The sequence below is a fragment of the Carassius auratus genome, chromosome 5, assembly GCF_003368295.1.
Source record: "Carassius auratus strain Wakin chromosome 5, ASM336829v1, whole genome shotgun sequence".
NCBI classification, from domain to species: Eukaryota; Metazoa; Chordata; class Actinopteri; order Cypriniformes; family Cyprinidae; genus Carassius; species Carassius auratus.
Window position 1 is genome coordinate 8,894,028 of NC_039247.1, and position 72,089 is coordinate 8,966,116.

At 36.3% G+C, this 72,089-nt stretch overlaps 1 long non-coding RNA gene across 1 annotated transcript; it reads right to left on the reverse strand.

The window, feature by feature from the left end:
- Positions 1–3,972: 3,972 nt before the first annotated feature.
- Positions 3,973–48,745, reverse strand: LOC113073699 (uncharacterized). Its single transcript, XR_003280517.1, has 2 exons — positions 48,690–48,745; positions 3,973–4,180 (listed from the first exon to the last, which is right to left on the reverse strand). It is a non-coding gene; the product is annotated as an uncharacterized LOC113073699 (long non-coding RNA).
- Between the last annotated feature and the right edge of the window lie 23,344 nt (positions 48,746–72,089).

The window sequence follows — 72,089 nt, forward strand, 5'->3', positions numbered from 1 at the left end:
AGTGACTGTATAAAGTGCTGTTTACAGAGACTTTGTATAGGGCTGCAGTTAAATAGTTATTTTGGCAAATATAGCTTTCTTATGACATAGCATTTAATTCAGGAGATGTCAAATTCAATATTATACAAATGAGTTAAATGAATGTAACTAAATTAATTATTGTAGTCGCAACATACTCAGTTTGACTGAAAGCAGCAAAACTGTCAAAATGCTAGAGAGTCACATTATGTCATTTTAATTAAACAAACAGCAGACATCCTTTTCTGACTTAAAAATGTCTCCCTACAAGGTTTTATATTCATCTTTAAAATATGCAGGATTTTTTCGTATTCTTGACTTTTATGATGCCAGAGATCTGACTCAAGTGAATGTTAAAGGAAATTCAAAAAAAAAAAAAGAAAAAAAAAATGTATTCCAGTAAAATCAATAATAATAAAAAAAAAAAAAAAAATCTATGCAAAGATCTGACAGCCTGAGACAAAATATCTTACATCGCCTGCTTTGCACTTTATCAGTGGTCGGATCTTCCATTCTGCTTCAAAATCATTCCCTGTCACTGAACTGAAAAAAAAACTAAGTGTGTTGATGGGCAATGAGAGGTCTATACAATACTTTATATGCAAAAGACAAACCCTAAAGATAATCAAAATGATTATTCAGAAATCATAAACACAATTTCTGATTTTTGATGCAGGATGGATGTTTGAGAGTTACAGAAACCAACTAAAATTGTCAAAGAATTAACCAAATACTTACTGTGTTAGTTTTCCACTAAAAAGATGTCACTTCCTGGAAGATGATGTCATTAAGAAACAGGTTTTTGTTGGTTAAAGAGATTTAAGGTAAAAAGCTATATATTATATATATATATACTTTATGTATTATAAAATATATAATAATGATTCATAAATAGATAAAATTAATGTAAAATATTACTCATATGTATAACTTGTAATGTATATTGTACATGATATACATGTATATCACTTTTTTTTAGACATATATGATGCATACTTGAAAATTTAATAGTATTTAATTTAATTTTACTGCATGCATTTGTGTCAAGAGATCTACAGCCAGAGGAGAAACTCTGAGAGATGTTTTAGCTTGATACATGACAGAAACACTTCCTCTCAAAACTACAGTACCAGCAGAACTCTCCAGCATCTAGAGCTCAGGTGAAGTGTATTCGTCAGCCTCAGGCCGGTATTTTTGTAACTGCGCTCACCTGTGTTCAACCACAGAGTTTCTCTGTCCAACACAGAAACTGCTTTTTGAAGCACAGAGCTTAAAATATTCGAAGGACAAAAAATATAAAGTGGTAACTTTGTCTGTGCCCAGCTGTATGTGCCATTTCAAAACGGAAAGATCAAACAAACATTTAAACCATCAGTCTTCATTTAATAATATTGGAAATAAATGGAAATCTTATCAGGTCGGACCTCCTTTCTGCGGCTCCTTTTGAAAATAATTTCATCAAATTTGTTAAGTTTTGAAGTGTACCCATTTCTTCAGCAATATGAGACAACATTTGCCTCAGTGGGTCTATTAGTAATACCTGTGGCACTGGGCGCAGTTCTGCAGTTCCCAGCTTCTTTAAAACTAGCTTCTCAAGCCATAAACTGTGCTTTTAAATGAGCTAAAGAACAGCAAAACTACTCCTTTTGAAAAAAGTAGTTAGATATAGTACAAGCTCATTACAAATCTTCTAATCTTCAAATCTTCTTTTAGAACAAACGAAGAAACAAAGGCATAGTTTGATGACGCCGTGACTGAGTGTAGAATCATGGGAGTTTTTGTCTTCATCCCCACAGCCGATGAAATCCGACAGGACTCGAGCAGAAATCATGGATGAGTTATTGATTTATTAACGTAGTAGAATGAAGCAGGGTGAGACTGAAAGCTATCTAAGTGAATCGAGACCACTGAACAAGTAGACCTCAGACGTCACACTCACGGACTCTTGGCTAAACGTCTGATGCATATGGCACACAAAAAGTGGAAACAAAGTCGTCATTGGATTGGTTGAATTCTACAGGATTTCCGTAAGACGTGTTTGTCGCGTTTGTTTAACGTTTCACCTTGAAACAAAGATACCGTGGAACCAAATCCCCTCACGAAAGAAGAAAGCCATCGAGTTTACAACCGTGACAACGAGCGCTTATCAGGATCAGCTAAACACTGGATGTTGAAAAGTATGTGAAATATTTAAAGTTCGAATCTTTAAAATCCGTCTGAGGTTTATACACACTGTCTGTTATTGTGGCAACATTTCCAACCTTGAAACGTGATGCTGAACGAAACAAACAATGATTAATGGTTTGATATGTCTCTCAAACGGCCTCAGGGGTGAGCCTTAGCCAAAGAAAACTGCGATTACTGAACGAGCACGTCACACGGCTCGAAAGCAGCGGAGCTTTTATTATGCCACATTCGACCGCTTCTGCTCCTTCCGGTTGTGTGTATGTGGGGGAAAAAGCAGCACTGTTTTATCATACTACTGTAGGTACATTTGAAAGTTCTGTTATAATACTACTCTGTGCGGTCATCACAGGTCTATTAAAACACACAACATATTAATGTGTCTTTGGTGTTTCCATGTTTTCAACAAAACACTACCGGAAATAGAGGGGTTATGACATCATTGGCAGGCAACACAACGACACTGTGGACACGGTCCATGTCACTAGTTAAAAATTGATTATTTCTCTGGATTTAAACATTCCTCAAAACATTTGTGATAATGTAAGTACACAAGTAGTTCTAGTAGTTTTTGGATATTTTAATAAAAAAATCTCACATGTTGTGCCTTTAAGAGTGCAATATTATTTCTAATTATATCAGTGAGGGGTTTTGAATGAATTAACCCAAATACAGGGACATCATCAAACTTTAACAGGTATATCTATACTAAATAAAAGAAAAAAAAGATTAGTGGATCCATTATCTTGTAAGTATTTGTGAATATAAACTTCATAAGCAACATAAACACAACAAACATGATTATTTCAGTTTCGTTCTATTCCACACCTTTAGTATATGAAATTCCCACCTCAGACTGGTCTATATGATGTTGCAAAATAATGAAAGCATCTGTGGTTGAACGCTCCGTGATCAAAAGACAAATAAACAGCACCTGACACAGTTTTTTTTTTTTTTTTTGTGTGTAGTAAAATATTTCATAGAGCTTTTAATGGATTCTGAAATGAAGCATTCACAAAGAATGAAATGACGAGCTCCTTAAATTCACTTTCCGTGTCTTAAATGTCACCGTGTGTGTATAGTTGTTAGATCATCTACATAAAAGCGTTAAGCATGTGGAATAATTGATTCATTGAAAGGTTTTCATAGTATAAAAGCTGGTGTTTTAACCCTCATTGTTCCAAAATGATGATCGTAATCTTGCTTCGATTTCTTACCTGTGATTCCTCTTTCATCTCTCTCTCTTTAATGTGTCTTTAACATCCCGTCTCCTGCTGTCACTCTGCATCAGTCACTGTCTTCTGTGAAGTTCATCCCTTTTCAGGTAGTAAGTAATGGCTCAAAGGGTACATGAACCAACTAAAAGCCCCTTCTCCCCCTCCACTCTCAGTTTTCTAGACATAAATTATCACCATGAACTATAAATCTGGAAAATCAAAGCAGAATAAGTCCAGAGACAAAAACAAACACTCAAAATGATTGACAGCTCGAGAGCGTTTCTGATCAAAGACAGAATTTAGATTTTGGGTGAATTATTATTCAAAGCACATTTTTGAGACGGAAAGACTTTTTAAATTCTTTCCATGGACTATAAATCTGAAATATCAAGTAGGACAGCCGTACATTAATCTTGATTCGCCTTGTGTGCAAATGACAGAAGATGCTTTTTAAAAAGACAATAAACAAATGATGTGCATCTGAACAAATTAAACCAGAGGACCGGAAGAGAAGAGGTTTAAAGGTGGTTGGAGAACTGTCTTTGTTGACTAATGATGTCACGTCCTGCTATCAAAGAGTTCACAGGAACCAGAAGCACTTCCTCCGGCTCTTCTTGACCGTCTGAAGGGCCTGTGGAGAGTCCTGCTGGTGCGGAGGAGCAAAGACCAGCTGAGGAGAGCTCTGCTCCGACTCCTGCTGCTCTGGGACCTTCCACGCTCGCGTCACCTGACCCTCCTGAAGCCGGAAGTCATGTTCCACACTGAAAGAGAAACATGTTTACAGCTATAATTGTGGCAATAAATAAATAAATAAATGCATAATTGATGTGCTTTGAGAATGCATTGAATGAAGGCGGATTAAAACCTGATGTTGGCTTAGAACATTAGAATTTTTGTTCTCGGGTTAAGAATGCACGTCCTGATTTTGCCAAGTTCGATGTGTTCCTAGGTCAAACATATTTTGTTGACCCTGGAACAACATTTTACTCCAAAAATATATTCTTAACCATATCCCTACACCTAAACCTAACCTTAACCATGAGTAATCCCTAAAATCAGAGGAAATGATAGATGAATGACACTGATGTACAAGCACCAAACACTGATTTTAAGCATAAACTTCACAAAATCTATAAACTGGTTCTTCAAATCTGATTGGTTAATCACAATGTTGTTCCAGGGTCAACAACGATGTTGTCCCAGGAACATGTCTCACTTGGTAAAATCAGGTTCTGCGACCGGTTAAGAATTTTTAAAAGTTCGTAACCCAAGTTTTTACATTAGGACCAGGTATAAGAGGGAGAACTAGTGTGAGAGCATAATCTCATAAAAGTGCAGAGAAAAGTTCCACGGTTGATTTACTGACAATGCCCACATGAAATAAAAACAACAAAGCCAGATCATTTTCATAAAGACCAATGCAATCCACCAAGAGCAGTGCAAATTATTTGAAAACATGCTTTTTTTGGGGTGGTAAATAGTGGTGCAAATGTAAGGCAAAGGCAGACCTTAATAAATCATGCTGAATGATTAATTTAAATACTCTCCCCTTATGAATTTTGCATCTGAAAGGAAAACTTCTACAAATGCAAAAATGACTGTGTCCACACCCTTTATTTTATTTTATTATTTTACTGGATGTCTTTAGTAAATCCTAATAGTGTTCAGATGCCAAAGAGGGGGTTTGTTCTGGTAGATCTGGCCATTAGATAAGGGCTCCCAGACATTTTTGTTTGAAACTCTTAGATGTAAAATATTTACATGCAAATACCCAGAGATGTTAAGTTAATAATTTCAATAATTTAACAACACATTTGTATGTCCATTGTTCTCTGATGTCTGTTAATAGCCACATGGCATGCAAGTTAACTGATCAATTATATCATATTTTATTGTTTTATTTTAATTTAATGATTTCACAATTTTTTAATCACACACTCAATCAAGCATGCACACACACTTTATATTATCAAATTATTTGTGAACTGATAAATGATCTTATCTTTTTTGTCTTTCCTCATTGACATCATAATTTAGTTTTCATCAATACACAAACACACACACCAGTAAACTGATGTTTTATTTGTAAGACTATATATTTGTCTGTATGTGTGTGTCTGTGTGTGATTTGAAACAAGGAGAGAAGTTTGTTGTAGCCATTAAGAAAATGTATTTTTGCTTTACATTTTAAGAAAATTGTCATTTGTAATTGTGATAAAGGGCTTTGTGGACGGCAATATGGGAGATTTTTGACTTCGTTTTTTTGGCATCCGGAACATCCTTAAAAATCCTTAAAAATAACTTTTCTAAAGGACGCAATTTGCATTTGTCATGCACTACCAAAGTATTGTTTTGTGGAAAGTCTTCTTTAGAATGAATGTAAATTCGATTAATTTGTCTATTAATTGTAATCGGTTTGTTGGTCAATTATTAAATTGATGTGTGTGAACTAGCCTATTCCTTTAGAAATGTAGGGGGGAAACCCTCCACAGAAGACATCAAAATAGCTACATTTTGACAGCTGGGATTGTTGCTGATGTGATGCTAATGTGGACATGAAGCAGCTTTCCCAGAGTACGGATGGAGTGCTGCTGAACAACACGGGCATAACTCTTCATGCCAAATGTGACTAATAATGAGATCATTGTTCCTCACATATATATTTATATGCTCTCAATTTATTGCAGAGAGAGAAGTACCTTCATCGAGAGCTACCTTAGTTCCCGTGTCAATGCACTCACACACTTCGCCTACAATACTCCCCAGAGAATGTGTCAGATGTCAGACAGACAGGGAACACTATGTGCTTTCCGTAATAATACCACTACAAAAACCTCTACAAAAAAATAGCTCTACCAACCTCTAACCTTGCAGTCAGTTTCTCTGCATCTGCTTAAAGACCAAAAACCACATGTAGGTGCTGTGCTCACCCAAAACACACACACACATCAGGATTAACAAGAAACAAATGTGAATTAAAAATGTTTCCACTCTCTTTTGGTTTAGCAGTTTAAGTGGCAAACTAGTAAAACGAAAATAATAAATAATAAAAAAAAATGCTTAATGATTTAAATTGCACTGTACAAATTCAAAGATTCACATTTCATGCAGTGCTACTTACCATTCCTCTCAATTTTTGAGAGAAAATTGTTTCACTGGTTTTGTGTTTTTTTTTTTTTTTTTGTAGATAAATTGGAAAAATCTATTTAGGTTTTTCTACTTTAAAATTTCACATTTAATTCAATGTGTTACTTGGTGTTTCTTGTAATTGTTAAATTCTGATTTTTTTTCAGTGTATCAATTTAATACAATTACTTGTAAAAATGCTTAACAAATTCTGTTTAAAAAATATAGTTTGAAGTATGTTTTAAAAGTAAGTTTATTTTCAGTTTGAAAATTTCATGTTGATTGTTTTTTTTGTTTTTATAGAGAAAACTTTCTACTAGCAATTTCTAAGTGAAAATAGTTTCTACATTTTTTCAATTATAATTTGAAAATATAATTTAAATATTTCACATGCCATTTGGTTTTATATGATTGCAATATAGCACATAACACTAAGCCCTTTCACACATACAGACTTTTTCCGGAAAATTAATGGTAAATTGCTGTAAAGAGATCATGTGTGAACAGGATCTTTTCAAAAATACCGGTAAATTCGTTTCGGCAATTTACCGGTATGAGAAGTTGTAACATTACCAGTAAATTGCCAAAATTCTGCTGTGTGTGAACGCAGAAGGAAAATTACCGGTATGAGCACGTACAAGTTCAGAACGCGGTGACGTAAGACGTCTACTCCGGGCCAATCATAACAATGTGACGCATTCACGCACTGTTTAATAAAATAAAATAAATGTCATCCAACTGAAGCGACGGTGAAATTAAAGCGCTTATTACGCCCTGTGCCTAAGGGTAGTAGAAAACTCTAAATAGGGCATAATAAGACTGGGTTGTGGTGATGGAATCCCAGGAACGAGTCACTCCGGTCGATAATCAAACAGGTACAAGAAGTTAATCAGTATAAGTTATTAGATTTATTAAAAGTTAACAAGTGAAACAAAGAGCATCTCTCCAGGGTGTCCCAAAGGCCAAAATAACAAACAAAACAGATCTAGAAAGGAACAGAGTAATAACTAACCTCAAATAATAAAAGTAAAATACATCTTACTTCCCTAACTTCCTAACACAAAACAGAACCCAAACAAGATAGCCAAAACAAATCGGCAGGACACCCCTTTGCTCCACGTTCTAAACACACAAGGTTGAAAAGGCAAGAACGTGATCACTAGCATTTACTTGCTACTCAAAAGGGACAAATTTGATCATCGGCCGGAGAAGGGATCCAGGAGCTCTCAACCCAACCGCGTCCGAACCAATAATGAGCTCCCTGTTGAATGCCGGCAGCGTCTTTTTTAAAGTCCCCGCCTTGTCTCCACCACCAATGGCGATCGTGCATCCAATCAGTAGGCATCCTATCAGAAACCAGATAGAGTAATAGGGAGGAGAAAACACATACACACACCCAGCAGGAAAATCAGGTCGTAACACCCCCAGACACAAAGAATCTACTTCTAGTAGATTTACTCAAAACTAAACGACCGTGAAAGGGCGTCAGCAAGTACATTATCTTTTCCTTTTTTATAACGAATTTCCAGGTTAAAATCCTGGACAAAAAGTGACCAGCGCATGATCCGTTGATTCGAGTTCTTCATACGAGACAGGAAGACTAATGGGTTGTGATCAGTAAATACGATCACCGGAAGGGAGCTAGAACCAATGTACACCTCGAAGTGTTGCAACGCCATTAATAAGGCTAATGCCTCCTTCTCAATAGTGCTATAATTTAGTTGGTGTTTCAAGAACTTTTTTGAGAAGTACGCAACAGGATGCTCAACTCCATTCTCATCATCCTGCAACAGGACAGCGCCAGCACCGGTAGCACTCGCATCAACATCCATTTTGAAGGCACACTCATACCTTGGAGCAACCAAGACTGGAGCGCTACACAGAAGCGTTTTAACAGAATCAAATGCAGTTTGACACTTAGCGGTCCATTCAAAATTTTGCGAAGCACGAAGCATATTGGTCAAAGGCAACACAACATCTGAGAAGTTTTTACAAAAACCCCGATAATAACCAGTCATGCCCAGAAATCTTCTGAGGTCACGTTTCGTACGGGGCACTGCAAACTCCACAATAGCTTGCACTTTTAGGGCAACAGGTCGAACTTGACCCTGTCCCACCCGTTTCCCCAGATAGGTAACAGTCGCCTTACCAAACTCGCACTTCACTAAATTAAGTGTAAGAGATGACTTTAGCAAGCGATCAAACACAATACTCAAAGTTTTTAGGTGTTCATCCCAGGTATTCGAATAAATCACGATGTCATCCAAGTAAGCCTTACAGCTATGAACCCCCTTTAGCACTTTATTCATCAAGCGCTGAAATGTAGCTGGGGCGTTGCGCAATCCAAACGCCATCACCCTGTAATTCAGAAAATCATCCGGCGTCACAAAGGCAGATATTTCGGCCGCACGCTCCGTCAAGGGAACTTGCCAGTATCCCTTAAGCAGATCTAATTTAGTGACGAAGCGCGCAGAGCCTACCTTATCAATGCAATCCTCCATAAGCGGGAGGGGGAACGAATCTGGTTTTGTCACGGCATTTACTTTCCGGTAATCCGTACAAAATCGTTGTGTGCCGTCAGATTTAGGAACCAATAAGCACGGTGAACTCCAGGCGCTAGAACTCTGTACTGCGAGACCATTCTCAACAAGATACTTTACCTCAGCTTCCATGATTTTACGTTTAACGGGGTTCACTCTGTAAGCACTTTGCTTTATGGGTGAATGGTCACCTACATCAATATCGTGTTCCAAAACTTGAGTACGAGTAGGGATATCTGAAAACAGTCCCAAAGAAGAATTAATTATCCTTATAATATCATTTCGCTGAGGTTCAGATAAATGTACCAGATGAGAATTTAAACTCTCCAGGACCATAGAATTATTCAGTTTATCACCCGAGACTAGGGTATTATGCAAGCTCAACCCATCTTCGTCAACATCGCGGTCAGAAACGGATGTAGCCGAAGCTACAGGAACGATAACGGAGCTTTTTGACTCCACATCTTCCCCACGACCAACATACAACTTCAGCATATTTACGTGACACACACGGGTTTTTCTCCGTCGCTCGGGAGTTCGAATAACATAATTCGTGTCACTTAGCTTCTGATCAACGACGTACGGACCAGAGAATTTAGCTTGTAGTGCAGCACCCTGAACTGGCAGTAAAACTAATACTTTATCCCCCTCAGAGAATGAACGAACCACAGCAGTCTTATCAAAACGTCTTTTCATTTTTGTCTGCGTACTCTCCAAAGCAGACTGAGCCAGTTTACAAGCATCATGCAGTCGCTCCCGAAAGCAACCGACATAATTAAGCAGATTACACTCAGATGGCTGTTCAGAGAGCCAGTTCTCTTTCAGCATCTTCAGTGGGCCCCTCACTGTGTGCCCAAAAACCAATTCCGCCGGGCTAAACCCCAGCGACTCCTGAACGGTCTCACGGACAGCAAACATAAGTAAAGGCAGCCCTTCATCCCAATCCTTTCCTGACTCGACACAGTATTTACTCAACATGGACTTTAAGGTTTGATGAAACCTTTCGAGCGCTCCCTGCGTCTCAGGTCGATACGGGCTAGACGTAACATGCGCAATCTTTAGCTGAGACAATACCTGTTTGAACAGTCGAGACATAAAATTAGTTCCCTGGTCCGTTTGGATCACTTTAGGAAAACCAAAAGTAGAAAAAAAACGTAACCAGAGCTTTCACAACAGCTTTCGCTTTTAAAGAGCGTAACGGTACCGCCTCTGGATAGCGAGTAGTCGTGCACATGAGCGTAAGCAGATAGACATGCCCCGATCTAGTTCGCGGTAACGGCCCAACACAATCCAAGATTATCCGAGCAAAAGGCTCTCCCAAAACAGGAATAGGTTGAAGAGGTGCAGGACGGATGATTTGATTAGGCTTTCCTACAACCTGGCACACGTGACACGAACGACAATACTGAACCACATCAGATTTAATACCAGGCCAGAAAAAATAACGTAAGATTCGATAATAGGTTTTAGTAATTCCCAAATGGCCAGCAACATTATCATGAGCTATGCTCAAAACCTGGTTGCGTAAACATTTCGGTACTACGAGCTGGTAAACCGTATCCCAACTTAAACCATCCGACCTTGCTGGACTCCACTTTCTCTTCAACACATCACTGTCCCAAAAATATCCCACTGATTTACCTTCAATGTCTGTAAGTGTAAGCGCCCTTTTCCTGCAGCACAATAAAGAAGGGTCTTTCTGCTGTTCAGCAGAGATCAGAACCTTGTCAGCGGACAGCGACAACTCAGCCGACTCCATTTCAGCACCATTTCTCCTAGACAGCGCCTCAAAGTTGGGCAGCTCAGCTGTTACCACAGAACACTCAGTTTTCGCTCTACCCTCTGCGGCCATGAAGGTATCCGAAAGACAAATCGAATCATCAAACTTACGCGCTTGAGCGCGAGTAACTACACACGCCGTAAAAACCGAAGGAAATTCTGATGCTAACTCACCGGAAATAACAGGATCCAACACAGGATTTTCAATAACTTCGGGGATTGGGAGTACCTTTTCCCCGGCTAAATCGTTACCTACAATTAATGCAACACCACTTACAGGTAACTCATGACGTACTGCCAACTTTACAAAGCCTGTTACTAACCCGGATCGAATGTACACGTTATGCAACGGTACCTTCAACACACCCAATTCAATTCCTTGAATAAGAACATCAGAACCACAATAACTTTTCTCAGAAAATGGCAGCGCCCTAGCTAACACGAACGATTGATTAGACCCTGTATCACGCAACATGGTTGCAGGAACCAAATCTTCTTCAGATCCACTAAGAGAAATCATTCCCTCACACACAAAAGGATCAAACGCTGCATCAATATACGAATTAAGTTGGCCACCGATCTTATGGACAAAACCGACACTTTTAGTTGACTTCCCCTTGTTTTTCTTTTTCAATGATGGACACGTCGCAATCAAGTGATTAGGCTCATGGCAGTAAAAGCATTCACGAGTTTCGACAGGTAAAACTGGCTTAGGGAATTTCGAAACTTTAACGCTCTTCTCCAAAGGCATAGCAGAATAGGTCTCACGACGTGCAGCAAACAGATTTTTGTGAGTCAACGAAAATTCGTCTGCACAAACGGCAGCTTCAGCAAGGGTACAAACTTTCTTTTCGTTCAAATAAACAACAATTTTGTCCGGCAAAGAGGTTTTAAAATCCTCAATCAACATCAACTCACGAAGTTGTTCTAAGTTAGCGACTCTGCTAGAACTACACCATCTATCAAAAAGCACGCTCTTCTCCCGAGCGTACTCCACATAAGTTTGACTGGCAATTTTAACATGTGAGCGAAACTTTTGCCTATAGGCTTCTGGCACTAGTTCATAAGCCTTTAACACCGCATCCTTCAATTTATCATAATCCAAGCTGTCACTAACAGACAGAGTGGAGCAAATCTCCTGGGCTTTTCCGCTTAATTTGCACTGTATCATGAGAGGCCAAGCCTCTCCCGGCCAGCGCAACGCAGCAGCTATACGCTCAAATGCGCCAAAGTACGAGTCCACCTCATTATCCCGAAATGCGGGCACCAAAGTGAGATGACGACTAACATCAAAATCATCTAAGTTAGAAGCCCCAAACAAAGGCGCCGAAGGTGAAGAATTCCCAACATTGGGAGAACTAGAAAGTGGCATCGGAGTTTTCACTAGCCCCAACGAACGGCTGCCAGCCTGCGTCTCTAACTCGCATTGCCTAAAACGTAGAAGCTGAGTAGTATGTTCCTGACGTTTAATCTCTAGATCTAATTGCTTTAACTGAATAGCCAGCCTCAAATCCTCCGAGTTTACGCCGCTAAGTGAACGCAGCATTGGATCGGACTCTGGAGCTTCAGTATTAACGTCATCCCCTGTCGCTGCATTCATTCCTACCTCAACGTTCGGTATAGGCTGTAAAATACCCTGCTGTATTAACGCCGCCTCAATTACGTCTCGTACAACTTTCTTCCTAGCAGTTTTTATAACCGGAACACTATAAAAGTCAGCGACCAAATACAAGTCAGTCTTTCGACAGGACTCCAAGAGCTCACGCGAAGGATCCTGCTTAAATGCTTCTATACTAAACTCCATCTAAACCAGCCTTACACTTCCCCACCACCCATGAAAAAACCGCCAGTCAAAATATAGAATATAGATTGTACTTACCAGCAGAGCCGCAAACCCCTTAATTCGCATCGAACGAATAACAAACAAAAACAAGTCAATAGAATTGGACGAGCCCCCAATTATTACGCCCTGTGCCTAAGGGTAGTAGAAAACTCTAAATAGGGCATAATAAGACTGGGTTGTGGTGATGGAATCCCAGGAACGAGTCACTCCGGTCGATAATCAAACAGGTACAAGAAGTTAATCAGTATAAGTTATTAGATTTATTAAAAGTTAACAAGTGAAACAAAGAGCATCTCTCCAGGGTGTCCCAAAGGCCAAAATAACAAACAAAACAGATCTAGAAAGGAACAGAGTAATAACTAACCTCAAATAATAAAAGTAAAATACATCTTACTTCCCTAACTTCCTAACACAAAACAGAACCCAAACAAGATAGCCAAAACAAATCGGCAGGACACCCCTTTGCTCCACGTTCTAAACACACAAGGTTGAAAAGGCAAGAACGTGATCACTAGCATTTACTTGCTACTCAAAAGGGACAAATTTGATCATCGGCCGGAGAAGGGATCCAGGAGCTCTCAACCCAACCGCGTCCGAACCAATAATGAGCTCCCTGTTGAATGCCGGCAGCGTCCTTTTTAAAGTCCCCGCCTTGTCTCCACCACCAATGGTGATCGTGCATCCAATCAGTAGGCATCCTATCAGAAACCAGATAGAGTAATAGGGAGGAGAAAACACATACACACACCCAGCAGGAAAATCAGGTCGTAACAGCGCTTCTACTTATCCGGGCGGATGAAGAAATCTGTCATCATCTGAGAGAAACTGTTAGTGATGCAGTAAAGTATGATAAAATAACCGTTAACTGTCTCCGAGAGCAATGCATTCACAGGACAAAGTCAGGTCATCAATAAACTGAAAACATTGCGTCTTAATATCTAAAAAATAAACGACCATCATAAACGAAGTAGTAGTGGAAGTATTTCTTGTTCCTATTATGACTTTTGTCAATCTATTTGGGGGTCCTGCTACTTCACAAATCCTGTATCTCTAAACCAGTGGATCTCAACCCGCGGCACGTCATGAAAAAGAAAATATAGCTTTAAGTTTATTCACTTATTTTATTTTTTACATAGGGAAAAACACATAGGGTACAAACGAGAAGTCAGAGCAGTGAAGAAGAGAAGAGTGCTGGACATTCGGCATCAACTTTCGGTTTGCCCCGCAACTAACTTGAGGATGTTCAGCCCGTCTTTTCTTCCAATTCTCCCAAAACAGCTTATACTACTGTTTCAGCTATTAAAATAGCTCAGTTTTGTATGTTTGGAGCTTTTTTTTGATCGTTAAACAGGCCTATAAGTTTTGTTTTTAAAGTGGCCAGCTCAGAGAGAGAGAGTTTACAACGCTATCTCACGACCAATTCATACGTATCTTACGAGGTGGCTTATTTGTACGAATTTGTATGACCTCACTCGTACGATTTTATACGACCCCAGTGACGGTTATGTTTAGGGGCGGGGTTAGGTGTAGGTCATTCGTACAAATTCATACGAATTGTGCAACTCGTAAAATACGTACGATTTGGCAACAATCGTATTAATTTGTACGAGTGTGGTCGTACGAACTCGTACGAATAAGCCACCTTGTGAAAAATGTACGAATTGCCGTGAGATCGGGTTGAGTTTACATAGCATATGTTTATTCAGTTTAGCCTTCTCAAATCATCATGAATTGTCTAAAATAAAATATAATGATATAAAACAGTTCAAGCATGTAACGATGTTTTAACGTTACATTTTTAACGCTACATATGTGAATGCACCTTTTCTGCAATGTCGCACGTCTTACAGGCTGCAATTTACAATTGCAACTTCATTGTGCTATTAGTCCTTTCAAGCGATTTTCACTAAATTGGTCAGCTCCTGACAGCATCGGTTGTTTTATTAATGGTGAGTATAATTATTCAAACCAGTCGTCTATTAGGCTACGATATCTCTGTAACAAAAGCAGTTGCATGAATATTAAAGTTTGAAACAAAAAATGAAACCATCAACAGAAATACTGAACACATATTATGTTTAAAAATACAAGCGCAGCTGTTTAGAGATTAATGACGTCACAGAATTTACCGGTATTTTGGAATGGATGTGTGAATGGTGCTTTTCTGGAAAAAAGTTGGAATGCCATTGACTGTGTGAACAGCGCATTTTTGAATTTACCGGTAAAGTCGTTCCGGTAATTTTACGGCAATTTACTGGTATTACTGTGTGAAAGAGGCTAATAAGTAGATCTTTTAGAACAGATGTATGTATGAAATGTTCCTTTAGGACATTTAAATTCCTTTAAGAAATTTAATGTAGCAATATATTGTTTCAATATAATACAATCAGAGTTAAAAGACACCCGTACAATATATTTTTTCTAGTCTTTAATTTCATTTCATTCTTAAAATATCCCTATTTGATGGGTTCCAAATTATGCTTATAATTCCAGCTGTCCTGTTCACATTGCATCAGGATTTTCCTGGTCAGGGTCACTTGAAAAACCACAAATTTAATCTGTCATATTCAAAAGGCAGTTCTACAGCTACAGTTGTTGCTGGTTTTTCTAATGGAATTGACTGCATACGTTTGCTTTTATGCACAAAGAGCACTTTCATTTCACCGTGTGGATGGGTGGTACCTCAGAAACGGGATGTTTACGGCGATACGACAGAGCAAGAGAACAACAGAAACAAGTACTGCTGATTATGGAAGAAGCATGATGGTTGTAGCACTTATATTTAACAATAATTTATGCATTAATGCCATCCAAAACAACTCCAAAAACCCAACAATGGTTTACACTTTCATTTTAAAGCTTTGTTTTGAGTTTTAGGTGATGTTGCTTCAGCACTCATGAAAAGACAAAACCAATCAGACCTTTTTAAAACTCACTGATTAGTAGCTGTTGTGATTACTGATAGACTTTAAAGGTGCTGTAGGGAACTTTTGTAAAAAAATATTTTTTACATATTTATTAAACCTGTCATTATGTCCTGACAGTAGAATATGAGACAGATAATCTGCGAAAAAAATCAATCTCCTCTGGCTCCTCCTAGTGGTACTATTGCCATTTGCAGAAACTCCATCGCTCCCGGTAAAAAACAACCAATCAGAGCTGCGGTCCGTAACTTTGTTTGTGTTCAAAATGTAGAAAAATGAACATAATAAGCGAGTACACCATGAATCCATTTTCCAAACCGTGTTTTTAGCTTGTCCTGAATCACTAGGGTGCACCTATTATAAGTGTTTATATTCGGACTATTTTAGATTGCTTCGGGGATACCGCGGCGGAGTAACCCAGTACCTTTGTGATTCTTCATAGACATAAACAGAGAGAAGTAGTTCCGGCTACGATGTTCTTCCGCAAGACGCAAGCAGTTCTGTTCATTAACCGCTAGAGCGCCGAAAGTTACCGACTGCAGCTTTAAGACTGATTTAAACACCTGCTATTCAGTAGTGTATGCTTGAGCACAACAGACACGTCTGTGATTGGTTACAATAAAAAATGTAAATAGAATCAAGAGTAGGACACATTTAATAGGAGCTGTAATCATGATTATTGTATTTGATGAATTGTACAGTTGTGATCAATTGAGAATTCAGTTGTTTCGGTGAGAATTTAAGGAGATTTATAAATTGCACATTTTTTTTTAAACTGTGGTAGTGAAATGGTTTATGTCTGTCATATGCAAATACATAGTATTTTATTTTCTATGAATCAACTAGTTACTTCATTTTATATTGAGAAATTGAGTTATTTATGAATGTTTTTCTTTCACAGTTGTGCAATTTCTGATGATTTCTAAAGTGTTTTTTTTTTTTTTTTGACAAAGGTCAGAACTCCTGTTATGATGTAGGTTTGTGAGGTGCACTCTTGCCATAAATTAATCTATTACTGAATTAATCTATTACTCTCCCTACATACTTTTTAACAAAATAGATTGGTAAACTATCTATTTAGAGAACATTCAACTTTTTCACACTTTCACACTCATCTTTTTCGCCTGCACTTAACCTACTAACACCAGTACTTTTCCTTTTCTTGTCTTTTTTTCATTTAATAAAAAAAAAAAAAAAAAAAAAAATTATATATACCTGGCTATGCGTTCTATACTAGACTAACTGAGACTTGTCATGGCACTTGTATTCTGTTGTTGTTCTCTTGTTGACCTGACTGCTTCTATTGTTCTCATTTGTAAGTCGCTTTGGATAAAAGCGTCTGCTAAATGATTAAATGTAAATGTAAATGTAAATTTAGGAGTCTTAGACCATCATGATTAGATTAGGATTTAATTGTAATATAGCGAAGTAAACGTAGGCATCCCACCGAGGGGACGTGTGACAGTTAACAGGTTTTAAATATCACTCATGGAACTTTTTTGGAGGAAATGTTTTGGTTGGATGTATGTCCAACTTTGCATTTTAAATGTTTTAAAGAACGTTCCCATAATGTTTGCAGAATGACAAAAAGGCAGATTCCCTTAGCATTTGTACAAACCATTATAAAACATAAAAAATGACAACATCAGAAATAATATTTTCATAATTAAAAGGGAACGTTAGCAAGCTGGGAAAGCACTCTTCAACCTATTAGATATTGATAGTGTATTTTTCATCCATATGCATAAATTCTCCCATTTCTGCACAAACTTTTGATATGCATGGAAACAAAATGACAAGTTTTATGCATGCGGCTCCAGTTCCAGAGAATCAAACCCTGTGTAGTTACAACCACTAGCGCTTCCAGCTTTTTCTCTTTCCAGATAAATCATTTAAAAAAAAGCCTGCTGAGACCTGCTGAGAAGGCGAGTAGCATTCTGTCCCTCCCAGCAGTCCTAATTACCTCACTTCTGGTCCTGAGAATGGATGGACTAGTGCCTGAACCTGATATTACTTCTTCTACCCCTTTCTTTCACTAAAGTCTTTCATTCTCACTATCTTGTCCAAATACGACAATGCTCTTGTAAGTGTAGCATAAGATACAGAACCTCTATTCTAAGCTTTTAAAGAAGAGTGTGTCTTTTTCAGCTGTGCAACAAATGATGTGTCTCTGTGTGGGCTGGAGTTGTACCATGTGGAGGACAGGGATAATATAGGTGGGCTGAATTTAGCAAAAGATGTATTAACGAGATTTGTCCTAATTTAGAGCACCGTCAGCATCAGTGGAAGATGCTCAGAGCTCCTCTGGGAAAAAGGCATCTCTATAACCAGAATCCATGGAATAGAAGCCTGTAAAGACATTAGCAGTCTTGAAGGGCGTTAAATAACTTTCCTGAATATTTATGAGCCGATGGTGTCAAACGGGATGATTGATGTCTAAATTCCCCGGCACAGACGTTACAAGTGCATTTAGGATATCATAATCATATCACCATCATATCATATGTCATATCACCCTGTCATATCAGACATTTCCCAATTTGTTGCATGACAGTGGAGCCAAATTATATTGCGAGAACTTGCGAAAACTGCGGTTTGTTGAAATAGAGAAAAAAAGGTGATTCCCCCAACACCCCCTTCTCACTAGGCTAGGTTTCATTCAGAAGTTGATGCAAATTTACAGTTGTAAGATTTCACTTTTACAGAACAGTACCAAAAACTTACAGTTGTAATTATATTAGTAGTATGTAAAATAATTTACGTTGCAGTAAGAGATTGCAACTTAAATATTCTGTGATTTAGTACGCTCGCTTATCATAGGAAGTAATAAGAAATTACTATTTACATTAAGGTAGTAACCTAGTGAGAAAAAGGTGTTGGGGGAATCACCTTTTTTTCTCTTTTTCATCAAACCGCACTTTTTGCAAGTTCACGCAATTTAATCGCATAAAATTGCTAAAATATCCGGCATATTCCATCGCATTTTTTAAGAAAACGTGCCGCAAAATCAAGGATTTTTGCCTGCGTTTTTCTGGAGGGACTGAACATTGCTACAAGTGTGACTGCATCATATAATAATTATTAATTGATAATATTAATAATGTTCATCGTCTGGCTGACTACGTCTTGTATTATTTTTTCTAAAAATCCTGTCATACCTGCACAAACTGACAGTCACCACTTATAAACTACTACTAAATATTGTAGAAACATAATTTTTGTAAAGACTAAAAACAACAAAAAATATCTGAGCTGCTATCCACTTTCAGTTTAAGTACTCTTTGTGGATGTCAGCAAACGTTTCTTCTATTTTTATTTCTCCTCAGGAATTTTAGGAGAAACATCTCAGACATGTATTATTTGCAGAGCAGAGCATAAATGACTCATTTCATTTTAGTATGTGCAGGGCTTCGCAGGAGCATGATCAAGCTCTGTGTCTGTACGCTTACTGATATCAGCACTGTGCATTGGTGCTGCTAAATCCCATGTAAACAAGTCACTGTACAGCATGGGCAGATACAATGTGTGTTGAAAAGATACTGAAAGTGTAGCATGCATTTTAAAACAGCCACTAAGTAGGATGCATAAGGATAAAGTGTGTGATTTTCGAATGACTTGCATGTAAAATGACTTGCATACGATAAGCTCATATGTGTTTATATCAGAATCTGGTAGATTACAGCATTTTTTTTTTTCCTGTACAGCTTGAATGCGTGGTTATGTTTGGAACAGCAAACTAATGTACCACTTTTACTATTTCTGCAGCATACATTCTACACTATATAGTTTGGAAATTTAGGATCATTAATGTTTTTGAAATTTTGAAATTATTAAATTTAAATTATGAATATAAAACTATAATATATCTCAAATACACTGAATTATACTTCTAGTTGTCAAAGAATCCTGAATATTTCTCATTGCTTTTACAAGATATTAAGCAACAAAAACTGTTTTCAACATTGATAAGAAGAAGAACAACAATTATTAATAATTAAAAACCAATAATAATTGAGCAGATGAAAATTCATCTTTGCATCACAGGAATAAATTCATAATTTTGACCCATCCAACGTTTGTTTGGCTATTGCCACAAATATACCCCAATGACTTATGACAGGTTTTGTGCTTCAGGATCACATTTGTATATTTAATCAAATAAATGCAGGCTTTGTGAGCAGAAGAGACTTTCAAAAACATGGCAAAATCTTAATGATTCCACACTCCAGAAGTTAAACAAGTTGTACATGACACTAAGAATAATAACTGCATGTATTTCTAATTTGATATAAATGCAGGCACTTCAATTGAACATTTGGATTTGCATTTGGTTTCTTGGCATGAACAAATTGTTTGCATGTTAGAGCCACAGCATCTGATCTGCTCTAATCTGTAAACTGCGTAAAGCGATTGCTCACATTTATCTGTAGATTTACAATTGTATTTACGACACAGCCTTAATTTGAGATTTACAAGATTTACAGTGTTTTCTGCTGATACCGCGACTCGCTCAGTCCTGTTTGATCAGCCTGTGCAATTCGACCGATTCCAATGAGGCTAAAGCAATGCAAGCAACGCCTTGTTTAACCACTCCACCCTCAGAGGCTTTTGCTGGAGTTATGTCCATTTTGTATCGGTGGCCAGTTATCTGTCCTTCGGAGCTGATTTGTAAACTCTGCGATTATGCCGGAGAGCTGTTTATCGGGACAAACTTTGCCGCTTTGAAATTGAAATCTGCAAATCTGTTCACGTCACCCTTATCTGATGGAAAAGAGCATTCATTTGCACTTGAAAGGGCTTTTTGATTTCAAGGTTGCACACAGTGTGTGTGTATGTGAGGACAGAGGTGTGTATCCCCCAGCTGTGTAAAGTCTTGAAAATGCCAAGTGCACCCATGGCCCACACTAAATACAAGCCCTCAGAGGAGCAACCTTTCTTTCAGATGCACCTTTATTTATTCCTTTCTGCAACTTACAATACATGCAGAATTACCAGATTTACTACCGGCACAAACCCTCTTTTGTCATTATTTAACAACCAAAAGCATGTTTTAACCCATTTTGCACTTGACATGGCTGCAATAGTTGCTGAATGAGTTGGCTGTCTTCTACAGTCTTAAGTGATGTATACACAATCTGAAAGCCGATTAAATAAGCTTTCCATTGGTTTATGATGTGTTATAATAGCACAATATTTTTCTGAGATACAACTATTTAAACTATTTTTTAGCAATATTGGCCGTTGCTAAAAATATATCCCAGCGACTTCATATGATATGAGTGTTTAAAAGTATTAAAATAGAAAACTCAGTTCTAGTTCACAATATTACAGTTTTACTCTATTTTTTATCAAATAAATGCAGCCTTGATGTGCATAAGAGATATGTATATACTGTATGAAAACTTTACATACATTAGTTTATTTTTATTTTATCTCTCCAGGATTCTCAAGCAATGCAAAAATCTATTCTCAAAAGGAGTCTCTTTCCCCCTTTTTGACTGCTGCACACTAGAAGATTTCTATGACTGCTGAGCACAAACTCTCTTTACACTTCTATTTACTGGTGTGTGTGCAATCTGAGGTTTGCTGTAGGATAAGCAAAACAACAGACATTCCAGTTGAAATGTCAGCACTCAAGAGTTTATACAGAAACAGTGTATGAAGGCGAGATCAGGGCTGTAGTCAACATCCCTGCAGTTTCATGTTACAATCAGCAGTGGATTTATTTGAAACAGATAAACACAATAATACCGGTACTCAGAAATAAATTTGATTAAAAGTATGACAACAGTTTCTGAAAAAGGTTACAAAACACACTAAATAAGTATAGGTCCTGATTATTTCACAGATATTTAATGACAGTTTTGCTCAAAAATGTCTAGTTTACCCATCAGTAAAACCTGAAAGTGCCTCAAACAAAACTCTCAACTTTGACAAACCCAGTTATAAGTTATTCCTCAAGAGCACATTTAAAATAAAAACTCTGTAGCAGTTTTATTTTAGTGTCACTAAGATGTTATTATACTTTTTATTAATATTTTAAATAGTATGTTTTCCGTTTATACATTTTAATAAAAGAAATAAAGTTATTTACTTTTGTTGTGTTTTTGTCCATCCTTTTTATTTGCTTATGAATATATAATACTGAGGATATATACTGTATAGAATTTAAAATTACATTTACAAATATAAAATAAAATTGGGGGATTGGTTCATAGTTCTGTGGTGCCTGGGGCAGAAGAGGGAAGGGGTGATGGGTGGGTTGGATCTCCTGCGATGCAGAGGGCTTTGTGGGTGAGACGGGTTCCGTAAATGTCATGGAGAGAGGGGAGAGAGACACCAATGATCTTCTCAGCTGCTCTCACCATGCACTGTAGAGTATTTCAGCAGGACGCGTTACAGGCGCCATACCACACAGTGATGCAGCTCATCAGGATACTCTCGATGGTGCCTCTGTAGAAGGTATAAATGATGGGGGCCGGGGCTCTGGCTCTCCTCAGTTTGCGGAGGAAGTAGAGACGCTTTTGTGATTTCTTGGCCAGTGCTGCAATCTTGTCGGTCCAGGAGAGGTCCTCTGTGATGTGCAGACCCAGGAACTTGGTGCTGCTCACTCTCTCCACAGTCACACCATTGATGGTCAGAGGAGCATGATGAGTGTGCACTCTCCTGAAGTCTACAACAATCTACTTCATCTTCTCCATGTTCAGAGAGAGATCTGCAAACTTAATGAAGAGGTTGGAGTTGTGTGATGGTGTGCAGTCATGGGTCAGCAGAGTGAAGAGGAGGGGGCTCAGCACACATACTTGGGGGGCCCCAGTGTTCAGTGTGATGGTGCTGGATTTGTTGTTGCCGATCCGTACTGCCTGAGGTCTTCCAGTCAGAAAGTCCAACAGCCAGTTGCACAGCGAAGTGTTGAGCCCCAGCTGGACTAGTTTGTGAATGAGCTGTTGAGGGATGATCGTGTTGAATGCTGAAGTCAATGATAAGCATTCTGACATATTAGTCCTTTTTGTCTATGTGTGGGTGCTGAGTGGACGGTAGCTGCGATGGCATCATCGGCCGACTGGTTGGACCAATATGCAAACTGGAAGGGGTCCAGGGAGGGGAGGAGGGAAGGCAGTCATGTGGTGCATGACTAGCCGTTCAAAGCACTTCATGATAATAGGAGTAAGTGCAACTGGACGGTGGTCATTGATGGAGAGGTTGGAGATAGAGGGCTGGAGAGGGCTTCTTCGGGACTGGAATGATGTTGGTAGTCTTGAAGCATGTGGGGAAAACAGCCTGACTAAGTAAGATATTGAAAATGTCTGTGAAGACATCAGTTCTTGTTGTCAGGACCCGGAGCTTTGTGTGCATTGATCCTGCTGAAGGATCTCCTCACACTGTCTGGGGTCAGCGTCATCACCTGGTCACCGAGAGGAAGTGGAGTCTTCTGTGCAGTTGTGCTGTTTTGTTGCTCAAAGCGAGTGAAGAAGGTGTTCACCTCGTTCAGCAGAGAGATGTTGCTGTCACAGGTCCGCAATGGGTGCTTGTAGTAATGGTCTGTACCCCCTGCCACAGGCTCCAAGTGCCTCTGCTGTCGCTGAATTGATGAGCTATCCTCCCGGAGTGCTGTCTCTTAGCCTCTCTGATGCTGCGGGGCAGGTGGGCCCTGGCTGTCCTCAGGCCCACCTCATCTCCAGCTCTGAAGGCAGCCTTCCACGTCTTCAGGAGCCTGTAGACCTCCCATGACATCTATGGCTTCTGGTTGGCCCGGACAGTGATGGTCTTTGTGACTGTTACATCATCAATTTATGCACACTACCTGAACATTACAGCACGCCACTGTGCTTTTCTATCCCTGAAGACTTAGTCAGGAAATGAGACAATTATTCCACAGACACTGCAGTAAAACTGAGCCCCTTATGTTTGTGGAGCAGGTTAATGTGTTCTGACTTGATAGACCTCCACACAGTCTGGGGTCTTTTCCAATAAAATCACAAAGGATTGTCCCCGAGCTGAAAGTAATGAAGTCCCAAAACTTGTGTTTATACCGGTCATCTCGTTACTGGGAGCTGATTGAATTGTGGAGGTACTCAGCTAAAAGCGACCGCAGCGTTTTACAGTCAGTGCACGTTTATGCATGTTTAAGCACTCTGAAATAAATCTTAATTTGTTGAATGAGAAGCTAAAAGAGTCAGACTGGCGCTGTGTATGATGGAAAAGGAGCAAAACAACACTGAAGGTCTCTTTTTTTGCACAAATGAGTAAAAGTGTGAATAATAAAATTCTCGCCCTAAAGGCTATGAAATGACTTTTTAAAGCAAAGAAATCATCTCATAATGGCCTTCAATTAGATGAGTGAATTTGCAACAATATTAATCATACATCATCCCAAAATACAATTATAATTTGTAAAAAAAAAAAAAAAAAAAAAAAAAAAACATTTTTTATTCATATTTATATTTTGCATTATGAAATTATATTCCTGATAACTTTTTACATTTAAACTGAATTCTTAGTAGAAAACTATAATATGGATGGGGAAAAAACTCATTCTCAGTGCTGCAATGCAAAACTAGATTTTTTTCCCACCACATTACAATAATGAGAATTAGTGTGAAAATATGCTCATATGTCATGCAAAAACGTCTTAAAGGAATAAAAAGAAATCATTTTAAGATGTATTCTCTTAGGTCATCCAAGATATAGATGAGTTTGTTTCTTCATCAGAACAGATTTGGAGAAGTTTAGCATTAACATATCTCATCAATGATGAGTTTGAACAAATTTGAACAAAATTATAAACGCAACACTTGTTTTATTTTTATTTTTATTTTTCATGAGCTGTACTCAGAGATCTAAGACTTTTTCTATGTACACAAAAGGCAAATGGTGGTCACACCAGATACTGACTGGTTCTTTTAGACCCCCAATACAGTAAAACTGCACATTTTGAAGTGGCCTTCTATTGTGGTCAGCCTAAGGCACACCTGGGTAATAATCATGCTGTCTAATCAGCATCTTGATATGCCACACCTGACAGGTGGATGGATTATCTCGACAAAGGAGAAGTGCTCACTAACACAGATTTAGACAGATTTGTGAACAATATTTGAGAGAAATAGGATTTCTGTGTACATAGAAAAAGTCTTAGGTCTTTGAGTTCAGCTCATGAAAAATGGGGGGGGGGGGGCAAAAGTGTTGCATTTATAATTTTGTTCAGTCTCTCTCTCTCTCTCTCTCTCTCTCTCTATATATATATATATGCATTCAGTCTTGATGTCGTAAAAAAAAAAAAAAAAAACTATATATTTTAAACTCGTCACACACACCTGAAGGTTTGAGTACTACTTTAAATGAGTTATTCTTCATAATAATGTTTCATCAGTGATCACAAACAGGACGTGCACACAGGAGCATCTGTGCGAGCAGATGTTTGTCTATCTCAGCCCAATATCTTGCTTGTTCTGTTGGATTATTTTTTTATTTGTAATATCTGAGTAGTGAGTATCTGATACATAGTATGTGTATTCACGATTCATCAGCCTGAGGAAAATGTTCAGTGCTGCTTGGTTAGCTTGAATGTTTGGTTGCCACAAATCACCATAATGTAGTGTAATTACACTTTCATGTGACAAGACTTCATATTCCACTTGATATCTGATTTACAACTAATTTTGCTTGAGGAAACATGTTTCATACTGGATATCAAATGGCAACTACAACCTAATCAGAATTGCAATAACATTTGGGCTTAAAAAAAAATTTGGGCTTACATTTTTTAGCAGATATATTTTAGAAATGTCAATAAATCTATTTTTGTGTTTAAAACTGAACTGATAAAGCTGGATTAAGAGAGAAATGTTAATAGTTATACAGTAAATACTGGACTGAGGTTATGTTTTATGAGGAGGTCTTTCAGCATTCACTGTCCAATTAGCCGATAAACACACAAGAAATAAATCCCTTGGGTCAAATCCTTCATTCTCATTTCCCTACCTTCAATCTCAGTACTGCCATTAAATGGTCAAGAGGTCACAAAATGACCCATGGATCCCAATCCCAGTGCAGCCCTCTACTCCATATATGTGACCCTGGACCACAAAACCAGTCTTAAGTGTTAATCTTTCGTAACTGAGATTTATATATCATCTGAAAGCTGAAGAAGACAATATTAAGATATTGATACAACTATTTGAAAATCTGGAATCTGAGGGTGCAAAAAAATCTAAATACTGAGAAGATCGCCTTTAAAGTTGTCCAAATGAATTCTTAGTTGTTTGTTTTAGTAATTTAATGGGTTTTATTTCAGCTTTTTATAGCTTTCATTATTTATTTATTTATTTATTTAATATTTTATTTCAGCAACTTTGTTTCATTTTAATTCAAAATTTTCATCCAATATTAATATTATATTATTATGTTTCAGCCAGAACGAGTTTCCATAGTGTTGGAAGGATTCTTGTTATTGCTTTAATTTTTATTTTTGTATATTTCTATTTAGCTGTCATTTCTTTTTATTTCAGTTTATGTTTTGGTCATTTAGGTACTAAAACTTCTTGCATTTTAGTTAGTCAAGTCAGTTTTTTTTCAACTAATACTTTTATTTCAGCTTTATGTAAATTAACAATTATTTTGAATTTTAGTTAACAATAGCACACTGCATGAGCACATGCATTAACTTTCTGCATCACAGCTACAATACAATGATTTCAGCATTAGTTTGTGCCGTGATAAAATGGTGATGCTGCCGACTTTGACCTCAGGCTAAATCAGGCTCATGTGTAACATCAGAGAGAAGATTATTATACTCTCTCTCTCTCACACACACACACACTTGTCCTGCTCTGCTCTATGTACTTTATGGTCCAAAACCTCTCTCACCTCAGACGAAAGATCCACCCTCAAGCGCGAGGAACAGTGGGACCACATCTGGGCGTTCTCCGTTTCTTACATTGTGATGTTTTCACATGCAGACACACACACACACACACACACACACACATGCAGCAGGTGTGGAAGGCCGAGATAGAGGATGTATTTGGTGAAGTGGAGGAGCAGAGCAGATGCGTTCACCAGCCGTGTGAAAGAGAATTACACTCTAACATCAGCCTTTACATGAACTGGCGTCCCTTTCTTTGTATGGTGTGCATGTGCTCGTGTATGTTTGTTTATTTGTTTGGATTTGTGTCAGGTTGTGGATTCTGACAGCTTAGCTCTTGCATGTTGATCAAACACACGGTTACGAGAGGAGGTTGGGGAGTTTTTGAGTGATGGTCGCTGGAGCAAAAGAGAACAGTTGATGGATTTCTTCTAAAAGAACCTTCCAGAAAATGCTGGTCGGTGTGTGCTCGTACAGAGACAGACTTAGGCAAAACACAAACACACATCGCAGGGTAGTAAACCATTCAGAAATGAACTGAGAATGTATTTTGAATTCTAATTACATTTCTGAATTAGATTTTGGGTATAGTAGCAAACAGGATATAGAACTGCATTGTTTAAATAAAATGAGTTTAAATTCTAAGAATATATAATATTCATATAACTGTAATCTTTAACTAGAAAAGAGAAGTTTAGCCCAAACTGAAAGTTTTGAAAAGTCTTGGAGTTTGAATATTTATAGGTTGAAAACTAGCTAATTCAAAATATTAATAAATGCTATATATAGACAGACAGATGGATAGATGGATGGATGCATAGCAGAAAATATAAAAAAATAAAAATAAAAAAAGCTATATATATATATATATATATATATATATATATATATATATATATATATATATATATATATATATATATATATATACAGTATTGTTCAAAATAATAGCAGTACAATGTGACTAACCAGAATAATCAAGGTTTTTAGTATATTTTTTATTGCTACGTGGCAAACAAGTTACCAGTAGGTTCAGTAGATTGTCAGAAAACAAACAAGACCCAGCATTCATGATATGCACGCTCTTAAGGCTGTGCAATTTGGCAATTAGTTGAAAGGGGTGTGTTCAAAAAAATAGCAGTGTCTACCTTTGACTGTACAAACTCAAAACTATTTTGTACAAACATTTTTTTTTTCTGGGATTTAGCAATCCTGTGAATCACTAAACTAATATTTAGTTGTATGACCACAGTTTTTTAAAACTGCTTGACATCTGTGTGGCATGGAGTCAACCAACTTGTGGCACCTCTCAGCTGTTATTCCACTCCATGATTCTTTAACAACATTCCACAATTCATTCACATTTCTTGGTTTTGCTTCAGAAACAGCATTTTTGATATCACCCCACAAGTTCTCAGTTGGATTAAGGTCTGGAGATTGGGCTGGCCACTCCATAACATTAATTTTGTTGGTTTGGAACCAAGACTTTGCCCGTTTACTAGTGTGTTTTGGGTCATTGTCTTGTTGAAACAACCATTTCAAGGGCATGTCCTCTTCAGCATAGGGCAACATGACCTCTTCAAGTATTTTAACATATGCAAACTGATCCATGATCCCTGGTATGCGATAAATAGGCCCAACACCATAGTAGGAGAAACATGCCCATATCATGATGCTTGCACCTCCATGCTTCACTGTCTTCACTGTGTACTGTGGCTTGAATTCAGAGTTTGGGGGTCGTCTCACAAACTGCCTGTGGCCCTTGGACCCAAAAAGAACAATTTTACTCTCATCAGTCCACAAAATGTTCCTCCATTTCTCTTTAGGCCAGTTGATGTGTTCTTTGGCAAATTGTAACCTCTTCTGCACATGCCTTTTTTTTTAACAGAGGGACTTTGCGGGGGATTCTTGAAAATAGATTAGCTTCACACAGACGTCTTCTAACTGTCACAGTACTTACAGGTAACTCCAGACTGTCTTTGATCATCCTGGAGGTGATCATTGGCTGAGCCTTTGCCATTCTGGTTATTCTTCTATCCATTTTGATGGTTGTCTTCCGTTTTCTTCCATGTCTCTCTGGTTTTGCTCTCCATTTTAATGCATTGGAGATCATTTTAGCTGAACAGCCTATAATTTTTGGCACCTCTTTATAGGTTTTCCCATCTCTAATCAACTTTTTAATCAAAGTACGCAGTTCTTCTGAACAATGTCTTGAACGACCCATTTTCCTCAGCTTTCAAATGCATGTTCAACAAGTGTTGGCTTCATCCTTAAATAGGGGCCACCTGATTCACACCTGTTTCTTCACAAAATTGATGACCTCAGTGATTGAATGCCACACTGCTATTTTTTTGAACACACCCCTTTCAACTAATTCAACTAATTGCCCAATTGCACAGCCTTAAGAGCGTGCTTATCATGAATGCTGGGTCTCATTTGTTTTCTGAGAATCTACTGAACCTACTGGTAACTTGTTTGCCACGTAACAATAAAAAAATATACGAAAAACCTTGATTATTCTGGTTAGTCACATTGTACTGCTATTATTTTGAACAATACTGTACTTCTAATAAAATAAATATAAAATTGAAAATACAAAAAATAAAAGCTAATTCAAAATATTAATAAATACTATAATAGTGAATAAATAATACTAAAATATAGACAGACAGAATGATAGAACGATGTCCTCTATTCTAATTCAATAGAATTAAACTAGTATGACATTTAAACTCCACCGTAAATACACAGTCTGCACCCAAAAAAACATATTTCTCCCCTGACAGCCATTTAATTGCAGTATTGAGAAAAATGTGCCAAGAAAAATATTGTGCAAATGTTCCTGTTCTTTATAAAAATGGTTTCCTACTCAGCTCGGCTTTATTTCATATTTATGCTTCTAGCAGAAGCTTTTTTCCCGAAGCAACTAGAAAGAAAGTGTGCGTATTATGTAAGTGGCAATTACCAGGATCGGTAGCTGAGAGTAGAACTCAAGTTAAACCGAGGTTAAGCCCTCAAGAGCCGAGAAAACACCTCACAGATAATAACGATATGGCAAAAAGAGCAAGATTACTTCAGTATAACGACAGGCTTGATTATTATTGAGAGATTGTTTTTTCTGAACATACGGCTGCACAAAAGTAGTGTCCTGAGGTTGTAATGACTCACATAAAGACTCATGCTCTCTTCAGATCTTTCTCCATCATATGCACACACACACATACACGCACAAAAGATGGTTTTATGGCCTCAGGCTTGGTATTAGTTGGTTGCTGTAGAGGGATTAATTGAAGCTTTGCTGCAGCATGTGTGTGTGTGTGTGTGTGTGTGTGCGTGTGTGTGTGTGTGTGTGTGTGTGTGTGTGTGTGTGTGTGAGCGAGACTCTATCAGGGTGGTTGGGATTTGGTACTGCTGACACCTGTATTGATCAGTCAGTGTACTCAGGATCAACGTGTGATATGCCCATAATCCCCTTATAGACACACACACACACACACACACACACACACACACACACACACACACACACACACACATGCTCTCTGTATACTGATGCAGCCCAGTAGGCCCTGCTGCAAAACTAGACTGCTACATCACATGCATGCACCATCACAAATTATATATAATGGGAGAAATCTCAATTCAGCAAGCTTTATATGCGCAGATAATCGTGCATAGCAACAAAACATTATTTAAATCCCATTAGCTGTCTACAATACAAGCATGCAACCAACATTGTTTGCTATACTGAGAATGATTTAGCTTTGTTGCTTTGCGTTGTTTGGGTTTAATTAGAGCATGCAACAAAACTAATTCGCTCCCATGCATAATAGACACAAAGTGAGACTGTATTGTTTATTGTGGGAAGGCTGTATTATAGTAAAGTAGATTTCCTGAATTTGTCCTGACTGCAACCATCATAATCAACAAAGTTTTGCAAGTGCGCACCATTATAACTTTGTGGTATATAAAGGGAGAAACCTACATTTTGCCAGCTACATTGTGCACATGCAAACGTGTAATGACAAATAAATGCATCTTGTTTTAAACTGTTTAGATATTTATATTTTAAAACAAAATAAAAAATATTGTTTAAGAAAATAGAGCCACATCAAACAAGCATGTTTAAAGCTTCTCTACCCGTATTCAACAAGCAGATTTCAGACGCATGTGTTTGATTGCATCATCCAATCAGACGAATTATGCAAATGATTTTTAGATGCAAGCATAACTTTACGTGTGGTGATTAGCCACGGTGGATGCAGAAGAAGTCAAGAGAGTGAAAGACGGAGATGAGGAGAAGTGAAACATAGGTTCTCACTGGCCTTACGGTGCCCTAAAATTAAAACAGAGTATGTTGCTAAATTGAGCGGTGAGAAAAAGAGCGGTCGTGGTTTTATGACGATGCTTTATACTTTGGCTAATTTGGATTGCTCAGATTGCTTGGCTACTTTACACACTCAGCAATCTGTAGGCCGTCTATCTGTCATAAAGAGGGAGGAGAAGTAGAGAGAATGAGGTGGAAATGTGATAATGCATTGCATATATGGCATATAATGCAAATAACACAAAATCTAATCTATATCGTAATCTATCTTTATGTTTAAGTGTTATAAGTGCATTATAAAGTTATGCAATTATGAATTATTAAATTAAATGTATACATTTAGCAGATCCTTTTATCCAAAGCGACTTACATGGCATTCAAGCTAACAATTTTCTCCTGACATGTGGTCCCTGGGATTCAAACCCCCAACCTTGCGCTTGCTAACGCAATGCTCTTAACTCTATATCTTTAATCACTATTGTGAGTTATAAAGTCACAAATGCAAGTTATAAAGTAAGAACTGCGAGATTTTTTTTTTTCTCTCTGAATTGTGAATTTATATTTCTTAATTCGTACTTTATGATTGATATAATCAAATGGCTTGCTGAATAAAGTATTTTTTTTTTCAACATGATCATCAAAATAGCGTAATATATTGGTTTCTGAAGCATTATGTGACACTGAAGTGTGCTGAAATGTTTTATCACAGGAATAAATTATATTTTTAAATATATAAGAATAGAAAACAATTTGAATTAAGCTTAAGCTGTGAGGTGGAAACACACACCGAAGCGACATCAGTTCACCGAATTTAAGCCTGGCTGGCCTTCACCTTCACGCACACATACACACTCAAACATTTCATTAGACCCGTCACCTGGAACAGCCGAATAGCTGAACACCTACACACCTATTATCTCTTCCGATCATATTCGATATCACCGCCATCAGCACCAGATGGGCGTCGAATGTTGATTAAATCTGTTTTAGATGAGGATGGTATTGTTTGATATTGAAATAATGATGTCACATTAGCTTCAATGCATGATCAAATTTGGGTGTCAAATTTGGAACGAGATAATGATGCGGAGAAGCTTGAAACTGAGAATCATCCGAAGGTGATGCTCGCACCTGGAATTATAATTCAGATCTTTTATGCTACACAGAGCCAAAGGTCACAGTTAGGAATCTGGCATCTTTTTATTCAGGGAAACACTTATAAATATCGGCTTTACAGCATTGTGTGAGAGTGACAGTTTCTGCATCTTTTCTTCACCAAGGGTCAAGGTGAAACACGCTTGGAAACATGCAAGGCTTTCGACTTCACTCACTTGAACAAAAATCCCTACACTGCTCAGCCAAAGGAAATCATTAAAAGTGAACAATAACATGTTAAAGCCCCCAGATTGTTTACCATCATTATGAATCCGCTGTGGGATGAACCTGCAGGGAACAAACTGTCCTTATTGATGAATAAGTAAATTCTGCAACACAAACATATAAATTAAGCAAAATTGGAGCAGAGACAATAAACACTTGAGTTGATATGTGTAGGTTTTTAAAAAATTAAAAAACGTTCTCCTGTCCCAGTGAAGTGTGACAATGATAAGCCATTTGTGTGCGGATTATTGATAACTGACCAGTAAGTATGAACAACAGCAAATGCTGTAAAGAAAAAGAAACACTAGGGTAAATATCAGATGCTTTAAAAAGTACAGCGAGTGAAACGGTGTTATTATAGTTAACAAACTAAATCTGTAAAAAGACATTTTCATTACTTGAAATAAAGTAAACTTATTTTATTAATATTATTTTCAGTTTGAATTTTAAAATTTAAACTAAGCGACATTTCCATTTAGTTCCATTTAGTATAATTGTGACACAACATTTAATAAAACTTAAATAAACATAAAAATTAACCTGATTTGTCCACCCAGTGTAGAGCTATTGTAACGGAGTGACAGAAACGTGAGAGGTGCAGATTTTATTCCTTGACAATGGTCTAAACACAGACAGGGTCGAAACAGGAGCAAACAGGTATGGTATGGGCAAGACACAAGATTAATCCAAGGGCAAGCATGGGTCTCCGATCAGGGAACAATATCCAGAGGGCTAAGCAAGAAGGGTAATCCAGAATCCAGAGCAAAGGGTCAAAACACGAGTAACAGGGCAAAGCAAGAAAAAGACTAAACTATAAACTGAAATAAGACTATGAAAACTATAAATTTAAACAAGATTATGAAAACTTAAAATTATACTTAAACAAGACAATAAAAACTTATGAAAACTTTAGACAGAGACAAGACTATGAAAACAAGGAACTTAAACAAGACTAAAACTGCTTGGTATCACAGCTATCGCTAGGGGAGGGATACGGGCAGAACAATACTCGGCAGTGTGTGAGAAGAAGTCCAAATGCTTATAAAGCATGTTTGATTGATTGTGCTGTGTGTGTGTAATTGGTCTCAGGTGCATGTGTGATTGTTATCAGGTGACTGTGATTGGTGCAATGGAGCATGGGAAATGTAGTCCAGGGTGTACTGTGTAGTGTGAGAGTCTGTGTTTTGGATGATGACCTATGGTAGTGAATTAACGGATGTTCAGTGACGGGATCATGACAGCTATATTATATATTTTGAATTAGATTTTATTTTTATATTTTCTGCTTTCATGTTATTTTTTTATTTAAAAAATATTTGTAAAAAAAAATAAAAAATAAAAACTTTAATTTTGCATTACATTGCTATTAACTGTAGAGCTTTTTAAATCTGGCAGTTGTATTTACTGTATGCTTCAAAATTCATAAAGGTTGTGTTCATTTGTGAAGACCATCTTGATGTACAAAAAATTTGTTGAGTTAACCAGGATGATGCGAACGTCCAGGTTGGCAAACAAAAATACATAATCACAATTTTACAATGAGATTTCAGTGTGGGTAGAACCACTCTGCTTTTCAAATAGCAACAAAAGTCTGATTACTATAGAAGACAGCTTTAGGTTTGGTATTAAAGTCAAAAGTACAAAAACTGATGAAAAGTGATGTTCTCCTTATGAATTATTATCTAGATGCTATTTTATTCTTAATAATAACCATATTTCTCATTTAAAGATTTGAATTAAATTATAAAAGTGGAGGAAGAGTGGGGTGTAAAAAACGCATGTTCAGTCTATGCACCAATTGATCCATGTGTGAAACGAATGTTAAAAATGTATATTCTCAATATTAGACCTTTCCAAGGCTGAGATCTCTGAGTTCTGATTTATTTTAGATAAACAATGAAACTGTGGTACCATACGCATTTCATAGTAAATGAAGCTGTCTGTCTAGTGACCGAACAAAAGCAACAGCGGAGCAGAAGCACAAGAGAGCAGTGAAGTGACAGACTCACTATTTATAGCCTCAGTTCTCCTGCCATCACAATCCAGGGTGATTCCACTTTTCACTGAAAGGATTCTTTATTACAAATAATAAAGCCGAAATTTAAATATCACAAACCCTGCCCTGTAATTCAAATGCTTCAGGGCCAAGTCAGAATGAATGTATTTATGAGATGAATTCACATGACAGAATGTCATAATTGCCACTGGGATTTTCTTTTAGCTCAGTTGGGGACATGTCAATTAAAGAATCACAGTATAAAGGCTAATTGTCATGGACCCTAGTTAGGGGAAATGCATATTCAATTTGACTCAAATTGAAAACAAAGAGAAAGGGATAGAAATACAGCCTGGTTTTATACCATTGAATGTATCTATGGTTCCATTTATTTAAATTCGGTGTCTGCCCTGACTGAGGTTTATTGGTCATATTTCAAGGAATAGTTCACCCCCCCCCCACCAAAAAAAAAAATACCATTCCATCTTTTGCTCATCAATGGATCCTCTGCAGTGAAGCACAAGAGATATTATATTTTATTGCAAAAAATTATCAAAAGTTTTATTATTCTTACATATTTTGTTCATCAAAAATGAACACAACCTTTATGAATGCTAGCATTTTTCTAAAATGTTACTAGCATGATTAACAGGTGACTAGCATGTTGCTAGCATGATTAGCAAGTTACTAGCATGTTTCTAGTATGATTAGCATGCTACTAGAATGTTAGTATCGCTGTGTCCGAAAGCACAGACTTCCATACTATATAGGAAGTGTGTAGTATTTCAAAATTCATACTATTCGAAACACAGTAGGATAGATGTACCCAGATGACCTATACGATGGACACTTTACTATACCATGAGGCCACGGGAGAAGAGTCGTCATATTAGAAAACGGCAGAAAGCTGCAATGTGGCGTACTTGTTTAACATAATCTAAGTAAATGACTGACTTGTGTAAGATGTTTAATCATTATAACTATAATTGTACATATGCATCCATTCAAGTTTATTCATTGATTCATGTTCCTTTTGTGTCTCCTGTGTATTTTTATTTGCATTCATTTATTAGAATAAATTAGCTTTTTTTCTGAGGGAAAAATTTACTAGCTAAATTTATATTTAGTAAATAATTTTCAAGCGGTTGATGAAGGCATGATCTCCGAGCTGTTAATTTAAACGATGTAAAAACGCAGACGAAAGTGGTAAGAATAAATTAAAAAACATTGCAGATGTGTGGACTCTTTAAATTTTTTGCGCTGTTGTGAAGACGTATGTAACATGACATTGTCAACATGGCAGATGTAGTATCACTATCCACATTCATATATTATAGAACATACTTTTTTAACTGTCGAGCAGTACATTTAAATTCAAATGTATTACCTACTTAACATATTGCAATTTCAGAAGCACCCTCTGTTTATAGCATGATTACCATGTCAGAAAGGATGAGAAGAAGAAGAAGAAGAAAAAGCTCAAGTAGCAGACCAGTATGTTGGTTATCTCCTGTTGTCCTCTAACATCAAAATCCACTAACATATTTGTTTTGTACTGTTTTGGCTTGTAAACATTGCTTGATCTGTGCATATTTCTCTCCTTATTCAGACAAGATGCCTTTTCCCTGGAGAAAACAATAATATGGTTATAGGACCATAATATCCTTAAAGATGTCTTAATGATGGATTTGTTTCTTACAGATATGCAGCTTTTCACTTCTCAAGACATTAACTGATGGACTCAAGTGGTGTGGATTACTTGTGGATTATTGTGATGTTTTTATCAGCTGTTGGGCTCTCATTCTGACGGCACCCATTCACTGCAGAAGATCCACTGGTGAGCAAGTGATCGAATGTTACATTTCTCCAAATCTGATGAAGAAACAAACTCATCTACATCTTGGATGGCCTGAGGGCAAGTACATTTTCATTTCTGGGTGAACTATTTTAGGGAACAAAATAATTATAATTGATGACTTTACAGAGGAGATGTCAACTCATTCTGTTTGTGACATTGATTCCTTTGCAACCTATAATCTACAGAAGTGATGTGAAGTGATTTAGTCAAGAAAGACTGAGCCATCTCTGTTTATTTCTCTCTCTCCCATTCTCCGAATTGAGCCATCAGTCTGAGTGTGTTTACTTCACCTCAGACTAATTGTCTTTAAGTGTCCTTTTTTTTCTTTTTTGGCCCTGGCAGAAGCGATTGATCTCTAGAGGGATCCACAACCATTTCTCTGGCTCTTCCTCGTCCACACCCGGACAGACTCCTCTTCACTCATTTTCTCCTTCACCGCATTTCATTCCACTCCTACTCTGCTGTTACCCCAAAAATACAACCTTAAACCTGAGAGCAGATCACAGCCACAGAATGAAAAGGCACTGCGACTCGTCCAGTGAAAAGGAGCAGCTACTTATGGTCTCTCCGGTGAGGAATTACAGCCAATAAAACTCAAGCTCAGATGCAAAGAGCGCTGAATGAATTACAGCTGCTTCTGTATGGAATGATGCGGAATGCCTATGTGAAAAAGCTTGTGAAATGTTATGTAATTTACTTTCTGATTTTATTGGGTTGCAAGCTGAGGGATATTTCACCTTGTGGCACATATGAAGCCATTACTCCAGGAGGCGGAATATTGCAAAACGGCAAAGCTGTGCAGTTTATTCTGCCTTATTCTAAAACACAAGGCCGTTCCCCGAAACACAAACTTTAAAAAAATGAATCACGCCACTGTGCTTACTGTACCATCTAGATACCATATATATATATATATATATATATATATATACATACATACATATATATTGCACACACAATTATTTTAAATAAATAAATAATACATACTGGGTTTTTTTTACAAATCACTACAATATATATCACTATTTTACAATGCTTATTCATCCAGCAACTTAAAGTTACACATAACACACTGATTCAAGATGAATTATTTGTTATGAAAGCTCTTACATTTCGTTTTCAATTTGCAAATATAATCACTTTTATTTTTCATGTTTAAAGCCTTTGCCGCATACTTATTGAAACATAAATAATTGTTTATATATTAAACAAACCCATCTTGCTTATGGCTGAGTATCAACAACAACAACAAACAACTAAATTAATTGCATTCATATCTTTGTTCAATCATGATGATTAAGTTCACCTAAGTTCAACATTAAAACACACTATGTAGAGTACGTATTTATTACAGAAACATATTCTCCACATTAGTGAAGAATCAACATAAAGAAAGAAAATATTTTAAATAACGTGTTTCATTGCATCTTTGCAACTTACAGAACTGAGGGGAAAACACAGCATAGCCTCAGGAAGAAATGGATGCTGCATAAACATTAACAGCAGAAATAAATGCATTCATTTTCCCAGCCCTAATCATGATATATACTGTTACTGTGATATAAACACATTCCCAGTAGCATCTGTTCAAAAGCTGCCTATGAGTCTTTTACAGTAACTCTACTGTAAAAGATTTACAAGTGTCGTATGAAACCCCTAGCCATGCGATTCCATCAAGATGTACATTAAAGTTTCATCACCAGCAGCACATCCAATCAAAGGTCATTATGGGTTCAGTAGCGATGTGTGCAAGCAATATCAGAGCCTACACCGTTGGCGCTGGCTCAAAAGAGATACTGAACGAGAGAATGAGCTTGCTGACTCAAGGCTTTGTAGGAATGATTAGTGATTCTCTCTGTTTCAGAGTGTAGAAAAAGCCTTGCCAGTCTTTTGTTGTTGTTGTTTGAAGTTTTTCCTCTCTTTATTGGCCTCTTGCCTCGCAAAGACCCAATAGTTACAAAACAACAACAACTTACAGACATGGCTGAATTCTGGCATTTCAATATACCTTGGCTTTTGTGTGTCCACAAGCAAAGCCAGAGATCCAAGTGACATCTACCAAATCTGAGAAAATGTGTTTTGAGTCCAAAAGCTCTTTGAGGAACATAATAGGGGTTTCATTACATAAACATTTTCTCTAATAATAGAGCGTAAGCGATGAAGACTTGGGAGCTGGATGCTTGTGAGATTGCCTGATGAACGTCACATGGTCTGTATGGAGGATGGAAATGATGCCTGATCAATCTTTGCTTCAGAGCGGATCCTAATTGCAGTGGCAGCTCGCAGCTAATTCCCCATGTCCCGCAGGCAGACGATAACTCCGCATGACTCGCACAATTTGTCTTTCTAAAGCCGAGGATGATGGAATGACACTTTGAGGGAGCGTGCTGCGGGAACATTCGTATTTGTTCGTTTGCATTATACAGATATCATTTGGTGATTTTGAGATTATGGGATTATTTCGAGATTTGCCAATAAAAGTGTCCGCTTAGCCAATCAACAGAAGTGCAAACTCGACCTTCAAAATCTACTGACGGACTTGATGATGAATCATTTCTGTTTTCAAATGTTTCAAATAAATGTATAATTTGACTTAAAAAATAAATTCATTTGAAAAATATATTTAAAAATATATACCTCTTTATGCATTAAGTATATCATGTTTATAACATTATTTATATTTTAATTAAAATGTATTTAACAAAAATAATTAATAAACTACTGTTAAAATGTTAGGATCATGTGACTCTTAAGACTGGAGTAATGAAGCTGAAAATTCAGCTTTGATCACAGGAATAAATAAAATTTTAAAATACATTAACATAGAAAACAGTTATTTTAAATTGGAAGAACATTTCACAATATCACTTCTTTTTTTTCTTTTTTGATCAAATTGTGTCAAATGGACTTCTTTCAAAAACCTTTTAAAAATCTTACCCCAAACTTTTGAAGTACTTTGTGTATGTTTATGTATATCACTTGAACTGTCAAAGTACTATTACAATTTATTTCAATACAGAAAGCTACGATGCAAATATTGCTTGACTGAACAATTATGTCATGTTCAACTGCCATTTACACAGAAACCAGTCATCTCCACCAACAAACCAGGTAATGTCATATAAAACAAGACCCGAAGGAAAGCATGCAGGAGGATTTGTTTGCAGTTCAGAAGAGAAGATCGGTGACATTTCAAGTTCAATGACATTTAATATCACACATGTTGAAAAAATACTGACATTTCTTATAGAGTTTAGAGGCTACTCATGATACTAAGGTTATGCTGAACTATTCATATATTAAACTGAGCTTTCTTTTCCACTATCAGGTTGCCCCAGCTGATCCTGTACCATGTTTCCACTGAAGAAAAACAATTTCTAGACTGGAAAATCAGTTCCAAGAAACCATTAGAGACCAAAGAGTGTTATAATGTACCAAGTTCTCAGAACAACATCTTAAAGAGCAAAAGAAAACTAAATGGCTCCCATTCTAATCAATGAATCTGCCATGTACAGCATTATTCCAATGTTGACCAATTTCTATTCATGAGCACTATTTTGATGGAATTATTGCTTGTGTATTTAAAGTACAATAAACAACTACACAGAAAAAAATTGTCTTAGAAGGTTTTCACATGTTTAAATACTGCAAAAGTATTTTCTTGTAAAATGTTCTCCAATAATATTTCCTTTATTTACAACATCAAACTAATATTTTTTGCCAGGATAATTCTGTAAAAAACACAGTAAAAATGGGGAAATGTCTACAAACACCCTGTAAATTTTACAGTTTATATATATATATATATATATATATATATATATATATATATATATATATATATATATATATATATATATATATATATATATATATATATATATATATATATATATATATATATACATACATTCTTTTTTCTTTTTTTTTCCATTTACATGACATGTAAGGCTAGAGTTTTGCCCTATAACATATTCAGATAACTTTATAAATGGGTTTTTACTGCATCATTTTTACTCTTTTACAGTTAAAATTTGCATCTACTTTTATATTGAATTTTTTTTTCACACTATTCAAAAGTCCTATTAAAAAAAAAGTTCAGAATACTGAAGAATATCAATAAGAATATAAAAATAAATGTCTGACAAACATGCAAAAATGTTTGCTGTGGACCACTGATCAGTTTATATTCAATGACATAACAGAAACATAACAACCAAAATATTGCCTCCCACAATGTCTTCATCTTAATTTGGAGGTTTTTGACAGCAAATATTGATACAGATGCAATTACTGTGATTAATTTATTAACATTTTAATAGACTGAGAGTCGTATTTAATAATCAGATTCAGAACAAAATCACCACAGACCATTACAGTACTATACAGTATTTCAGTACTATCTTGCTAAACTGACCAACCAAACAGTCTCACATTTGGATTAAACCGCATTTCTGCTTTGACTTCTGGCTGTAAAGCAGCAGTACTACTTTATAAGTATTTTAGCTGTGATTTAGCCAGACCTAGATCTACCTGTTAAAACTCAGAGATCTTCCACTCTGTAGGTGGGAAGTTATTTAAAGTAATGTTGACAAAAGAGATCTGTAGCACAGCTCGGATCCAGACCGCAGTGTGTTAATCACTCTAAACGGATTTCAGATTTGGCACAATGCCTTTTATTAATTGATTGATTGATTGGACCCTTAAGGCGCGCTGTTTGCTCCATTTTCTCCCAGTCAGTTCTGAACCGAGCGATTCAATAGCTAATCAAATATAAGGCTTGAGGCAGTAATCATGAACTCAGTTAAAACAGGCTGTCTATTAGCCAAACTAATAGCTTCTCTCTGGTGAGTAATTAAAAGTGATGAAGAAATTATTTGCATCACATATACAGTTTTAGAGAGCTTCTAAAGTAAGATGTTTAACTATTTTAAATGCAGAACATCTAAAAACGTGGTAGAGTAGATCTTGAAAAAAAGAAAGAAAATCAAACAAGGTCACTTTAATATTGCATTGGTTCTCTGAAACAGCAGTGAGATTAAAAGAACAAAATTATTGCAAAAACAATAATTCTTATCAAAAAAAAAAAAAAAAAAAAAAGAATGTCGCTGCTTTCCACATTCATATCATAGCTGTACTCTTACTGTATGCAGGCTAGTGACTCATCCGTGTCTTTTTATCTTTCCTAAAGAGAAATGTTAGAAGACACATATGAGCCAAAGAGAAAGTCTCTTCTGGTCATCAAGGCTGCATTTCTTTAATCAAAAATAGAGTAAAAACAGTAATATTGTGACATATCATTACAATTTCAAATAGCTGTTTTCTATTCAAACAAAGTGTAATTTACTTTTGTAATGCAAAGCTGAATTTGATTATATTAAACCATCAAAATATGGGGGAAATATTTTAGATTTTTCCTTTTAAATATGAAGTAGGAACAAGGTATTTATCTGACGATATTAACCTATGACAAAAAGATGGATAGAAGAACAAAAAGCTCACAGGAAAATGAGTTACTAATATTTTGTTGGTTCTTTGTTGTTTTGTTTTTCATTATTTATTCCTTTTACAGCTATTGTTTTAATTCTCCAGAGCTGTGAAAGATCAACCTCTGAGCGGTTACACTCACATTTACTCGGTATATGTGTGTGTCGGTTGTGTAACAATACCTCTGGCTTCCCTCACAGTCCCTTTACCATCTGAGCTACAGTCTGATGCTGCTGTCCTCAGGGTGATAGTGAACATGCGGAGGACTTTTCCTCCACCGGTCTGAAGGAGGAGGATAGATTACCGGACGAGTTGGACACATGGTTCAGTGACTTTTGCTTTGGCCCCTTCATCCACACACACACACACACACAAACACACACTGTACATCTTTCAGAATGTACAGTAGGTAGAAAGGGTCAGGCCATGCAATCAGATCCATTTACTTTTGGTAAGGAAATCAAAGTGGTGAGACAACGAGCAAAAGTCCACGAAGCCTTGAGATCCACAGATATACATGCAAAGCAATATATATATATATATATATTTGCCCACAAATAAACATATATGAGTCTCATGATTTACAAATGAGTTTTAAAATATCCAAATTTTTTATTATTATTATTTTTTTTTTTAAAGTTTTAATGTTTCATTTATTTTTTTATTTTTTATTTTTTATTAATTGTCTTTTTCATATTATGCAAGGATCAAAATGTTTAACAAATTAAATTCATCTCAATTAGCTCACATGTTATTTTTCAATATAATTTTATTTTATTTGACATTTATTATTATTATTATTATTATTATTATTATTAAAAAAACACCAGCTGATTAAAAGTCACACATTGTCCAACCTGCTGAAATACCATTGCTATGTCAAACAGAAGCCAAAATTAAATGCTGTTACCAGCCATATAGGCGTTATGTGAGCATACGTGATTACTAACAATTACTAACAATAATACCACAATAACACCCTAGAAGGTCAACCACAGGCAGCTCAATAGGTTTTTTAACAAAGCTGTCATCTCTTGCTCAGATTCTCTTCATTATGGTAACTGTGTCTAACTTTCTCTATGGCCTTTGCCTTCCTTTCACTGTTTTGCGTGTAATACACACTCCACCTCAGCACTCGCTGCTGTACATGGCCCGCTGCTTCTCCTCACCTTCATTATCACTTGTTTAAAACTTTTACTGGGTATTGAATATTTGATGCAGATTAATATTTCACTGCAGGAGTGCCGTCAGGAGAGCGAATAAGCTGAGAGCAGAGCAGACATTTGCTATTCTGCACCACGACTTCCTCCTCCTCTCAGACGTGTCTTTGCCCCGAGGCAATAAACATCACATGCAGACCACTGAGTCATACATGGAGACAGACGGAGAGACTTACACAAGTACGCAAAAGATGACGCCGCTGATATTTGCCCGACACAGTATAAACGTGCGGTTCCCGTACATTCATTTCAGTACTCAAATAGGCTATTTAGTTTTCCTGTAAATGTTTGTGCTGGATTCTTTTTTGAATAAATAAATAAGGTGATTTGTATGTTTTTCAAAGAAGTCTCTTCTGCTCACCAAGGCTGCAGAAGTTTAAAGATACAGTAAAAACAGTAATATTGTAAAATCATATTCTAATTTAAAATAACTGTTTTCAATTTGAATATACTTTATTTTCAGCATCATTACTCCAGTCTTCAGTGTCACATGATCCTTCAGAAATCATTCTGATATTCTTATATCTAACATTTCTCATTATTATCAATTTTTGGAAACAGTTGTGCCGCTTAATATTTTTGTGAAAATAAGTTTTACAAGTAAATGTTCAATTAAACTGTTAAATATATAATATTTAATACAAAATGATAATGTTAAAATGATAATGTGTAATATTAATATAAAATATTAAAATAATTTATATTAATTATTTTAATTAATTTAATTAATTAATTATTAATTATTTATATTAAATATTTAGTATTAATTTATTTATGAAAAATTCGTAATGACACAAATCTTCTTTTTTTATGCACATTTTATGCCTATATGCACAATTACAATGTTCTTCAATATCATTTGATGAACAAATCCCAAGATCTCGACAAAATGCGTACAAAAATTGTTTTCTTCAAACACTAATAGTAGAACAAAAATTAACAGAGTTGACTTGAATAAATACCCTGCATTCTACAATATAGATATACTGTAACATACAATAAAAGCCCTTCTACATAGAAAGGAAGTGTGTTTGAAAAGAAAAGGAAGACAATGAGTTCTTTTAAATGCCCACAGTGCAATCCCAGTGCAGTTAGTGCCTATAGTTGAAATGGATTGCAGGTGGTTAGGAAATAAGGCAACACTTTTTATGCTAAAAAATGCGAAGCTCACGTGCTCAAACTGTTGGAAAAGAGGCTTCATTCATTCATTCATTCATTCATTAAACCCCTGTCACTTAAAGGCTTTCAGAGGTTATTGATATAGCCATGAGAATGCGCTACCCTCACCAAGGACCCATATATCTGAATGTATTTTGAATGTACCAGCCACAAGTCAATCTGTAAACAGCATCATTCAGTGTCTGTTTAAGTGACTCTGCTCTTTTGGGAGCTACTCTAGATAAATGACACATTTCCCGTCCAGCACGTGAAGCACGGTGGATAAGGCTGAAAAGGAATGTTGTGTCTGGCCACGAGCGAAGCTGGGCTGAAATGAGGCAGTCTGTCACCAGGCACCTCATACAAATCTCTCTCCCTGAGGTTTTGGACAATGAGAGGCAGGAGCAGGTTTCATTCTGCGCTCGGTCCCCTCTGGAATCTGATTAGACGGCTGTATATGGACTCCAGAGGCCCGGAGCGCTCATATAGACTCCTAAATGGAAGAGTCTGTCATTTTTTCCTCCGTCACTCCACAACTGCAGCAGTACCTCTCACATCTGAACCTGTTTATTAATATGCTGCGAGAGCACCGTAAAGAATAAATAAATGGCGTCTGGGTACAGTATATCTGTGGGGGAGTGCATCTCAAATGGAGAAATGGGCCTTTGTGGAGCTTTAGGAAATCAATGAAAATAAAAGGGGGAAAAAGATTTTCACACTAGGGGTTATAATAGTACAATTCAGTAGTTCAAAGCAATGCCAGTCATTTTTTTATGATTCTCAATATCAGTTTTGTTAATTTTGATACAATAGCAGAAACTAATGCAACTGAATGTAATCCATTTAAAAATACACTCTAAAAAGTATCAATTTAAGATACAATTTTTACAAATCAGTATAAAGATGTAAAGTATTAAAGTATACGATAAAATAATAATATTTAAGTATTTTAAATGTATATAATAATAATAATAAAAACATTTAACTAAAAATACTTAAATGTTTTACTTGCAAAATAAGTTTTTACAAGTATGTTTTAATATAATATAAAAAAATATTATTAAAACTAGTGGGGAGGAGCCATAAATAAACAAGTGATCAAGTAATATCATATTCATATCCAGATAAAGTTTACATAACTGTGAAGTTTACACATAATTGCTGTATATTTAATGTAATATCAAATTCAATCAAATTGCATATGCCATATGGGTTATTTTGATTAAAAAAATCAAATATAATCTCTCTCTCTCTCTCTCTCTCTCTCTCTCTCTCTCTATATATATATATATATATATATATATATATATATATATTAGTGCTGTCAAGTGATTAGTCATGATTAATCACATCCAGAATAAAAGTTTTTGTTTACATGATATAAGTGTGCTTTGTATATTTACTATGTATATATAAATACATACACGCTTATATATGAAATATATTTATTTATAATGCATTTTATATTCATTTAAATATAGACATAAATATATGTAAATATTTTCCAAATGTGTGTGTGTGTATATATATGCATACAAGCAAAAATTGATTTAATACAGCAGTAAGGCAAGTATCATTCCTTCATCATAACCTTTTCACAGATTAAACCTTACAAAAACATTAAATGTGTCTAGCATCAGGAGACCCAAATGCACAATGTGCAAAGCCTTTATCCAATACTAAAACATATTCCTTTATCTTCATCTTCAGTTCATGGAGGACGCAACATGAAAAGACATTATTGTGATTTTATTTCCGACTGATACAGGAACACTCACACAAGCAGCTTATATGTTTATTTCAAGCTCTCAGAATTTCATCTTAGTTTTTGGTCATATAAATCCTGTATTAGCGTCTACACCAAATTGCATATTTTCACTCAGTCTGGGCCTCTAAAAAAAAAAAAATGTTGATGATGTACTTGTATAAGATTGATGTATAAATTATTATAGTTAAAAAAAAAAAACCTGTTCTATTTCAAGATATGAAACTTTTCAGACTATTATTTCAAACGTCAGGTTTAAACCCTAAATCCCTGATGTTGTTGCACATTGTTGGTAAAGTGCTTTACTGACAGGAAACCCAAACAATCGCAGACAACATTAATATTTAAATCACTCTCTGGGTAGACACAAGAGAAAATATCTAGCCTGTAATCACTCTAAATTTATCCTTTCCATCTCCTGCTTTCTTCCTCCATACCTTCTTCTCTCAGTCGTCGGCTCTTGAAGCACAGGTTTGCTTTCATTTCCCCCCACAGATGGAATCGCACTCAGACTTGGACGTGTTCCTTTTTTGTCTCTGTCTTTCTTCCTCAGATCTCAGCAGGGACCTGGCAACTCTCTATCCTTCCGTCTCACTCTCAGCTCATCTGTTTCTGTGCTTTTGAGCTCACAGACGTGGATCCCCATCATACTGAACAATCTCCTTTCCTGTTAACTGACTGATTCCAGTTCAGACGTCCTTAAAAGTCCAGCATTTGTGCATCTGATGCTGTCTATAGGATGATGCATAAACTGGACATGGACAGACGATAATCTCAGGAAACAAAACCGGCAAACGACATCTCCTAAATATCTCAAATGTGTCTCCTAAACTGGTTTTGCTTCAGAGCACAGAATAGTAATGAACTGACACAGTAGTAAAATTGCTTATTTGCACAAATAAATTAAAAGGAAATGTTTTAAAAATCACATATTCACACAAACACATAATGTCATTCATTCTTTTAATAACTGTGCTCCATCATACTTTTCAACCAGTAAGTAACGCCCATATTTCAAAGTAAAATCAATTCCCTACATCTGTTACATTTGAACCTTCTTTCTCTCAGAAAAACATCGCATTACACTCTTATTAAAAAAAAGGTTCTTTATTGCCATTGATGGTTCCATTAAACCTTTCCATTACACAAAAGGTTCTAAGAAAAAAAAAAAGGTTCTACTAAGAATGTTCTTGGGGAACCAAAGAATGGTTCTTTAAGGCATCACTTCAAAACACATTTTGGATCCTTCAGTTTTTAGAGTCTATATAAGGTAAATGGGCTGCAAACTGAGTTTCACATTGACTTAAAGCTCTCATAAGTGTAATCTGTGTCACTCCGCCCCCTTCCTAATTTTAACCAACCACATATGCCCACATTTGTGTGTGTGCAAGTGTTTGTGACTCTCCAGGTCTCCTCTGGGAGTGTTATTCACACCTTCATTCTAGGCTGGAGCTGATTAAAATATGTGGTGACGTGGGCCGCTGTTATTGATTTTGGTAGACATTGTGCAGCGGGGAAGGTTGTGTAAGAACAGGCAATTATACCTTGGGAAGAAGGAACCTTCCTTAGATTCAGGGTGTATTCACACCAGGAAAGTCCGCTAGTTCACTTACTTTGGCCCGGACCAAATACAATGTTTTCATAAACATTGGGGTCATATTCACACCTTAAACAAACCGTACTAGAGTTCATTGGAAGCGAACTAAGAACACTTCTTCAGCTGGGTCTCCGTTAGGTTGTTTGGTGCGAAAAAGAGTGCGATTGCTATATACACACCTGCCAAATAGATCCGCACCAAAGGAGGAAACGAACCAGAGTTCTTTTCAATCAAACAAGACAGGAGTGAATACATCCTTAGTCTCACATAGCCAGACTTTTGACTGTCTGATCCACATTGCAGCACATTCTGGCCAAGAATCATTTGTTTTAAGACGGGAACAGACTGTCTGATTGTTGTTCACAATGACTTGCTCAGATGCATAAATCAGATACAACCCAAACGCACTGCTGAATAAAATTAAGATGATCTAAAGGACACTTGGCTTGTTTACTTGCTACTGTCTCAAACATAACTGTTGAATATCTTTCAAAGACGCAGTGGCACAAACCTCACAGACATTGCCAAATGCAGTGATGCCTTCTTTGGAAGCCCTCATAGTAGCAGACTGGGAACTTGTAAACATGATATTGTTTCAAAGTGAACTGAGACAGATTCACAGAACTGTGTCAAGCATAGTTCTCAAGTGGTTTTAGTTTAGTGCCTAGACCTGGTTTGATGCTCTTGGAAGAAAATACACATTTTAAGAGCCTTTTTTTGCCATATTTGTCTTGCTTTTAACATATGAGACATGAATTCGCGCCAAATGACTAGACATTAATTGAACACATTACACTGCAAAAATAAAAATAAAATCTCGCTAAATGTCTTAATAAAAAACATCTTTAAAATAATTTCACTAAATAAATAACACTTTTATAACAATAATACTTTTTTTCAGCAAGGATGCATTTAATTGATTTAATTGCATTCAATGCTTTTCATAAAAAAATTAAATAAAAACGCGTTTTCAATACTGATAATAACATTTTTACTTGAGCACCAAACCAGCATATTAGACAGTGCACATATATAAAACACCAGTTGAAGACCAGCTGATTTTTGCAAAAAGATTTGCAGTTTTTGCAGACTTATGCAACTTATGCATCGTTCTGTGAAGCATCTTTTTGCCTGAGACTAATAGTATAATTACAAACAAGTTTAAAAGATCACATTTTATTCATATGTTGACGTATTATTCACCAGGACGTTAAAAAGTAATAAGCCGGCTCATATTTAACAGTCAACTAACTATTTAGCAAGGACAGTTGCATATTTCCCTAGTAAACACATTGCCTCAAACTCATGCATATTAAGACCTAAAATGGGAAGCAATTCATTTCAGCTCTATTCCAGTGTATGACTTCCATTGAGTGTAAAATACTTTGAAATTAAATGTTTCTTACCTGTATATGATACAGGCACAGTCTCTGCAGGTGCCACAGTTCTCAATGTCCTGTCCTGTTCGGTACGTGTGTCTTCTGAAACACACACAAGGTAACAATTACCAGGGGTTTTTTAAACTGTGAGCATGTTATAATGAAAGAAGACCTAATAACTTTAATGCTATTGCTGACAAAACACATAGATTGTTTATTGCACAACCTAAAGCATGTAAAGTATGTTAAATCAAACGCAGCTGAAGCAGCTCATGTTCATTGCTTCTGAGTGTCTGACTGTTATGTAAGAGTGAGTCACAGCTAACAGAACCATACTATCATTCTGCTTAATTAAAACACTGTTGTTAGTGTGTGTTTATATATTGCGAGTGTGAGACAGAAGGCATATTCTGAGAATGCCAAGTTTGTATTATGCATGCATTGAATTTACATGCAGTTATGACAGACATCTTCGGGAAATCAACACACAAATGGATTAGTTGTAGTTGTGTCTGCACATTAAGGCCTGGTTTCACAGACTGGGGTTAGGTTAAGCAAGGTTTAGGCCATAGTTCATTCAGGAAATTTAAGTCATTTTTATAAACATGCCTTAGAAAAAAACACTACTCATGTGCATCTTGAGACAATACAAGGGCACTGACATATTTTAAGATCAATCAGTTAAAACGGCTCAAACTTAGTCTGGGACTAGGCTTAAGCCTCGTCTGTGAAACGGGGGTAAGTATTTTAGCATTTAGCACTTTTAAGGGCTCTTCTTTTTGCACTATATTACAGCAATGCTTATGATTTCACACAGACACCAGGTGCTGTTAAATAAAAGCATGTGGCAGGAAGACTATATGCACGCATGCATACATGTCACACGGTTACGGAGTCTCACATGGGATAACAATGCTAGCCTGATTTAGCAGCTCGACACAATGGAGGCTAATTAAACATCACAGATTTACGGAATCTTCCTCCTCGCATTCCTCGGCTTCTGGAATTAAAGAGCTGATGGTAATCCTGAGGTTCTTGAGCAGCGCGTAAATAATCCACAGATGGGAATCAATCATAGAGAAACTTTATGTTAAGATCTTTGATTCATTTTTTTTTTTTTTTTTTTTTTAAAAATATAAAGATTTATTTTTTTTTTTTTAAATATAAAGATGCTTTATATTTAGAATAGCCTGCACTTTACACAAAACATTTATCTGTAACGTACATCCATTCATCCCAGTTATTTTAGTATAATTTATTTAGCTTCTTTTGTTTTTGATTAAATTTTAATTTTATTTTGCATTTTAGGATTTTTTTGTTTTAGTTTGACCAAATTCTGTACTTCGAATTCAATTTAGTTCACTTTGTTGCCAACACAACATTTCCACTTTCTATTAATTTTTTTTGTAGTTGTTTTTTTTTTCATCTAATTTTTAATAAGATGTACTTAAGTTTTTTTTATTTCTGTACTTAAATTAAAATGTCTTCAAAACTTAAAATGTATTCAGTTGCAAATGCAAAATTTCTACTATCTATTTAAGTTTAAGCTTTCCATCAGGCTTTCAATTTTTATATTTTATTTCAGCTCTATTTCAGCTATAAAAATGACTGCTAATATTTAGTTTTTCTATATGTATTATTGCTATCCATCCATAAAATTGTATACGCATCTACATAGTGTATTAACTGCAGAAGTGACAGCTTAAACATTAAAGTAAAATGTCTTTAAAGGTCATCAGTCTTGCTCTCTCATTCTTCTTGCACACACACACACACACACACAATCAAGGCAACAGGCTCATTAAAAGCTGGTTAACCCATTCACTGGGGGGCAGCGTAGTCATTTGTCATCAACACAACACAGCTCCTGTGTGTGTGTGTGTGTGTGTGTGTGTGTATGTACATTTCTATTCTTATGATGTGAGAGTAGCCAAAATAAAAGAGGAAAGCAGTGAAATAATCAATAGTCCTAATACCCTGGAAGCCATTTGACATTAGATCTGAAAAATAATAATAATAAAGATTACAACTATTTGAAATAAAATATAGCCACTATATCCTAAATACACATATAAATAAATCAACCAAAAAGCCAATCTGTCATAATTGGTGGTCATCAATCACTACAGATATTTTGTTAAGACTTAAAAAAAAAAAAATGAAATTCAGAGAAATAATGAGAAAAACAGGGAAAAGATCGACATTAGAGGGTGCATTAACCAAAAATAGTCTTTACTTATCATTCAAAATATTTTGTCATTTTAATAAATTAAATATAAGGTATCTGGTAGGGCTGGGACAACGCGTCGAGTTCATCGATGACGTCGACGCAAAAAATAAGTCAACGCAAAATATGCGCATCGATTCGTCGACCTGTTTTTATTTCTCTAAAAAACGTTTGCAAAACGTTTACCTTATGTGCGCTCAATATACGCGATGGCTGGATCAACATTCTGTCCAACGTTATATAACCAAATCAAGGGGTTTTTCTGCATTGATCTTTGTTTTTTTTTTTGGTGGCTGTCAGAGCCTTATTTGATTGGTGAGTGATGTAGAATAGAATGACTGCTGCGCCTGACAGGGCGCGTATGAGAGAGAGCCCCGGCTGCACGTGCACTCACAGTCTTCAAACAACATGAGCGCTTCTTGCTCTCTCTCTCCCTTGTGGATATTAATCAAAATCATTAAACACGATAGAAAAAGGGCGAAACACCAAAGTTTCACGCGCGCTCGCGCACTCACAGTCTTCAAACTACACGAGCGCTGTCTTGCGCTCTCTCTCTCTCTCTCTCCCCCTCGTGCATATTAACCAAAATCATTAGACACGATAGAAAAAGGGCGAAACGCCAAAGTTTCACGTGGAGCATTCAGAGATTTTTTTTCATGACAGGCTGCTGGCTCCCACTGTTAATTTTTTTTTTTTTTTTTGGAAAAGCACTCTCTGTATTAGCTTAAAGCCCTCAAGTTTTTCAATTGCTCTAAACAAGTATTTTGGTTGACCTTTTTTATTGAATGCTAGACATCAAGTTGTTGTTATTTTCATCTGAAAGAAGAACTTTTTTTCAGTAAGCTTGGCACTATGTGTTCAGTAAGCTATTTTCAGTAAGCTATATGTTTTCAAGGCTTCAAGGTTTTATTGAATGCTATCTCTTATATATAAAGTGCAAAGTAATGCATTCTTAGTCAGTCTTTTATTTTGTAATTTTAAGAGCAATAAACATATATTGCAATGTTAAGGAATTCATGTTTTTTATTCAGATATGTAAATCAACATGTATAAATTGTTAGTAGTCAATTAATGGGAGATAATCGAAATCGAATCGGTCTGGAAAAATTAATCGTTAGATTAATCGATGCATCGAAAAAAATAATCGCTAGATTAATCGTTTAAAAAATAATCGTTTATCCCAGCCCTAGTATCTGGTGAATTGTATTTCGCTACTTTGGGAACATTCCAGTAAATTAGGGATTGCAAATGTAGAAAATATGGTGCATGAAGGACAGGTCAAATCCTGCTGCTGTTTTTAAAGCGAGCTGTGCTTTAACTTCTATATGCATTTATCTCAAAATTCAACACAACTTAATGCATTAAGATATTTAGGTCCTCTCAAATATTGTTAACTTCATAGGAAAGTTATTAAGGATAATATCTTCCTAAATGCTTCTAAAGGTGCATTCAAAGCTAATGCTTACAAAGCAGTTGACACACAGATCGTGAGAATGTTGATAAATCAACAAATGTATAAAGATGAGCTCTGAACATCACAAAATAAAAAATAAATACATAAATAAATATCAATAGTGAGAAGACAAAGACAAAAATTTAAACAACAACAAAACAATTATCAATGTAATTCAGATAGTAACTGTATATTTCATGTTTGCTGTTCTTGCTGCAATATATGATGTGAAATCATAAACACTTAATTTTTTTTTTTTTTTTTTTTAATTAACTTAAAATAAATTAATTTCTTTAGACAAGTGTGTTTGACTACTTGGGGCAACATTTTGGGGGAATTTTGGGTAACATTTTAGATTAGGGAACAAATATTCCCTTTTAATTTTAATTCAATAAACTTCTAATATGCAGCTTATTGATATCAAGCAAAGTTATTTATTGTGGTAGTTATCATGTGCTTTTTAAGCATAAAAACAGCAGATATGCTTGTAATATGCATGCAACTTGTAGACAGCTTGTTAACAGTGAATAGTGTTATCTTAAGTATTGCACAATTATATTAGTCTAACATGTTTTTTATTTATTTATTTAGTTTCAACTGACTCAAAACATCTGTAAACTGGGAAGTTGCTTTTTATAGTGCTGTAACCTCACAATGGCAACTTGTGCACAAGAACAAGTGACAATTTAGCAATACAAATCACTTTTCGTAAAGTTTCTTATCAGTCTGAAACAGGACAAATGCTTAAGAAATGTGGCAGAAGACTGATAAATGACATACTTCACAAGTACATCTGAAAAATACCCCAAGTGTTCTTAGATCTGTTTTCTGGGATGACCTTTCAGTGTTAATTATTGCGAGAGACGCTGTGGGGATTTGAGTGTAAGGTTGAATTAATTATCTGTCTTTTCCAGGTTAACTTAATACAGAAGTGTACGATTCATATAGAGCAGAAGTATTTTACGTACTGGTGCTCAATTGATTCATACAGGTTCTACTTGAATCTGAGATGAATGTGAGAAGTCATTTCATTGCCACAGCAACAGTTAAGTTAACAAGAAAATCAAAACTGAAACTTCACTGTAAACAAATTATTTTTTTAACTTACTATGTTTTACAAGAAAATACTATTTCAGTCCCCCTAGTTTAAAATGTCACATTTCATTTAATGTGTTACTTGTAGTTATCTGTGGAATTTACTATCAATTACAAAATGAAAACACCAAAGTTTGTAGACCAGTTTCTACACCATTTTTTTTAAGAAATAATATACAAAAATAAAAAAAGACTGACACATTGAATAATACCTGACATTTTGAAGTAGAAAGACTGAAATAGTATTCACTACAATAATGTTCATTTATCTTCAAAAATATATATATTTGTAAAAAAAAAAAATGCAGTGTATGAACTTATTGTGAAACATTCATCATTGCATGTTTTTTATTTTATTATTTTTATATTTTTTATAATAACTTAATATCTTAATATAAATAATAACTTGCTCTGCCTCAGAAACAACCCCTCTTTTCCTGTTGACGTCTCTTTGGTCATGCAGGGGATTATACCATAAATCATTAGCCAAACAGTTATTTATCCATGGTTTCAGCAAAATCACAATTTGGCTTGTTTTTTTTTTCTGTCATGGAAAGTAAACCTTTCACAATTCATTCAAATCCTGATGAGTAAAGTTAGGTTCTATCCCTCATTTTCTCTTGGAGAATATCCTGTTTCACAGGAAACACGTCGTAGAAGAAAATGGCTTGCACACAGTATTGTGTGAATTAAAATCTTAGTTTCTACTGTTCTATTAAGAGATCAAAATATTAGTCGCTTTTGTTCTGTTAAGAGATTAAAATGAGTCTGTTTTTCTATTAAAAGATTAAAATATTAGTTGATATTGTTTTATAAATTTAAATATTGTTCTACTAAGAGATTCAAATATTACTCTCTATTGTTATATTAGAAGAGATTTTTGTGTATTTTTACATTGCTGTATCTTTGGATATTTTATTTGCTGGTAAGCAATTTTGTATTTTAGCCTCTTTGAAATAAAATAACAGCTCAGATCGACTCCCAAGCTATTCTGATAGTCTAGAAGAAATTCAAAAGAGCTTTGACACAACCAAGCAAATGTTTAATGACTACAGAGTGACTTGCTTTAACAGAGATGTTAGAAAAAACTAAAAACCAACAAGAGAATACAATTAATTGAGAAGCCTTTTACACATCATAATCACATAATGGAGCACTCTACTCCATGTGCTGAAGATTCATGAATACATTCTTATAAAGAAGACTAATCATCTTTGATAGTGCACGGATCACAGCGAATTGTAATGACACAAAATTAAGTCATTTTCCTCTTTTTGTTGTTTTCACTGTGCACACATTTACTAGCAGAATGCAATTTCATATTCCTTGTCTTTCTAAGTGTTAAACATCATCGATTTACCCAAGCAAGGCTCTTTTCTTTTGAACAGTGATTTTGGTTTGCATCTATAAAATTATGAAATATGCATAACTTTAATGCATAATGATTTATTTCTATAACAAGCTGTACACAATTATGATTCAGATCATTTGTCTTTACAAGCAAGTACAAGTAAATTGTTCATTTTTTCATGCTTGTTAATTTGGACAAGCTAGTCTGGGTAATTTCTAAGCCTGTACGTGTTTTCAGCTAAGAACAAAACCATGCACCACAAAGTTGGCCTAAAATGAAGCAATTAAGTCTTTGTGGAAAACACTTGGTTGACAGATTGAAATACAACAGTGAATCTCTCCTAGGCAACCTCGCAAAGTAAAACAAGCTTTCCAGAGTTTTCCAGCATGCTTTGAAGCTGACAGTTTATAAATACAGGGCATCTACAAAGAAAGATGCCGATCCAAGCAGTTTATACAGTACATGCAGGATCAGGGCAATCTTGAATAAGTATGCTATGTTACCCAACTCATTTATACGCAAATCAGATCATTATTGTTGGCAGACTTTATGCTTCTAAAAACAGAAGCTCATGGATAACATGGCAGCGAAGGTTTATGGACAACCGCGAGGCAGCACGGTTTGGAAACAAATGGACACGTCTGAGAGCTTTGGCAAGTGCATTTTTCTCTTCTCAACAGATCCCCAGAGGAGACATGCTGTCAGGTTTGAGAAACAAGCGGACTGTTGAGTGTGATGGACAGCAATGTAATGCCACCAGTGTAGTTCATCAAAACTTAGAAAAACCTGGTGCTGCACTTACTTTAGATAAATGACATATATATTTGTTTAAGGGACAGTGGGATCGGCATTGGAAATCATATACTATTCTGCCCCTTACTGCTTTCTACAACAACATGAACTCTACTGCATGCTATTTTTACAGTAAGTACAGGGCATAAAACAGCATTTTGGGGCTTATTTATTGCACAAAATAAAAGTTAAGAGATAGATACATTGCATTGTGGGAACCAAACGTATAGCACTCCTCAGCATTTCATAACAAATGCATTTTGCAACATTGGCACTGTTACTTTACTGAACTGAAGCAAAATAATGACACTGATGATAAAGAATGATGATAGAATTTCGTATTTGATGAAGTTTGCATGATTTATTCTGTTATTTTCCGCTTCTTACGGTGAAGCAGCTTTGAAACAGTTTGTATTGTACCAAGCAATATAAAAGGTGACTTGACTTTACTGTAACTTTTGACAAATAACCTCTAGTCATTCCAGTTAACATGCATACACAAATTGTGCATACTATGCATACACTATGAAAATAACTTTCTACTTCAAAATGTCAAGTTTAATTCAATTTGGTACTTGCCATTTCTTTGTAATTATTTGTGATTTTTTTTCTAACAGTCAAAACAGTTTCAAAGCAAACCCCCACAGCGTATTATTTTCAGTGCATTGTCTATTAAACTACATTTGTAAAATTAAGAAGAAAAGGTTGCTACAGTATGTAGTTGATAGGTGGATGCTTACTAACCAAAACAAAAGAACCATCTTCAAGCCTCCATGATATTTTCGCCTCTTTATATGTCTCAGGTCTCAAAATTTGTTCACCCATTTTATCATCTGCCAGGCAAAATCAGTTAGAAAAGTAATAGCACCTGTCATCAACAAGATGCATGAATGTAGTCACAGTTAAAAGATGTTGTTAGGCATGATATACAGCACAGTCTACAAACCTTTTAACTGTGACTACATTCAAAACATTGCACAGCCTCGAGAGCTTTATTGCTTTTCTAAACCCAACAATTGGAAAGTTAAGCCTCTTTCTACCTACATTTTTGTAAAACTCCAAAAACGTACCTTCAATTCACTGCAGTTTCCAGCTGAAATAATCACTAGTGGCAGTAAAATACCAACAATTTGTAATACTTTTCACACAAATTATGATTACAGGGGCAGATTATTGTTAAATAAACAGTTATTTTTGAACCGTTTTCTTTTACAATACTATGTTATGACCTCAAAACATGCTTACCATAGTGCATGATTTCTAAACAAATACATTTTAATGTTTGCATCACATGACCAGCTCCATATTTATTGGTTTTCTGACAGTAAACTTGTTCGTTAGCCAGTGGTGGACGAAGTACACAAATCAAGTAGTTGAGTAAAAGTACAGATACGTATAATAAGATTAATACTCCAGTAAATGTAAAAGTACACCTTTTTAAATTTTACTCAAGTGAAAGTACAAAAGTACTCAATTTTTTATGTACTTAAGTAAAAAAGTACTGAAAGATAGATGTTTGCAATTTTATATAGGCTAATTTAATTTTATATTAGCACTTTTTTTATAATCCTACTGTTCAAAATACCTGGGATTTTTTCCAAAATAACCTTTATATGGAGTCGAGATATATTTTTGTTGTTGATATGGACTACGTTGACGAGAGTAATGTTCACTGTGAAGCTTACACTGTGATGTCCCTGAGAGAAAACAGAAATGACCACCTGATTTTCACCAGTAAGAACAAAGTGTTTTAAAGTTTGTGGTTTTACAGAACATGACAGTTATATATGACATGATAATAAGGCCTGAAGTTAACAATATAAAAAAAGACGTCATGGTTGCATTTTAATAAAACTGTTAATATTACGGCAGTGGGGAATTTGGACATGTATGAGTTATTTTATTTTATTTTTTAACCTAAAACACATAGACGCTGATTGATGTGTCTGCATCGTTTGCACTGGAGCATTTCAGTGGGCTTAAACAGATCACTCTTTACAGTGGATTTAGTTCCCAAACAACTGACAATTTTGACCTAAATATGATTTTCAATAATTAATCCTAAATTTCGACATTAATAACTTACTTTTAGCAACATCAGACGCACGCGCGCTCACAAGATCTACCGGTTCTTACTTCTGTAGACTCGCACTAAACGGTTCATTTGAATCGACTCCAGAACAGCTGCGCTGTGTTTTTGTTTATTTTGGTGACGTAAATAAAGTCTTCCCATCTGCCTGCACTTGAGTCTTCCCCTCTTGCGATCTGTGACACGTCCTTAATAACAATGGATGAGAAGTTTACAGCCCTACTGATGATTAAGTCTAGAGTGTGTCCACCTGCTCCGAAGTCCCGTTCTGAATCAACCGAGTCGCGAACATGCTCCGAAGTGCCGATCTGAATCAACCGAGTCGCGAACAGGCTCCGAAGTGCCGATCTGAATCAACCGAGTCGCGAACAGGCTCCGAAGTGCCGATCTGAATCAACCGAGTCGCGAACAGGCTCCGAAGTGCCGATCTGAATCAACCGAGTCGCGAACAGGCTCCGAAGTGCCGATCTGAATCAACCGAGTCGCGAACAGGCTCCGAAGTGCCGATCTGAATCAACCGAGTCGCGAACAGGCTCCGAAGTGCCGATCTGAATCAACCGAGTCGCGAACATGCTCCGAAGTGCCGATCTGAATCAACCGAGTCGCGAACAGGCTCCGAAGTGCCGATCTGAATCAACCGAGTCGCGAACAGGCTCCGAAGTGCCGATCTGAATCAACCGAGTCGCGAACAGGCTCCGAAGTGCCGATCTGAATCAACCGAGTCGCGAACAGGCTCCGAAGTGCCGATCTGAATCAACCGAGTCGCGAACAGGCTCCGAAGTGCCGATCTGAATCAACCGAGTCGCGAACAGGCTCCGAAGTGCCGATCTGAATCAACCGAGTCGCGAACAGGCTCCGAAGTGCCGATCTGAATCAACCGAGTCGCGAACAGGCTCCGAAGTGCCGATCTGAATCAACCGAGTCGCGAACAGGCTCCGAAGTGCCGATCTGAATCAACCGAGTCGCGAACAGGCTCCGAAGTGCCGATCTGAATCAACCGAGTCGCGAACAGGCTCCGAAGTGCCGATCTGAATCAACCGAGTCGCGAACAGGCTCCGAAGTGCCGATCTGAATCAACCGAGTCGCGAACATGCTCCGAAGTGCCGATCTGAAAACTTCGACCAAAGAATGTACAAAATAACTATATTTCTCTAATGACTCTATTAACTCTACAACTCTATGAAAGACTCAGATCACGTGGGCTATCTAAAAATAAATCGCTATAGTAAAAGAGAAATAATAAGAGGTTTGAAGTTTCCTACCGTTCTGCTGTGTTTGGTCCTCACGCGCGTCTGACAACCGCGGCGCGTCTCCGCCCCTCACGCGCGCATTTACAGCGCTAAATTAATCATCTTTGCTAATTATTATACATTTACTTCATTGTCAGCTTCAGGTACTTCATTTATTATTGTTCAATGAACTGTTTGAAACAAAAAGGTTGTATTTCATTAATAATTCTAAATTATAAAAATAAAATATATAAAATAATGGTTTATATTTTAATATCCTTTAAAATAGAATCTATTTATGTGATGTGCAGCTGTATTTTCAGCATCATTCCTCCAGTCTTCAGTGTCACATGATCTTTAGAAATAATTTAAATATTATGATTTATTATTAGAACTAGTTGTGCTATCAAATATTATTTTGGAATCTACGATACTTTTTTCAGGATTCTTCGATGTATAATTTAATTTAATTTTCATTATTAGAATTATCAACAGTTTTGCTGCTAAATATTATTTTGGAATCTGTGATACTTTTTTCAGGATTCTTTGATGAATAAAAAGTTTAAATTAAATAAATATTACTCCAGTAAAAGTACAAGTATTCCTTTTTCAATTTTACTCAAGTGAAAGTACAAAAGTACAAAATTTTTTATGTACTTAAGTAAACAAGTACTGAAAGATAGATGTTTTCAATTTTATAATTTAACTCCAGAACAGCTGCAACCGGATAATTCTAATTCGTAAACAAATCGTTTGGTGCGATTCGCGATCCGATTAAAGTTTATTTTGAAAAGACTCAGTTCCTTCATGATGAATCAGACACCGCTTCTGCGTGTCGGAGCACGTGATAGATTATAGGGAGTAACGATATGTTTTATGAAATGTAGTGAAGTTAAAAGTACGATCTTATGCTTTGGAATGTAGTGAAGTAAAAGTTAAAGTTACTCAAAATAAAACTACTCCAGTAAAGTACAGATACTTGAAAATTGTACTGTGCCTTGTCACTTGTCAACCTGTCTGTGTACTGGAAGCTTCTGTCATCAAGACAAATTCCATGTGTGTGTAAGCACACCTGGCAATAAAGCTATTTCTGATTCTGATAACTAACTGCATACTTCTCGCTTTTCTGACATAGTAAACTTGCTTGTTACCCTACCCGTTATAGCACTCAGGTACAGGTCCTGTAAAATGAGTCACAATGCTCAATAAAAGAGGTCAAAAACTTGTGGAAGCAAGCAAAAATGGCATGGTTTCTTTGGTTATGAGTTTTTATCTCACGTTTGTTTTAATTAACATAATAGGCTTAATGTAGGGTTTAGAGCAGGTTATATGATATTTCAAATGCGAAAGAACATTAACCTTTTAGGTCCACTCACCAGATATTTTATTTCTTCAACATAATAAAAAACGTTGCCAGATTCACGTTCATCTGTTTAAGATAAAACGAAATGAACTCTTACTCAAAACGTAATGCAATAATGTATCATTTGCTGAAATTTTGTCACATGAATGTTTTCCTTTAAAATATTTTTGGTAATCACATTTTTCACAATTTAATACATATACATACATATATACTATGACATAACAGTATGACTGCTTTGTAGATTTTTAGATCTGGAATGGTATTGATCAATCAGCATCCAGGACCAAATCTATCTGATTTGTAACAATACTATGTTTCCATGTAACTGTGAACTGAGGGTAGTCTGTGCACTAGACTCTTCCTCGTGCAGAAAGGAATTGGCCGCATGCTTAGACTCAGCAGCCCATGTGACAAGCATGCTAATGCAGCATCCTAATCTTGTCCTTACTCACTGACTTTGGTCAATCCCTCACTCACTCTTTTGGTCTTATTTGTGAGAGTGAAATGAATAAATGACTGATTCATTCATCTCACAGCAACAATAGGTGAATCATCCAATTCTACACCTTTATTCTTTCAGCCCCTTGTCAACCTGTTTAATAGTGTGACTGTCTCTAACGTCAATCTGAATGCGATAAAGGCTAAGATGTGAAATCACTGTTGAAAAGCACATGTTATTTTTTGCACTGTGCAAGTTCTGAAATCTAGATTCAAAATGTAAAGGAATAGTCCAAGCTAAATACAAATTAAGATCTCAACAAGAAATGTGACATACTACTAAAATATAAAAAATGTAGGATGCATTTGCTTTACAAAAAATTAACATAAACTACTAAAAATAATGTGATGCATATTTGTCAGTCATGCATACAGTAAATTAAGAATTCTGCAATAGTACTAATAAGCAATTTGGTTTAAACAATAATTTTTTGGTTGGCAAAAATCTTACCAGTTTCTTACCTATTTAATTTATATATGAACATATATGCATCACATTAAGTTTATTAGTTTACTTTAAAACTGTGTAATCTAAATAAAAAACAATTATATGCAATCTAAATACATACATTTAAAATTTATGCCTAAACATTTATTTATTTTTTCACAATAGTAAGTGTGTATTTTAAGTGCACAATTTTTAGAAACTCCTAGCTAGTGTATCACAGTTAATTGTATAAAGATTTTTAGTTATTCGCCATTTATCAGGTGCGTTTTATTGAAAGCGGTGTATAGCACACTAATTGCAGGAACCCTCCCCATGGAACTAAACACGTTGCTGTAGCGCTCAATGGTTATTGACCGAAGACCATAATCTCTGTGTAATCAAGCAATTGTTAATGTACTTTACTCTGTGTTTTGGTGACCAAAAGCAGTGTAATGAAATCCTTTGGCAATGCATTTCAAAGCAACTAAATAAAATGGAAATGTATGGAACTTTCTTGGTGGCATTTATTGAGGAAGAAACAAGCACTAAACGGATGCCTTTGGGGCATGTGTGATTAATTAGGGTGTCTTTACTGCCACAGCGGGAGCATCAGTGTGTGTTTGTTTGCCCCCTAGACCACACTAACTGCTGGATAAACATATGTCTCTAGAGTGATTTTGTTTGGACGTTTAACCTTGCATTATACATTTCTGAATGCACTGCAAGGTGCCATTGACTGCTGTAAACAAATGATGGATTTTTGTTCTCTATGCTTTATAGAGAAAATAAATCACTCCTTGCAGGTATTGCAGTGTTCACAATTTGTCTACTTTGTGTTACTACAATTTAAATATTAAAAATAAGTGTTTTTGGAACATAAAAACATAAATACAGTTAAGCAGTTTTGGGTGAAATATTCCTCTAAGTCATGTTTAAAGTCATGTTTACACACTAAACAATGCCATAGAAGGTGGCAACATATGAACGTATTACACCACAAAAATGTTGCTACCTGACAGATATTATATATTGTAAACTAGCCAATCAGAAACATTATGTGTCTGTCAATCATTGTCTCCTAAATGAAAGATACACTGGCATGCCCTATGCTTTTTAGCCAATCAGGATCATTCTGTGCCTGTCAATCATTTTATGTCTTTGGGTTTTCTGACATCAGCACCACTGAAGTGTTTTGTTTTGATGAGAAGTTGGGGAATTTTTTTTTTTTTTTTTTTTAAATGCACTGTATTTTACAGCACTTTTAGGATCAGCTCAAACACTGTGAGTGAATAAATCTTTGGTTAGACAAATTTCATTTGTACTGACATTCACAGAAAGCCTGAGTCTGTTTTAGCAGGTTTGTGCACTTTTGGGGACAGAATACCTGGAAAATGTTCCCAGAAGACAAACAAACTGCAAAACGAATCAAAGAAAAATGAAAATGGCTGCATTACTGTAGCCTAAATCAATGACTAACAATATCACATATGCATCACCAGCATCAGTACTGCAGCGTCTGAAGATATCCTCTATAGCCAATGTGTCTGTATTCACTGCTCTTTCTTTCTATTTCATACAGTATGTCTAATGCCCTGTCTGACTAGTTTCTGACTTAAAGGAGTCACTTTCCAGATAAATAACCTCAGTGTGATAAAGTGGATGTGGAGTTGCAGGGTAATTGACTTCATCGGTTCCTCTTATGTAAACCTACAGTCACGCCACATGATAGCCACAAGATAAACACCATTTAGGAAGTGCAAACTGGGCCTGATGGCAATAAGCCTGAATCTATTCATCCGAACTATGGATCAATAGAGCAAACCAGTTCACCAAACAGATGAAAGGTTTCTGCTGTTATCACAGACACTAGAAGCTGAGCAGAGAAATGTGTTTTTATATAATATCAATTTACAGCCAGACTGTGGCCACTAGACAAACCTTGATACATGAGAGTTGATGTTTGGATATTTTGCTATTTTATGCTTTTCTCAATATTTATGTGTTTGCTTTGAAATGGCTTAAAAGGATTAGTTTTTTTTTTATTTTTTTATCAGAAAACCAGAAACCTAGCCTGACTATGTCAGACTTCGTACTTCCGTTCAATTTCAGTTCGCTTCTGTACTCAGTCTGTCTCCCAGATTTCCTCCGGCTCCAAAACAGCCGGCCAATCAACGAACAGAGAACAGGCTGAGAGCCGTGACATAGATGCTAAGCACTGAAATTAGGATTGTAGTTTAGGTAAGGGGAATCCAAAACGGACAGAGACACAGGATGCTATTCGCTCTGTTGTGGAGAATATTCCCAGCATTTGCCAACTGAAGAGTGTTTGTTTCACATTTGAATGGAGGTGAAGTTGTGTCCCTACTCCCGAGTCCCGACAGGTTTTGGGAAAAGTTAAATTTACCAACTGTTACCAATCGTCAGTGAGAAACTGGGGAGGCCAAAGTCTGGCAAGGCGATAATTGTGGTTGTGAACTGCCATGTTCACTCCAATATTTCACTCGATGGTTTTGTTTTCGCAGCATTCCTGTGTTTACAGTAGAAGTTCGAAGCGGCTGAGCCAGCGAATAACACACGTCATAACCAAACGTTATGTGATTGGCTTACGGGTAACCAATGATTTTAAACTTCAGACAGTTTAAAATCCCCATACAAAAGAAAGTAAAAGCTTGTCAATTATGCCCTTTCCAGACTCTGTCTACGAAGCAAAGCGAAGTAGCAGAGTTTGGTATTACCAGGTTTACTTTATGTCTCATTTAACAGCATGGAAGACGTTTCCATTATAAAAAAATAAAAAAAGAAAAAGATAATTTTTTTTTTTTTTTTCTTAAATTAAACTTTTTGAATCTAATTGACTATAAGGTGTTTGGTTGAAATTAGTGGTTTCTGGTAGCCATTAATCCCTTGAATGAGAGAGAGGGTGGATGGATGGATGGATGGATAGATAGATAGATAGATAGATAGATAGATAGATAGATAGATAGATAGATAGATAGATAGATAGATAGATAGACAGACAGACAGACAGACAGACAGACAGACAGACAGACAGACAGACAGACAGACAGACAGACAGACAGACAGACAGACCTAGCACATGAAGGCTGAGCAGCACTCATAAGCATTTTGATAAAAACAGACCCGGATTTCTGTAACCGCTGAAGGTAATAAAAATGACAGCATGGTTTGTTTTATCATTTCATGGAACTGTAAGCTGTAAGCTTACACATCTGCGCAAGTATAGAGAGGGAGAGAGAAAGAGCAAGAGCTTCCTACTATGCAGGTGTGAGTTTGGCATGTTCACTTTGAGCTTGTGTCTTGCTGAGATGTAGACTCCAGCACACTGAGTCATGTTTAGTGGGTGGGAGGGAGAGTGTCAAACGCAGGGCTGTTCATCGCTCTCAAACAAACACATTCAGAGTGAGTTATTGTTACGGACAAAAGATTTTCAAGGAAAAACGAACAACATTTTGTACTAAACATGGCCAATTTTAATCTCAGTCAAATACAGTGGAGGTCAAAAGAGACCTTGAATGAAAATTCTTCTATCCCGCATTCATTCAGATCATGTGATGCATATAAATAAAACATCTGATCACAACACAGGCAATCCACAACACAGGATAGAATTGGCGAGACCAGACAAACACTGGGGAAAAACACGTGGTTAAATAAGAGGGGAACTAACAAGAATATTGAACTAAACAGGTGAACATGACTAATAAGATGCATGAGGAAAACTTTTTGTTATAATTTTCAAAAACTTTCTGTTCAGGAACATTAAAAAAAAACACACACACACACACACACACAAGAAAGAATATTAAACTTGTGCCATTTTACATGGCCACTGAACAATAAAAAAATCTGAAAGAAAGTACTTTCTATTCAGGAATATCCAAAATCGATGTGGTATAGGGCACGTTCTACTCCAATGTACGTCTACAGAAAGAACCAATCACGCACATCCAGAAATCTGACCACATATCCAGATGGGCAAATTGTATTACCTAAACAACATTAACCATTAAAACTCACATTTGTGCTCAACTACATCTGACAGCAGTGGCGTCTGATTATCCAATCTGTTGAGTTGGCCGCTCCAGAGCTCTGATGGCTGCGTAAGCCCAAGCTTAGAGGTATCAGGAGCCCGGCTGATCCACGGCCTTGTTTGTGTTCTCTGGGCTCTGACGTGGCTCGAATGAGCCACATACCAGCCACCTCACCCACCACCATCTGTGTTGATGTAAAATAACCCTGGATCCTCTGATCCCGGATCAGTTTCCTCCTCTTGATTCTGTTAGGACTGGGGTTGAGAAAACTGGTCCTGGACAAGGCCTTATGAACAACACCTACTCCAGTTACCCTCCACAAATGCAAAAAGCCCCAAAGGTGTGGGAGGTAAAAACAAGAAAAGAAACACGCTGTACAACACAACAATATTCTATGACAGGGTTAAACGAGTCGTACATGTACTGTATTAATATTTCTGAATAACTCCTAATTTCTAATGACTTATATAAAAATAGAATGCATGAAAAACGTGGAACTCCTAAAACTGCCATTAAACTTAAAAGACTACCCATGGAAAAGAGGAGTTTGCAAGAGATACACAGCCTGAAAAGTGAACCATAATATCAGCAATAACAGTTTAACCCTTTACAGCCCGACATATAAAAAAAGAATCAGAATTTTATTTCCCCCAATTGAACAGTTTATTAAACCTTTAGATGAAATCTAAAACAAAAAAGTTTGCATGTTTTTTGTTGAATATCATCTGATGCATCAGGTTTTTATAGCTCATGTAGCATGATATAGTGAGAATATGGAGTAAAAAATACTTTCTTTTTTTTTATCCAGAAGCCCAAATTAAGCAAATATGTGCTATTTGGTGCAGATGCTGATATTTATATGACCAAAATGTGAGATGAAATTCTGATAGCTTATTATGTAAATCAATGTGATCTTTATCTTTAACAGTATAGCAGAATGCAATGCATATACATATCATTTGTCACTCAATAACTTCCAATAATACGTCTTAGGATGATATTTGTGTTTAGTTTTATGATCAAAGCTCTGTAGTTTCAAAACATAATACAATGCGCTATATATATATATATGTTTTGATCATGTTAAGCAAACATATGATACAATGAGCTTTACAGGGTTAAGGGGCTAAAACTGAGCTATGTTTGGCCACAGAATTACAAATTACATATTACTTTTCATTCTACCTTTTCTAAGACCGTTCTCCATGTTATTACATTAATATGAGCCACAAACAAACCAGCGAGCAATACTACGCAGCAATTATGAGCTAATTTTGCACACCAGTGTTTGAGTGTTCTCAAAGGAACAAAAAAGTTGTATTTCTAAGGCCTTCATCAGCTATAAAAAAAAACAACCTTGTGTGCATTTATAAGATGTAGGAAGCAAACCGCCTCAAATTATCCTCAGTTAAAATCATTACTTTCTAAGGCTTTTCCCACTATGATAAATGCTGGACTTATGTTCTTTTGAAACTCTGTTGAGGTTGTGTTGAGTCAGGTTTCATGCTTTTTATTCTGAAACGGTGTTAGCACTGCTTTTAACCTGGGTTTATGAAGCCCTGCTTCACTAAAAATTCCCATGCGCTTTGTACAGTCAGGAACTAAAATAAGATGCACATCTAAGGAGAACCATAGAATCAATTTCACTGACATTTGTAGAGATAGACAAGCTACAGTTATATATTCAGAGCATTTCCATAGCTGACATAAACATGAAAAGATAAGTCAACATTAAATCAAAAACTGCCCCTGCTATTTAATTAAGTTCTTGTTTTTAATCTACTGTACAGGTGAATCTGTCCAGCTCTAAACAGAAGAAAGTCCATATCCCTTTTATATGGAAGAATCTTCTGAAGTCATATAAAAAGCATTATGCAATGAAAATAAATTAAAGATGAAAATATGACAATGCAATCAGTGCATCACTTTGAGAGTGAGAGTGAGTGAACTAACCAATGAAATGTTGCGTGTGCTTTAGTGAATAGTGAGTCTAGTTAGTGCATGTTTTGAACACGTGTTACATGGTCATTCAAAAAAAAAAAAAAAAAAAAACAGATTCACTCAGAGCTGTATTATCTCCTGAGCACTGTCCCATTTCTGCATTCTGTAAATACCCTCGCAAAAGCAAGAAAATGCCCTAATGTAGGCCATGGTGTCTTCTGGAAACCTTCTCTTTGGCGAGTCTGCTGTTTAACTTCAGCTCCACTGTTCTAGTTCTGAGTTCTGATATTCACTATCATACATTTAATGACCTGAAGAACCATTCAATAAGTTCATTTTCTTGCAAGCTAGAAATTCAGACATCATCCACTTTTCCAAGTTTCATGCTGCTCAGAGAAGTCACAAATACCTACTGAATACAAGAAAACCTTCCAATTTACTTCCGTAATATAGAGTATTCAACAAAACAAGAACAAAAGTAGAACGAGACTTGATTTTATCCATTAGGAATCAATCAGATTGCCGAATGGCAATACATACAGAATGCAGTCATGCAAATGGAAGGAAAGGGGATGAAAAATAAGAGGCCTTGGTGACATCAGCTGCAAAAGGAAAGTTGTTTCAAAAGCAGAGAAATTTCAAAAGTGATTGCATTTTTTAATATTTTGTATTGATGTGCATCGACTAATCGCTCATAATAAGATACGAATAGTGTATTAAGAATGTAAATAAAGTGCATATTGATTTCAAGATTACTTTTTCACAAGCATGAGATGTTCCTTAATCAATACTATTTGATGCTTTTGTGCAAACAATCTTAACCAATCATAGTCCTCTAATCGTATAGGTAGTGTACTGTAGGGTTTGGATTTTGATTGAAAATATTTTTTTTTCAATGAATATTGATTCAGAGATATGTCTAAAAAAAAGTTAAGGTATTGCAACAAACTTCAAAACAAACTGGGTGTTTTAGCTTGGATGACTCCATCAAGACATTTAGTAGCATCAGAGTAATTACAATCAAACTAATATGCAGCGACTTCTGGTCTGTGAGTAGCTTCTGCAGTAGGCTGCATTACAACATAACAACTACAGTCGCAAATATCAGTGCTTTGAATTAAATGCATTTTAAATCATATTTGAAGAATAATGGTAAAATCACGTTTCTGACCGATGGCATGTAATTTAACTTCAATCAATTCTGGAAATAAATAACTCCAATAAAACAACAGCTTATATAAGAAATAAATAAAGAGCAAAGATGAAGCCTGTTAGTGCCAAAAAGAACACAGAGCCACTATCTGAGATCTGAGTGCACGGTTGGTCCATCATTAGCATGCCACAGACATGAATTTTTAAAGGATTTCAGCCTATTGCTTCTTATCTTGGAAATTGAATTTTTGCTGTAGATGAATGAAATTGGTGTCGCTTTCCTTTCAGAAATCATTCCCATCTGTGTGTAACTCTACCTCATTAAAGACATGATATAAAAAATTCTTAATCATCAAGCTTTTATAATGATCATTATGCCATAATGATGTTCATTCCTTATTCAAGATATAATAAATACATTTTTGGTTGTGTTTAAGCAATGTCCAACAAGGCATACAGCAGAGTTGAACATTTTTTCATAGTTCATAGCCCGGATTTTATTTTGATTAATTTTGTAATAACGTGACAGATTCACACATGCATACTTAAAATTATGTTGTAGATAATAATGAAAGCCTTGGCACACTCAAAAGTGTATCTTTATGGCTTGTTTGGTTTTAAATGAAATTAACTAATGCAACACAATTCTTGAACATGTTCATTTCATGCAACAAATTGGAATTTGTAAAATGCTAATTTACTTGATTCATTTGTTTTTGGACTGCATTCATATTTTGTTGCACAGACATTCATGTTGAAAAACACATCTTACATACTGTACATACATGCATTGATCCACAGTCTATCAGTTTCCAATGTTTGATAAAAAAGTGTAATAGTATTATGTAGCAATATAATGTAGCATCAGACATTGAAATGCAAAGTGTTTGCCATATTCTGCTTTAGAGCTTTACAGCTTTTACAGTTTTAATTGTATTTTCTTTTACAAACTTAATCTACCTATGGCTACTATGAACAATAAAAATTAAAGCATTGAACAGGATGCATTGATTTGAACTAGAATCATGTTACAAATGAGGTCAAATCTCTACTCAAAGAGTATTTAAAACACACACACACACACACACAACAACAACAACAGCATTCATAACAATAAACAGGGAGCCAATCAACAGACTCCCTAGAGTCCCCGCTCTCACTCCCAAGGCTTCAAAACAACAAGAACACTCTCTAAAGAGAAAAAGTAAGTTTATTAAACAGAAGTAGACAGGAGCAACATAAGCTTCAGAAGGGGGAAAAGCCAAAACAAATAACAAAACAGAGTTTGTTAACTCATTTTAAAGATATTAACCTAGAATTAAATTAAAACGACAAAAAGTACAAAAGCTTCCCTCCCTAATTATCATAACCAGGAGAAAACAAATAATAAATTAAAAAGGCACCCACTAGGGATGTGCACATCGATGCTGCAGTATCGATATATCGCTACTCAGAAGCTTCTACTTTGGTATCGATATTTTCTGCAAAGTATCGATACATTATTATATTTATACATCCGCTCACGCGACCGCTCGCACCTCATGTTTGTGGCTGAATGTTCATAATTGATGGATGGACATCTATGCCTGGGTAAAGGACATCACCAATCCGGCGCAGAGAAAAGAAAACTATGAAAAAATTAAATTGGCTTGACGTTGGACGTTCGAGAGTCTCAAATTTAGGGACCGTCTCTAATGTTACATGCGATATTGGTATACATTTTTCTAATGTCAGTAGCATTTGAGGAGAATGACTTTACAGTCATAAAAACAACTGTAATTGTTCATGTAGGTATCAGCTATAATGCACAATTGAATTGAATGTTTGATATTTATTAAAAAGCAGCTGGCCCGTACAGTTAATGAATAACGAATCAACTACGACAACCTACATCGCACATCCTTTGATGTGACTATCATGGATTCGAACATCGCGATATCGATGCTTAAACGACACACTGTGCAGCCCTAATAGTAACTGCAAATTAATATATATATATTTATTTATTTATTTTTTATATAAAATGAAGATTATTTTGAAAAAAAAAATCACATACACTTTTAAAACTATAAGCAGTATTGGCATTGTTAAAATTGTAACAAAAAGTATCAGTATCTTATCGCATGGAAAAAAATGTGGTATCGCCCATCCCTAGCACCCACCTCCCTAACATGCTCCAATTAGATAAAGATCAGGATTTAACAAAAAGAATCATAACTTAGCAAAAGATAGCGTTTTACATCAAATGTCTACATAAATAACACATATGTCTTTCAATCAAGGAAGCCATGAGAGTGAGGAGCCAGAGATCCATGGTTCAGGAGAATTAAATACAGCGCCAATCACTCCAGTCACCAATCAGGTAACTCGTTAGAGCAGCTCCACCTGTGAGTCATTACAATGAGAATAACAAAAGAAAAAGAAAGAAAAACACGCCAGGGAAAACCAGACCACGAATACACATCTTCCCCGTGAACCACACAAAATACTACACTACCACGTAACAATCATCTACAATCATGCACCAAAGTGCAACGCATCAGACCACATAAATTTACGATTGTACAGCAGAACCAGAATAATAAAAAGCCTTGAAAACGCTTAATTTGTTATTGTTGACAAATAATGCTTTCTTAATTTTATTATTATTACTTTTTTTTTTTGTAAAAAGTAATACAATTCTGGTGTCTTGCTAAGAAGCATCTCTCAGAATATGGCAAACAATTTTAATCACTGAATGTCTTGACACATCCTACTTGAGACTTTTCAAAGTAAAATGCGCTGGCACATTCTCTATAGTCTACAGAAATCTATAAAGTCTCTCAACAAGAAGACATGCTGAGAGGGCTTTCTTATGAAAACTATCATATCCCCCAGTGATGAACTTGATGAGTGGACAGATGGGAGGGCGGTTTAAAAAGCATCACAGCTATCACTGCTGGAACATGCTAATGGCATCAACACAGGATTATAGGCAAAAGCAGAGAGTTGGAACTATTTCCTTGCTGTTTATGTCTCATTATTGCTGTTACCAATTTGACTTTAACAAAAAATATGCTTTGGAATTCATAGTTTTTCTTCTTACTGTGTTATTCCTTGAATCACTCGCTTACTCACCCGTCTCGCTCTGCCTCTTTCTTCTCTAGATCCTGAATGACGTCCAGTAAAACCTTGATGGTGTTCTGGCTGGTCTCCAACACTCCTTCCAGGCTGTGCAGCTGAGACTGCAGAGCCCCAATGTCGTACAGAGGGCCATTTGGGCCAAACAGTTTCTCTTTAGCCTTTGCCAGGTCCAGCTTACACTTAGTCCCAGACATAAGACCCCCCAGTAGCTCCTGCACCTGCCGCAGTGTGTCCGCTTGGCCATCTACTTGTCCAAGGGGCGCCTGGGGGTTTGTCCCCCCAGTAGGAGGCAAGTGGTTTGCATTGGCCTGGGATTCGGGGCCGAGGATCACCCTTCTGACACTTAAACAGGTGGGCCTCACCATAGCTCTTGCCTTACTTTTGGGAGGGATAGGAGGTGGGGTTTCACCTGCCTGATAGTGAGTTACTGCTTCAGCATTTGGCTTCACTGCCCCAGTTTTCACTCCGTCCTTTTCAGCATTGTAGCTCTCAGCTTTGGGGACAGGAGGCTTACGGTGATGTCCAGGAGTAGAGGAGCCCTCTTTGCGGGGGGTGTAAGGAGGAGGAGGAGGTGGTGGGGGAGGAAGCATGAACTCTCTCCTGTCACGTCTGTCCTGAGTGCAGCAGAAGGC